The sequence below is a fragment of the Elephas maximus genome, chromosome X (genome assembly GCF_024166365.1).
Source record: "Elephas maximus indicus isolate mEleMax1 chromosome X, mEleMax1 primary haplotype, whole genome shotgun sequence".
Taxonomy (NCBI): Eukaryota; Metazoa; Chordata; class Mammalia; order Proboscidea; family Elephantidae; genus Elephas; species Elephas maximus.
In genome coordinates, this window is record NC_064846.1 from 19,304,800 (window position 1) to 19,365,747 (window position 60,948).

Here is a 60,948-nt window from a genome sequence, read left to right on the forward strand (position 1 = left end):
TTGCCACTCAGATGGATGAGGAGAATGGTGTGCCTAAGGCCGAGGGAGCAGAGTTGCTGTCCCAGTGGGCCTGGAAGAGGGAGCTGAAGCCCAGGGCAAAGGGGCTTCCACTCGGAATCCAGAGTGTGGCCAATACCTAGCGTTTGGAGGGCAGGGCTATTGTGTAAATGGTCTCAAAGAACAGAAGATTATTTTCAAAGCCTTGAGAGCTAATGTAATGTGTTCTGCTGTCTTGCTTGGTGCCTGTTATCCCTTCTTTCCCTCCAGTTTCTCCCATTTATAATGGAAATGTCTAGCTTGTGCCTGTTCTGCCATTGTACCTTTGGAAGCAGATAACTTGTATTCTAGATTTCACAGATGCAGAGAAGTTTTTGGATTTTGGATTTGGAGTTAAGACTTTTGCTATGAAATGATGGGATGAATATGTTTTGCATGTTGCAAGGATGTGATTTTGGGGGGGCCAAAGGGTGGAATGTCATGGATTGAATTAGGTCCCCCCAAAAATGTGTGCATCAACTTGGTTAGGCCATGATTCCCAGTATTCTGTGGTTGTCCTCCATTTTGTGATTGTAATTTTATGCTAAAAAGGATTAGGGTGGGATTGTAACACACCCTTACTCAGGTCACCTCCCTGATCCAATGTAAAGGGAGTTTCCCTGGGGTGTGACCTGCACCACCTTTTGTCTCCCAAGAGATAAAAGGAAGGGAAGCAAGCAGAGAGTTGGGGACCTCATAGGACCAAGAAAGCAGCACCAGAAGCAGAGCACATCCTTTGGACACGGGGTCCCTGCACCTGAGAAACTCCTCGATCAGGGGAAGATTGAAGACAAGGACCTTCCTCCAGAGCCGACAGAGAGAGAAAGCCTTCCTCCGGAGCTGACGCCTTGAATTTGGACTTGTAACCAACTAGACTGTTAGAAAATAAATTTCTCTTTGTTAAAGCCATCCACTTGTGGTATTTCTGTTATGGCAGCACTAGATGACTAAGACACTGTCTCTCTTCATTTCTCAGTTCTTGTCTCTCTATACTTACCTTCTTTTCTTGTCTCCTGAATAGCTGGTGCTGTGTGACATCTGTACCCCTCTAGCCAGGCTACATTGCATAGCCTGGGAGCCACTTCCCTGGTTTTTGCAACCACAGCAGTGGGACCCCTGGGGGCTTTTCTTCTTTTTTTTTTCTGTTCCAAATCTTTATGTAGTTATTTTTTTTCTTTTTCCATTTTTGTTTTTCTCCATTTCTCAGTTTCACATCTCTCCACTCCAATGGCAACCTTCTTTAGCACTCTTTTTGTTTGTTTGTTTGTTGGTGACCCCTGTTTCTCTTTCATCTCTGTCCTCTTTCCCATACCCATGTTAGCTCCACACATCACAACCTCCCCCCTCCTTCCTGCCTACCTACACCCATGAGCAGCACAGGCATGGCCTACCAGAACCTGCCCAGAACTGATTCCCAGCCCATGCTGTCAGCCCTAGTGCGTGCCATAAACAACCCATCCCAGCCCCTCCCCTTCAGCTGGACCTGCCCTGCTGCACCATAGCTGAGTGACTGGCCTTGCCCATTAGACAAGGAGGTGAAAAGTATTGTGACTACAGACAAGTAAACAACAAAGAACACACAGCCCACCTGCTCAGACATAACCAAATAAAACAAAAAAGCAGGATGAAAGAAACAGATCTACAATCAATAAATGAAGAAAATAACTACTGAATGTCCTGAAGACAGCAGACAATATCAAAACATTAAAAAAAAGGCCAGGATGGTTCCAGTAGTCATCCAAAATAAAACTCCAGATGACTTTCCAGTAGAAGAAAAGGCACTAGAACTACCTGATAGGGAATTCAAATCTCTAATATTCAAAGCTATCAAAGAGTTGAAGCAAAAAGCAAACAAAAATGAGGAAAAAATAGGCAAATTCATGGAAAATGCAGACAAATTCATGGAAAATACAGACCAAAAAAATTTAAAAAAGGAAGAGTTCAGGAAAATAATACAGGAACAAATGCCAAAATAAATTTGCAATTAGAAATCATACAAAAACAATTAGAAATCCAAAAGATAAACAACAAGATTTCAGAAATGGATAGTGTCATAGAAGAGCTGAGGAGCAGGTTTGAAATGATGGAAGACTGGATCAATGAAATTGAATACAATTTGGATACAATCCTGTTTGAGGAAAAATCAGAAAAAAGAATGAAAAAAATGAAGAAACCCTGTGAATGATGTGGGATACAACTAAAAGCAAAAATTTGCAAGTGATTGGAGTTCCAGAACAGGGGGAGAAAATGGAAAACACAGAGAGGATCATTGAAGACTTGCTGACAGAAAACTTCCCTAATATCATGAAAGATGAAAAGCTGACCATCCAAGAAGATCAACGAACCCCATATAGGATAGACCCCAAAAGAAAATCACCAAGACATATCATAATCACACTCGCTAAAACCAAAGACAAAGGAAGAATCCTGAGAGCAGCTTGAGAAAAACAAGAAGTCACATACAGAGGGGAAATAGTAAGACTAAACTCTGATTACTCGTCAGAAACCATGCAGGCAAGAAGGCAATGGGATGACATATATAAAACCTTGAAAGAAAAAAAACTGCCAGCCAAGAATAATATATCCCGCAAAACTCTCTTTCAGATATGATGGTGAAATTGGGACATTTCCAGATAAACAGAAATTAAGGGAATATGCAAAAACCAAAGCAAACTTACAAGAATTATTAAAAGGAGTCCTTTGGTCTGAGAACAAATAACATCAGACCACAGCCTGAATTTAGGACACAAGATCGTACCAGCCAGCCACCAACCTAGGAAATGAACTCTCAAGGACTACCCAAAATCGAAAGAATTACAACAGAGAACCAGAGACGTTAATCTGTAAATGACAACAACGTCAGAACAATAAGAGGGAATAAACAGCGTAGATATAGAACTTTCCAATGTAGCGGAAGGCAAGGCAATACCAAGTAATAATAGACTATGTCTTAGTCATCTAGTGCTGTCATAACAGAAATACCACAAGTGGATGGCTTTAACAAAGAGAAACCTATTTTCTCACAGTCTAGTAGGTTACAAGTCCAAATTCAAGGCGTCAGCTCAAGAGGAAGGCTTTCTCTCTCTGTCGGCTCTGGAGGAAGGTCCTTGTCTTCAATCTTCCCCTGATTGAGGAGCTTTGCAGGCACAGGGACCCCATATCTAAAGGACGTGCTCTGCTCCTGGCGCTGCTTTCTTGGTGGTATGAAGTCCCCAACACTCTGCTAGCTTCACTTTCCTTTTATTTCTTGAGAGATAAAAGTTGGTCCAGACCACACCCCAGGGAAACTCCCTTTACATTGAATCAGGAATGTGATCTGGGTAAGAGTGTGTTACAACCCCACCCTAACCCTTTTAACATAAAATTACAATCACAAAATGGAAGATAACCACAGAATACTGGGAATCATGGCCTAACCAAGTTGATGCACACATTTTTGGGGGGACATAATTCAATCCATGAGAGACTGGTTCAAACCTAGGAAAATAAGGGTAAGTTTCAAGGTAAACACAAAGAAAGTTAACAAACCTACTTATGAAAATAGAGAAGAAAAACATAAAGTCTCAAGAAAAAGATCTACAAAAATAAAAGAAATGAAGATGAAATCCACAAACAGAAGGAATTCAGCACAGGAGAGTAAGAAGAACAAAGAAAATGTCAGCACCACACAAATAAGCTCTATAAAATGACAGCAATAAACTCACACTTATCAATAATTACACTGAATGTAAATGGCCTAAATGCACACGTAAAGAGACAGAGAGTGATGGAATGGATAAAAAACAGGATCCATCAATATGCTGTCTATAAGAGACACACCTTAAAAACAAAGATGTAAATCTATTAAAAATCAAAGGATGTAAAAAAATAAATCAAGCAAGTAACTACCAAAAAGGAGGAGGAGTGGCAATACTAACCTTAGATAAAATAGACTTTAAAACAAAATCCACCATGAAAGGCAAAGAAAGGCACCATATAATGATTAAAGGGATGATCTATCATGAAGTCTTAACCATAATAAATATCTACGCACTCAATGACAGGGCTCCAAAATACATAAAATAAACTCTAACAGCACAGAAAAGAGAAATGGACAGTTCCACAATAATAGTAGGAGACTTCAACACACCACTCTTGGTAAAGGACAGAACATCTAGAAAGAAACTGAACAAAGATACAAAAGACCCAAAGGGCACAATCAGCCAACTTGACATCATAGACATATATAGAACACTCCACCCAATGGCTGCAAAGTACATATTGTTTTCCAACTCACATGGAACGTTCTCCACAATAGACCACATCTTAGGCCACAGAGCAGCCCTCAACAAAATCCAAAACATCAAAGTAGAAATTAGCAACAGGAAGAGAAAGGGGAAAAAATTAACTACATGGAAACTAAATAACAAAAAAAAAAAAAATTTTTTTTCTTTTTAAAAACCACTGGATAATAGACGAAATCAGAGATGGAATAAGAAAAATTCCTAAAATCAAATGAGAATGAAAACACGTAACACCAAAATCTTTGGAACACAGCAAAGGAAGTGCTCAGAGGCCAGTTTATAGCAATAGATGCACATATCAAAAAAGAAGAAAGGGACAAAATCAAAACATTAGCTACACGACATGAACAAATAGAAAGAGAAGCCCACACCAGAAGAAAGGAAATAATAAAGATCAGAGCAGAAATAAATGATACAGAGAATAGAAAAACAATAGAAAGAGTCAACAAAACCAAAAGTTGGTTCTTCGAAACGGCCAACAACATCAACAAACCACTGGTCAAGTTGACAAGAAAAACAGGAAAGGATGCAAATAACCCAAATAAGAAATGAAATGGTGGACATTACAACAGACTCAACTGAAATAAAACAAATCATAACAGAGTATTATGAAAAACTATACTCCAACAAATTTGAAAACCTAGAGGAAACAGACAAATTTCTAGAAATACACTACCTACCCAAACTAACACAAAATGATGTTGAAAATCTGAATAGACTCATAAGAAAAGAGATTGAAAAGGTAATAATAATAATAATAATAAAAACTCCCAACAAAAAAAAGCCCTGGCCCAAAAATGGCCTCGCTGGAGAATTCTACCGAACATTCAGAGAAGAGCTTATGCCAGTACTACTCCAATTATTTCAGAACATAGAAAAGGAAGTGATACTACCGAATTCATTCTATGAAGCCAGCATAATCCTGATATCAAAATGAGGCCAAAACCAAACCAAAACCAAACCCAGTGCTGTTGAGTCGATTCCGACTCATAGCGACCCTATAGGACAGAGTAGAACTGCCCCACAGAGTTTCCAAGGAGCACCTGGTGGATTTGAACTGCTGACCCTTTGGTTAGCGGCCATAGCACTAAACCACTATGCCACCAGGGTTTCCAAAATGAGGCAACCAAACCAAAACCAAACCCAGTACCATCGAGTCGATTCCGACTCATAGCGACCCTATAGGACAGAGTAGAACTGCCCCATAGAGTTTCCAAGGAGAGCCTGGTGGACTTGAACTGCCGACCCTTTCGTTAGCAGCCGTAGCACTTAACCACTACGCCACCAGGGTTTCCGAAATGAGGCAAAGACACCACACAAAAAAGAAAATTACAGACCAATAGCACTCACGAATATAGACGCAAAAATTCTCAACAAAATTGTAGCCAATAGAATTCAGCATCATATAAAAAAATATACACCACAACCAACCGAGATTCATACCAGGTATGTGAGGACGGTTCAACATTAGAATATTAATCAATGTAATCTAGCACACAAATAAAAGAATCACATGATCATCTCAATTGGCACAGAAAAGGCATTCGACCAAGTCCAACACCCATTCCTGATAAAAACTCTCAATAAAATTGGAATAGAAGTGAAACTCCTCAGCGTAACAAAGGGCCTCTATACAAAACCAACTTTTTAAAATTTATTATACAAAACCAACACCCAACATCATTCTCAATGGACAGAGGCTGAAAACATTCCCTCTGAGAACAGGAACAAGACAAGGATGCCGTTTATCACCACTCCTATTTAACACTGTGCTGGAAGTACTATCTAGAGCAAAAAGACAAGAAAAAGAAATAAAGGGTATCCAAATTAATAAGGAAGAAGCAAAACTATCACCATTTGTGGATGATAAGATACCATACCATACATAAAGAACCCAAAAAACTCCACAAGAAAACTGCTGGAACTAGTAGAAAGATTCAGCAGAGTAGCAGGATACAAGATTGTTGTTGTTAGGTGCTGTCTAGTTGGTTCCAACTCATAGTGACCATATGTACAAAAGAATGAAACACTGCCCTGTCCAGCGCCATCCTCACTATCATTATTATGCTTGAGCCAATTGTTGCAGCCACTGTGTCAATCCATATCGTTGAGGTCTTCCTCTTTTTCACTGACCCTCTACCAAACATGATGTCCTTCTCAAGGGACCGATCCCTCCTGATAACACGTCTAAAGTATGTGAGACGAAGTATCTCCATCCTTGCTTCTAAAGAGCATTCTGGCTGTATTGCTTCCAAGACAAATTTGTTCATTCTTTTGGAAGTCCATGGTACATTCAATATTCTTCACCAACACCATAATTCAAAGGTGTCAATTATTCTTCGGCCTTCCTTATTCATTGTCCAGCTTTCAAATGTATAAGAGGTGATTGAAAACACCATGGCTTGAGTCAGGCACACCTTAGTCTTCAAGATAACACTTTGCTTTTCAATACTTTAAAAAGTCTTTTGCAACAGATTTACCCAATGCAATGCATCATTTGATTTCTTCACTGCTGCCTCCATGGGCGTTGATGGTGGTTCCAAGTCAAATGAAATCCTAGACAACTTCAATCTTTTCCCCAATTATCATGATGTTGTTTATTGGTCCAGTTGTGAGGATTTTTGTTTTCTTAACGTTGAGGTGTAATCCGTACTGAAGGCTGTGGTATTTGATCTTCAGGGAGTAAGTGCTTCAAGTCCTCTTCACTTTCAGCAAGCAAGGTTGTGTCATCTGCATAACACAGCTTGTTCATGCAACTTCCTCCAATCCCAATGCCACGTTCTTCTTCATATAGTCCAGCTTCTCGGGTTATTTGCTCAGCATACAGATTGAATAAGTATGGTGAAAGGATACAACCCTGACACACACCTTTCCTGACTTTAAACCACACAGTATCCCCTTGTTCTTTTCAAACAACTGCCTCTTAGTCTAGTACAGGTTCCTCATGAGCACAGTTAAGTGCTCTGGAATTCCTATTCTTCTCAACGTTATTCATAATTGCTTATGATTCATATAGTTGAATGCCTTTGTATAGCCAAATATCTTTCTGGTATTCTCTGCTTTCAGCCAGGATCCCTCTGATATCAGCAATGATATCCCTTTTTCCATGTTCTCTTCCGAATCCAGCTTGAACTTCTGGCTGTTCCCTGTCAATGTATTATTGCAGCTGCTTTTGAATGATCCTCAGCAAAATTTTACTTTTGTGTGATATTAATGATATTGTTCTATAATTTCCACATTTTGTTCGGTCACCTTTCTTGGGAATAGGCATAAATATGAATCCCTTCCAGTCAGTTGGCCAGGTAGCTGTCTTCCAAATTTCTTAGCATAGATGAGGGAGCACTTCCAGTGCTGCATCCGTTTGTTGAAATGTCTCAATTGGTATTCATTCAATTCCTGGAGCCTTGTTTTTCACCAATTCTTTCAGTGCAGCTTCAACCTCTTCCTTCCATATCATTCGTTCCTGAACATGTGCTACCTCCTGAAGTAGTTGAATGTCAACCATTTATTTTTGGTATAGTGACTCTGTGCATTCCTTCCATCTTCTTTTGATGCTCCCTGAATTGTTTAATATTTTCACCATAGGATTCTTCAATATTGCAAGTCAAGGCCTGAAATTTTTCTTCAGTTCTTTCAGCTTGAGAAATGCTGAGCGCATTCTTCCCTTTTGGTTTTCTATCTCCAGGTCTTTGCATTTCATTTTAATACTTTGTCTTCTCTAGCTGCCATTTGAAATCTTCTGTTCAGCTCTTTTGTTTCATCATTTCTTCTGTTTGCTTTAGCTACTCTACATTCAAGAGCAAGTTTCAGAGTCTTTTCTGACATCCATTTTGGTCTTTTCTTTCTTTCCTGTCTTCTTAATGACTTCTTGCTTTCTTCATGTATAATGCCCTTGATGTCATTCCATGACTTGTCTGGTCTTTGGTCATTAGTGTTCAATGTGTCAAATCTGTTCATGAGATGGTCTCTAAATTCAGGTGGGATATACTCAAGGTCATCCTTTGGCTCTCATGGACTTGTTCTAATTTTCTTCAGCTTCAACTTGAACTTGCGTTTGAGCAATTGATGGTCTGTTCTGCAGTTGGCCCCAGCCTTGTTCTGACTGATGATATTAAGCTTTTCCATCATCTCTTTCAACAAATGTAGTCTATTTGATTCCTGTGTATTCCATCTGGTGAGGTCCCTGTGTACAGTTCCCGTTTATGTTGTTGAAAAAAGGTATTAGTAATGAAGAAGTCATTGGTCTTACAAAATTCTATCACACAATCTCCAGTAGTGTTTCTATGACCAAGGCCACATTTTTCAACTACAGATCCTTCTTCTTTGTTTCCAACTTTCGCATTCCAATCACCAGGAATTATCAATGCATTCTGACTGCATGTTTGATCAATTTCAGACTACAGAAGTTGGTGAAAATCTTCAGTCTCTTCATCTTTGACCTTAGTGGTTGCTGGATAAATTTGAATAATAGTCGTATTAATTGGTCTTCCTTGTAGGTGTATGGATATTATCCTATCACTGACAGTGTTGTACTTCAGGATAGATCTTGAAATGTTCTTTTTGATGATGAATTCAATGCCATTCCTCTTTAATTTGTCATTCCTGGCATAGTAGACCTTATGGTTGCCCAATTAAAAATGGCCAATACCAGTCCCTATCGGCTCACTACTGCCTAGGATATTGATGTTTATGGATTCCATTTCATTTTTGACGATTTCCAATTTTCCTAGATTCATGCTTCATACATTCCACATCCCCATTATTAATGGATCTTTGCAGGTGTTTCTTCTCATTTTGAGTCATGCCACATCAGCAAATGAAGGTCCCGAAAGCTTGACTCCATCCATGTCATTAAAGTCGACACTACTTTGAGGAGGCAGCTCTTCCCCAGTCATCTTTTCAGTGCCTTTCAACCTGAGGGGCTCATCTTCTTGCACTATATCAGACAATGTCCCACTGCTATTCATAAAGTTCTCACTGGCTAATTCTTTTCAGAAGTAGTCTTCTTCCTAGTCTGTCTTAGTCTGGAAGCTCAGCTGAAACCTGTTTGCCATGGGTGACCCTGCTGGTATTTGAATACCAGTGGCATAGCTTCCAGCATCACAGCAACACAGAAGCCCTCACAGTGTGACAAACTGACAGACACATCGGGGAGGATACAAGATAAACATACAAAAACGAGTTGGATTCCTCTACACCAACGAAGAGCACTACAAAAAAGAAATCAGAAAAGCAATACCATTTATAAAAGCCCGTAAATAAAATAATTAGAAATAAATTTAACCAGGGATGTAAAAAACCTATACAAAGAAAACTACAAAACACTACTGCAAGAATCCAAAAGAGACCTAAACAAATGAAAACATACCATGCTCGTGGATAAGTAGACTCAACATTTTGAAAATGTCAATTCTACCCGAAGTAATACACAAATACAATGCAATTCCAATCCAAATACCAACAGCATTTTTTTGTTTTGTTTTTTAATGTTTATTGTGCTTTAAGTGAAAGTCTACAAGTCAAGTCAGTCTCTCATACAAAAATTTATATACACCTTGCTATATACTCCTAGTTGCTCTCCCCCCATGAGACATCACACTCCTTCCCTCCACTCCTATTTTCGTGTCCATTCAGCCAGCTTCTGAGCCCCTCTGCCCTCTCATCTCCGTCTCCACATAGTCTCATGTGTCTACTTGATCCAAGAAGCTCACTCTTCACCAGTACCATTTTCTATAGTCCAGTCCAATCCCTATCTGAAGAGTTGGCTTTGGGGATGGTTCCTGTCTTGGGCTAACAGAAGGTCTGGGGGCCATGACCTCTGGGGTCCTTCTAGTCTCGGTCAGACCATTAAGATGCCTTTTTAATAGAATTTGAAGTCTGCATCCCACTGCTCTCCTGCTCCCTCAGGGGTTCTCTGTTGTGTTCCCTGTCAGGGCAGTTCTCAGTTGTAGCTGGGCGCCATCTAGTTCTTCTGGTCTGAGGCTGATGTAGTCTCTGGTTTATGTGGTCCTTTCTTTCTCTTGGGCTCATAATTACCTTGTGTCTTTGGTGTTCTTCATTCTCTTTTGCTCCAGTTGGGTTGAGACCAATTGATGCATCTTAGATGGCCACTTGCTAGCACTGAAGACCCCAGATGCCACTCTCCAAAGTGGGATGCAGGATGTTTTCTTAAAAGATTTTGTTATGCCAATTGACCTAGATGTTCCCTGAAACCATGTTCCCCAAACCCCTGCCCCTGCTACACTGGCCTTCGAAGTGTTCAGTTATTCAGGAAACTTCTTTGCTTTTGGTTTAGTCCAGTTGTGCTGACCTCGCCTATATTGTGTGTTGTCTTTCCCTTCACCTGGAATAGTTCTTATCTACTGTCTAATGAAAACACCTCTCCCTCCCTCCCTCCTTCCCCCCTCTCGTAACCATCAAAGAATATTTTCTTCTTTTTTAAACTATTTTTTGAGTTTTATAATAGTGGTCTTATACAATATTTGTCCTTTTGCAACTGACTAATTTCACTCAGCAGAATGCCTTCCAGATTCCTCCATGTTGTGAAGTGTTTCAAGTATACATCACCGTACTTTATCGATGTGTAGTATTCCATTGTGTGAATATACCATAATTTATTTATCCATTCATCCATTGATGGCCACCTTGGTTGCATCCATATTTTTGCTAGTACAAACAGTGCTGCAATGAACATGGGCCAACAGGATTTTTTAATATGATGGAAAAACTAATCATTAATTTTATAGGGAAAGTAAAGAGGCTCTGGATAAGTAAAGCATTATCGAAGAACAAAGTAGGAGGTCTCGTACTACCTAAGCCCATAACCTACTAGACAGCTATGGTAGTCACAACAGCCTGATACTGGTACAATGACAGACACATTGACCAGTGGAACAGAATTGAGAACCCAAATGTAAATCCATCCACCCCACCTGATCTTTGACAAAGGCCCAAAGTCCACTAAATGGGGGATAAGACAGTCTTTTTAACAAATGGTGCTGGCAAAACTGGATGTCCACCTGTAAAAAATGAAACAGGACCCATACCTCACACCATACACAAAAAATAATTCAAAATGGATCAAAGACCTAAATATAAAAGCAAAAACTATAAAGATAAAAAAAATACTACAAAGACCATGGCCAAAAAAATAGGGTCAATGCTAGAGGCTCTAATTCATGCTGTGAATAGGATACGAACCATAACTAACAATACACAGATACCAGAATATAAGCTAGATAACTGGGATCTTATGCTCATTAAAGGACTTCACTAAAAGAGTAAAAAGAGAACCTACAGACTGGGAAGATAATTTTGGCTATTACAAATCCAACAAAGGTCTTATCTCTAAAATATATAGGAAAATCCAACAACGCTACAACAAAAAGACAAATAACCCAATTAAAAAATAGGCAAAAGATATGAACAGACACTTCACCAAAGAAGACATTCAGGCAGCTAACAGGCAAATGAGGAAATGCCATTAGAGTAATGGAAATCAAAACTACAATGAGATATCATCTCACCCGACATTACTGGCACAAATCAAGAAAAAAAAACAGAAAATGACAAATGCTGGAGAGGCTGTGAGGAGATTGAAACTCTTATGTACTGCTGGTGGGAATGCAAAATGGTACAACCATTTCGGAAAACAATATGGCACTCCCTTAAAAAGCTAGAAATAGAAATACCATATGATCTAGCAATCCCACTCCAAGGAATATATGCTAGAGAAATAAGAGCTGTCACAGGAATAAACATATGCACACCCATGTTCATTATGCATTATTTACTAGAGCAAAAAGATTGAAATGACCTAAGTTGATGAATGGATTAAAAAAAACAATGGTACATACAAACAATGGAATACTATGCAATGGTAAACAACAATGATGAATCTGTGAAACATCTCACAACATGGATGAATATGGAGGGCATTATGCTGAGTGAAATAAGTCAATCACAACATGACAAACACTGATTGAGACCACTATTATAAAAACTCATGAAAAAGTTTACACACAGAAAGAAACAATCTTTGAATGGATACAAGGGAGGGGAAGGGTGGGGAGAGAAAAACACTAACTAAAAAAAAAACTAGACAGTAGATAAATGGTAATTTTGATGATGGGTAAGACAGTACACAATATTGGGGAAGCCAGGACAACTTGGCCAAGGCAAAGTCATAGAAACTTCATAGACACAAACAAACTACCATAGGGACTGAGTTACTGGACTGAGGGCTGGGGACCATGGTCTCGAGGGACTTCTAGCTCAATTGGCATAACATATGTTATAAGGAATATGTCCTATATCCTACTTTGTTGAGCAGTGTCTGTGTCTTAAGAGCTTGTGAGTGACCATCTAAGATACTCCATTGGTCTCCCCCCATCTGAGGAAGGGAGAATGAAAAAAACCAAAGACACAGGAAAAGATTAGTCCAGAGTACTAATGGACCACACTTACCACAGCCTCCACCAGACTGAGTCCAGCAGAACTAGATGGTGCCTGGCTGCCACCACCAACTGCTTTGACAGGGATCGCAATAGAGAGTCCCGGACAGAGTTGGAGAAAAATGTAGAACAAAATTCAAACTCACAAAAAAAGACCAGACTTGCTGGTCTGACAGAGACTGGAGAAACCCTGAGAGTATGGCACCCGGACACGCTTTTAACTCAGTACCGAAGTCACTCCTGAGGTTCACCCTTCAGCCAAAGATTAGACAGGCCCATAAAACAAACAGTAATACACAGAGCTCAACCACATATTCGAGAATAAATGGGCACAGCAGGCCAGAGGCAAGGGTGAGAAGGCAGGAGGGGATAGGAAAGCTGGATGAATGGAAATGGGGAACCCAAGGTCAAGAAGGGGAGACTGTTGACATGTCGTAGGGTTGGCGACCAATGTCACAAAACAATATGTGTATGGGTTGTTTAATGAGAAACTAATTTGCTCTGTAAATTTTCACCTAGAGCCCCCCCAAAAGAGAAACCTATTTTAAAAAGTGAGATAACTTATAAATGGAACTAGCACATAGTAGGTGCTCATTAAATGTTGATTCCTTTCCATCTCCCTACTTTGGGAATATGTACACATCTCCCTGAGCCTGAGTTTCCTCATCTGTCAATTACACAGGGTTACCGTGAGGTTTTGGGTTCTTGGGTGATGCACAGTCAAGTGCTTGAATACTAGCTGAAAGGTTGGCCATTTGAACACACCCACAGGCACCTCAGAAGATAGGCCTGGCCATCTGCTTCCGAAAGATCAGTTTTGGAAACCCTATGGAGCAGTTCTACTCTGCACACATGAGGTAGCCATGAGTCAGGGTCACTCTACAACAATTAACAGCAAGTACAACAACTGCAATAACAACAACTGTGAGGCTTAAAATGTGACAATGTCTGTGGAAGTAACTTTGTAATAGTCACTAGATAGATGTTTCTTAAAATTCATTTTTATTTCCATAGAAGTTGTAACTAATCAAGAAAAAAGTAACTAACTGCAGATAACTAATATTTCCCAAAGACTATTAACATTTTCTTTTTAAATAATTTTTATTGTGCTTTAACTGAAAGTTTACAAATCAAGTCAGTCTCTCACACAAAAACCCATATACACCTTGCTACGCACTCCCAATTACTCTCCCCCTAATGAGACAGCCCACTCTCTCCCTCCACTCTCTCTTTTCCTGTCCATTTCGTCAGCTTCTAACCCCCTCCACCCTCTCATCTCCCTTCCAGGCAGGAGATGCCAACATAGTCCCAAGTGTCCACCTGATCCAAGAAGCTCAATCCTTACCAGCATCCCTCTCCAACCCATTGTCCAGTCCAATCCATGTCTGAAGAGTTGGCTTCGGGAATGGTTCCTGTCCTGGGCCAACAGAAGGTCTGGGGGCCGTGGCCACCGGGGTCCTTCTAGTCTCAGTCAGAACATTAAGTCTGGTCTTATGAGAATTTGGGGTCTGCATCCCACTGCTCTCCTGCTCCCTCAGGGGTTCTCTGTTGTGTTCCCTGTCAGGGCAGTCATCGGTTGTAGCCGGGCACCAGCTAGTTCTTCTGGTCTCAGGATAATGTAGTCACTGGTTCATGTGGCCCTTCCTGTCTCTTAGGGCTCGTAATCGCCTTGTGTCCTTGGTGGTCCACATTCTCCTCTGATCCAGGTGGGTTGAGACCAATTGATGCATCTTAGATGGCTGCTTGCTAGCGTTTAAGACCCCAGACGCCACTCTTCAAAGTGGGATGCAGAATGTTTTCTTAATAGATTTTATTATGTCAATTGACTTAGATGTCCCCTGAAACCGTGGTCCCCAGACCCCTGCCCCTGCTACGCTGGCCTTTGAAGCATTCAGTTCATTCAGGAAACTTCTTTGCTTTTGGTTTAGTCCAATTGTGCTGACGTTCCCTGTATTGTGTGCTGTCTTCCCTTCACCTAAAGTAGTTCTTACCTACTATCTAATTAGTGAATGCCCTCCCCCACCCTACCTCCCTCCCCCCTCTCATAACCACAAAAGAATGTTTTCTTCTCAGTTTAAACTATCTCTCAAGTTCTTATAATAGTGGTCTTATACAATATTTGTCCTTTTGCAACTAATTTCACTCAGCATAATGCCTTCCAGGTTCCTCCATGTTATGAAATGTTTCACAGATTCCTCACCGTTCTTTATCGATGCGTAGTATTCCATTGTGTGAATATACCACAATTTATTTAACCATTCATCCGTTAATGGCACCTTGGTTGCTTCCAGCTTTTTGCTATTGTAAACAGAGCTGCAATAAACATGGGTGTGCATATATCTGTTACTGAGAAGGCAATTACTCCTCTAGGGTATATTCCAAGGAGTGGGATTGCTGGATCTTACGGTAATTCTATTTCTAGCTTTTTAAGGAAGTGCCAAATCAATTTCCAAAGTGGTTGTACCATTTTACATTCCCACCAGCAGTGTACAAGTGTTCCAATTTCTCCGCAGCCTCTCCAACATTTATTATTTTGTGTGTTTTGGATTAATGCCAGCCTTGTTGGAGTGAGATGAAATCTCATTGTAGTTTTGATCTGCATTTCTCTAAAGGCTAATGATCATGAACATTTCCTCATATATCTGTTAGCTACCTGAATGTCTTCTTTAGTGAAGTGTCTATTCATATCTTTTGCCCATTTTTTAATCGGGTTATTTGTCTTTTTGTAGTTGAGTTTTTGCAGTATCATGTAGGTTTTAGAGATCAGGTGCTGATCAGAAATGTCATAGCTAAAAACTTTTTCCCAGTCTGTAGGTAGTCTTAACTCTTTTGGTGAAGTCTTTGATGAGCGTAGGTGTTTGATTTTTAGGAGCTCCCAGTTATCTAGTTTTTCTTCTACATTCTTTATAATGTTTTCTATACTGTTTATGCAATGTATTAGGGCTCCTAACACTGTCCCTATTTTTTCTTCCATGATCTTTATCATTTTAGATTTTATATTTAGGTCTTTGATCCATTTTGAGTTAGTTTTTGCCATGGAGTGAGGTATGGGTCTTGGTTCATTTTTTTGCAGATGGATATCCAGTTATGCCAGCCCCATTTGTTAAAAAGACTGTCTTTTCCCCATTTAACTGGTTTGGGGGTTTTGTCAATATCAACTGCTCATATGTGGATGGATTTATGTCTGGATTCTCAATTCTGTTCCACTGGTCTATGTATCTGTTGTACCAGTAACAGGCTGTTTTGACTACTGTGGCGGTATAACAGGTTCTAAAATCAGGTAAAGTAAGGTCTCCCACTTTGTTCTTCTTTTTCAGTAATGCCTTATTTATCCAGGGCCTCTTTCCCTTCCATATGAAATTGGTGATTTGTTTCTCCATCTCATTAAAGAATGTCGTTGGGATTTGGATTAGAATTGCATGAAATGTATAGATCGCTTTTGGTAGAATAGACATTTTTATAATGTTAAGTCTTCTTATCCACGAGCAAGGTATGTTCTTCCACTTATGTCTCTTTTGGTTTCTTGCAGAAGTGTACTGTAGTTTTCTTTGTATGTCTTTTACATCTCTGGTAAGATTTATTCCTAAGTATTTTATCTTCTTGGGGGTTACTGTAAATGGCATTGATTTGGTGATTTCCTCTTCGATGTTCTTTTTGTTGGTGTAGAGGAATCCAACTGGTTTTTGTATGTTTATCTTGTATCCTAATACTCTGCTGAACTCTTCTATTAGTTTCAGTAGTTTTCTGGAGATTCCTTAGGGTTTTCTGTGTATAAGATCATGTCATCTGCAAATAGTTACTTTTACTTCTTCCTTGGCAATCTGATGCCCTTTATTTCTTTATCTAGCCTAATTGCTCTGGCTAGGACCTCCAGCACAATGTTGAATAAGAGCGGTGATAAAGGGCATCCTTGTCTGGTTTCCGTTCTCAATGCAAATGCTTTCAGGCTTTCTCCATTTAGGGTGATGTTGGCTGTTGGCTTTGTATAAATGCCCTTTATTATGTTGAGGAATTTTCCTTCTATTCCTATTTTGCTCAGAGTTTTTGTCAGGAATGAGTGTTGAACTTTGTCAAATGCCTTTTCTGCATCAATTGATAAAATCATGTGACTCTTGCCTTTGGTTTTATTTATGTGGTGGATTAAATTAATTGTTTTTCTAATGTTGAACCATCCCTGCATACCTGCTATGAAACCCACTTGGTCATGATGAATTACTTTTTTGATATGTTGTTGAGTTCTATTGGCTAGAATTTTGTTGAGGATTTTTGCATCTACATTCATGAGGGATATAGGTCTATAATTCTCTTTTGTTATGGTGTCTTTACCTGGTTTTGGTATCAGGGATATGGTGGCTTCACAGAATGAGTTTGGTAGTATTCCATCCATTTCTATGCTCTGAAATACCTTTAGTAGTAGTGGTGTTAACTCTTCTCCGAAAGTTTGGTAGAACTTTGCAGTGAAGCCGTCTAGACCAGGGCTTTTTTTTGTTGGGAGTTTTTTGATTACCTTTTCAAACACTTTTTTTGTTATGGGTCTATTTAGTTGTTCTACCTCTATTTGTGTTAGTTTAGGTAGGTAGTGTGTTTCTAGGAATTCATCCATTTCTTCTAGGTTTTCCAATTTGTTTGAGTATACTTTTTCATCGTAATCTGATATGATTCTTTTAATTTCGGTTGAGTCTGTCGTAATATTGCCCCTCTCATTTCTTATTCGGGTTATTTGCTTCCTCTCCTGTTTTTCTTTTGTCAGTTTGGCCAATGGTTTATCAATTTTGTTGATTTTTTCAAAAAACCAGCTTTTGGTCTTGTTAATTCTTTCAATTGTTTTTCTGTTCTCTATTTCATTTAGTTCAGCTCTAATTTTTATTATTTGTTTTCTTCTGGTGCCTGTGGGTTTCTTTGGTTGCTCTCTTTCTATTTGTTCAAGTTGTAGGGATAATTCTTTGATTTTGGCCCTTTCTTCTTTTTGGATGTGTGCATTTATTGACATAAATTGGCCTCTGAGCACCGCTTTTGCTGTGTCCCAAAGGTTCTGAGAGGAAGTGTATTCATTCTCATTGGATTCTGTGAATTTCTTTATTCCATCCTTAATGTCTTCTATAATCCAGTCTTTTTTGAGCAGGGTTTTGCTCAGTTTCCAAGTGTTTGATTTCTTTTCCCTGCTTTTCCTGTTATTGATTTCCACTTTTATGGCCTTATGGTCAGAGAAGATGCTTTGTAATATTTCAATGTTTTGGATTCTGCTAAGGCTTGCTTTGTGACCTAATATGTGGTCTATTCTAGAGAATGTTCCATGTGCACTGGAAAAGAAGGTATAGTTGGTTGCCGTTGGGTGGAGTGTTCTGTATATGCCTACGAGGTCGAGTTGGTTGACTGTGGCATTTAGATCTTCCATGTCTTTATTGAGCTTCTTTCTGGATGTCCTGTCCTTCACCAAAAGTGGTGTGTTGAAGTCTCCTACTATTATTGTGGAGCTGTCTATCTCACTTTTCAATGCTGATAGAGTTTGTTTTATGTATCTTGCAGCCCAGCCATTGGGTGCATAAATATTTAATAGGGTTATATCTTCTTGGTGTATTGTCCCTTTAATCATTATATGGTGTCCTTCATTATCCTTTCTGATGGATTTAACTTTAAAGTCTATTTTGTCGGAAATTAATATTGCCACTCCTGCTCTTTTTTGATTGTTGTTTGCTTGATATATTTTTTCCATCCTTTGAGTTTTAGTTTGTTTGTGTCTCTAAGTCTAAGGTGTGTCTCTTGTAGGCAGCATATAGACAGATTTTGTTTTTTAATCCATTCTGCCACTCTCTGTCTCTTTATTGGTACATTTAGTCCATTTCCATTCATGGTAATTATGGATAGGTATGAATTTAGTGCTATCATTTTGATTTTTTTTGTGTGTTGACAGCTTCTTTTTTCCACTTGATTTTATGTGCTGAGTAGATTTTCTTTATATATTGTCCTTTCCTCATATTTGTTGTTGATTTTGTTTCTGCTGAGTCTGTATTTTTCCCTTATATTTTATTTTGAAGAGTAGGATAGTTTGTGTCCTTTGTGGTTACCTTATTATTTACCTGTATTTTTCTAAATTTAAAACTAACTTTTATTTCTTTGTATCGCCATATCTTCCTCTCCATATGGAAGGTGTATGATTACATTTCTGAGCCCCTCTTTATTATTTTAATGTTGTCTTCTTTTATATAATCACCCTGTGTTGGGCTTTTTTTTTTTTAAATCTTTTTTTTTTTTTTAATTTCCCTCTCTGGGTTGGCTTCTGGTTGCTCTGCCCAGTGTTCTAGTCTTGGGTTGATTGCTGATATTATTGATTTCCTAACCAAAGAACTCCCTTTAGTATTTCTTGTAGTTTTGATTGGTTTTTACGAATTCCCTCAACTTGTGTTTATCTGGAAATGTCTTAATTTCACCTTCATATTTAAGAGACAGTTTTGATGGATATATGATTCTTGGCTGGCAATTTTTTTCCTTCAATTTTTTAAATATGTCATCCCATTGCCTTCTTGCCTGCATGGTTTCTGTCAAGTATTGGCTCTCCTTTGTAAGTGTCTTTTCTTTTATCTCTCGCTGCTCTTATAATTGTCTCTTTATCTTTGGTTTTGGCAAGCTTGATTATAATATGTCTTGGTGACTTTCTTTTAAGATCTACCTTATGTGGAGTTCGATGAACATCTTGGATAGATATCTTCTCATCTTTCACAATATCAGGGAAGTTTTCTGCCAACAAATCCTCAAAAGTTTTCTCTGTATTTTCTGTTATCCCTCCTTGTTCTGGTACTCCAATCACTCGTAGGTTATTTCTCTTGTTAGAGTCCCACATGATTCTTAAGGTTTCTTCATTTTTTAAAATTATTTTATCTGATTTTTCTTCAAATATATTAGTGCCAAGTGATTTATATTTGAGTTCAGAAATTCTAGCTTCTACTTGCTCAGTTCTGCTTCTCTGACTTTCTATTGAGTTATCTAATTCTGTCATTTTATTGTTAATCTTCTGAATTTCTGATTGCTGTCTGTCTATGGATTTTTCCAGCTTATTAAACTTTTCATTATGTTCCTGAATAACCTTTCTAATTTCTTCAGTTGCTTTATCTGTGTGTTCCTTGGCTTGTTCTGTGTATTGCCTCATTTCCTTCTTGATGTCTTGAAGGGTTCTGTATACTAAACTTTTGTATTCTGCCTCTGGTAATTCCAGGAATGCACTTTCATCTAGAAGATCCCTGGATTCTTTGTTTTGAGAGCCTGTTGAGGTGATCATGGCCTGTTTCTTTATGTGACTTGATATTGACTGTTGTCTCCCAGCCATCTGTAAGTGATTGTATTAGTTTATGCTGGCTTACTGTGTTGTAGCTGCTTGCTTTGTTTTATTTTGGTATACCCCTATGGGTTGCTTGAGTGAGCTAGCTTGATTATTTTTGCCTTTGGAGTTCTGGTGTCCTGTCCCCAGCTGGCTAGAGCTGTGATCAGGTATATCAATGTAGGAGTCCATTCAGTTTTCTTGTACAAATTCAGCTCAGGTTTCCAGGTAGCTGATCATCAAGTGTGTGGTACAGGTTCTGTCCTACAGTCTTAGAGGGGCAGGGGTGATTGACGTATCTATCGGTATGTGAGTGCAGCAGGAGGTCACGCTCTGAACAAGGAAGGGGGCTGAGAACCAACCCCCAAGTGTCTCTGAGGAAAACACGTCTCTGTTCCCTACAGCATGCTGGTGGGTGGGTTATGCAGAGGGACCATGGGCACTCAAAGTTTTTGGTTGTAAAGACTGGGAGGTACCAGTTATCTTTAGACCCCTGTCACGGGTGGCTGGGTGACCTGAGTGGAGCTACCAGTCCTTAGGTCCCTGACGTGGGTAGGTGAGGACCTTGTTTAATAGGCAAAGCAATGTCAAATGTGAAACACCCACCTCTCCACCACACAGTTGAAATGGTTGGAGTTTGCCAACAAGGTCCTATTCTCCCCAAATCGGCCCACACAGGTCCATGCAGAAGGGAAAGGTGCTCAAGGTACATGAACGGTTTATGCCTGGGCAGGAGCCACTTCTGTCCTTAGCTCCCCCAGTTAATGGATCTAGCAAATTATCTTTTCCCCCCAGTTGGAAATTTTTTCCTTCCCCAAGGCCGGGAGGATGGCTCTAGGTGCTCACCAGGGTCTATCTCAGGCCCAGGGATTCAGCCACTGAAGCTGGGTTGGGGGTGAGGGGGCGTGGTAAAATATACTCAAGTACTTAGCTTTTGCTGAGAGTGCCCTTCTGCTCAGATTCGGGAGGTGTGAGTGGGCTGTGTGGCTGCTGCTCCTCCCTGAGGAAACTGCGGCCAAACAGCCAAACGCTAGGACCAGCCCGCCGCAGCTGCCGCTCCGGGAAAGGTGCCCGAGGGCTCCCCGCAATTCAGGTCCGGCAACTCCTCTCTGCTTCTGAACGGCCTCTTCCTGCCCCGCCCCAGTTTGTTGTCTAAGCTTGCCTTTGATGCTCAGGGCTCCCAGCTTGTCACAAATATACTCGTTTCACTTGTTTTTTCTGGTTTTTGTTGTAAAGAGGGCTCGCCGGAAGCATCTATTCCTCCATCTTGGCTCCACCCCCATTAACATTTTCCTGATAAGCATTTTTTTCCTGGACCATTTAAATAATTATCTGTCTAAAAGCAGGGGTCTAGTCTAGGTAATCTCTTGAGGCTGTGTCTGTCCCTGCGAGTGTGTGATAATCTCCCATTATTACGAAAAGGATAGGATGAGAAAAAAAGAGCTGGCCTGTGTTATCAGAGAAGCTTTGAAAGAGCAGAACACATTCCACTGTTCATTTTTCCAAAAATTTTCTGTGTAAAATATATATTAAATTATTTTCTCATAAAAGCAACCCATGCTTGTAAAAAATTCAAACAACGCAGAAAAGTGTAACTTCCCTGATTAACATCACGCACACACACAAACACACACAGAGGCACACATGTCCTCTCCAATCCCACTCACCAAAGGAAACCACTGTTAAGAGATTGTTTTGAAATTATCCCAGTCGTTACCTATGCATTTCCTATGTATGTGCAAATATGCATATACTGTATGCGCATACTGCGTGTTTACATACATACATATATACATACACCTACATACACACATACATCCACATACATATATACACTCTGTGTTTCAGGGACCCCAAGTCACATAAAATATCATGTGACATAACGTGAATGGTGCCTCCTGGAGTTGTGCAACATTATGCAGAGCAACAATCCTACACACACTCTCTCTCACACACAAACATACTAACATCTCCTTTTTGAAAAACTCAAATGGGATAATACTAAATAGACTACATAGTCCATTTTGTAACTTGTCTTTCTCAGTTAATGATTATCTTTCCCACTTGATGATATATCTTAGAATTCTTTCCATATTAGTGTATATAAATCTACCTGATTCTTTTCATCTGCTCCGTAGTTTTCCATCTTGGAGTTGTATCATAATTGGCTTTTTACAGAAATTAAGATCCCTTCCAGTTTTTTTGCTACTACTAACAATGCTGCACACACGTGTCTGTCAATTTGTCATACTGTGGGGGCTTGCTTGTTGCTGTGATGCTGGAAGCTATGCCACCCTGGTATTCAAATAACAGCAGGGTCACCCATGGGGGACAGGTTTCAGCTGAGCTTCCAAACTAAGACAGACTAGGATGAAGGCCCAGCGGTCTACTTCTGAAAAGAATTAGCCAGTGAAAACCTTATGAATAGCAGCGGAACATTGTCTGATATAGTGCCGGAAGACGAGCCTCCCAGATTGGAAGGCACTCAAAAGATGACTGGGGAAGAGCTGCCTCCTCAAAGTAGAGTTAACCTTAATGACGTGGATGGAGTCAAGCTTTTGGGACCTTCATTTGCTGATGTGGCTCAACTCAAAATGAGAAGAAACACCTGCAAAGATCCATTAATAATGGGGATGTGGAATGTATGAAGTATGAATCTAGAAAAATTGGAAATCGTCAAAAATGAAATGGAACGCATAAACATCCATATCGTGGGTATTAGTGAGCTGAAATGGACTGCTATTGGTCATTTTGAATCCGGCAATCATAAGGTCTCCTATGCCGGGAATGACAACTTGAAGAGGAATGGTGTTGCATTCATCGTCAAAAAGAACATTTCAAGATCTATCCTGAAGTACAATGCTGTCAGTGATAGGATAATATCCATACACCTACAAGGAAGGCCAATTAATATGACTATTATTCAAATTTATGCACCAACCACTAAGGTCAGAGATGAAGAAATTGAAGATTTTTACCAACCTCTGCCATCTGAAATTGATCCAAACATGCAGTCAGGATGCATTGATGATTACTGATGATTGGAATGGGAAAGTTGGAAACAAAGAAGAAAGATCCATAGTTGAAAAATATGGCCTTGGTCATAGAAATGATGCTGGAGATTGCATGATAGAATTTTGTATGACCAACGACTTGTTCGTTGCAAATACCTTTTTTCAACAACATAAACGGCGACTATACATGGACCTCACCAGATGGAATACACAGGAATCAAATAGACCACATCTGTTGAAAGAGACAATGGAAAAGCTTAACATCATCAGTCAGAACAAGGCCAGGGGCTGACTGTGGAACAGACCATCAATTGCCCATATGTAAAGTTCACGGTGAAGCTGAAGGAAATTAGAACAAGTCCACAAGAGCCAAAGTACTACCTTGAGTATGTCCCACCTGAATTTAGAGACCAATGACACATTGAACACTAATGACCAAAGAGAAGATGAGTTGTGGAATGACATCAAGGAAGAAAGCAAGAAGTCATTAAAAAGACAGGAAAGAAAGAGAAGACCAAAATGGATGTCAGAAGAGACTCTGAAACTTGCTCTTGATTTTAGAGTAGCTAAAACAAAAGGAAGAAATGGTGAAGTGAAAGAGCTGAACAGAAAGAAGATTTCAAAGGGCAGCTCAAGAAGGCAAAGTACTATAATGATATGTGCAAAGACCTGGGGATAGAAAACCAAAAGGGAAGAACAGGCTCAGTATTTCTCAAGCTGAAAGAACTGAAGAAAAAAATTCAAACCTTGAGTTGCAATAGTGAAGAATTCTATGGGGAAAATATTAAACAATGCAGGAAGCATCAAAAGAAGATGGAAGGAATACAGAGTCACTATAGTAAACAGAATTGGTCGACATTCAACCATTTCAGGAGGTAGCATATGATCAGGAACCGATGGTACTGAAGGAAGAAGTCCAAGTTGCACTGAAGGCATTAGTGAAAAACAAGGCTCCGGGAATTGATGGAATATCAGTTGAGATGTTTCAATGAACAGATGCAGCGCTGGAGGTGCTCACTCGTCTATGCCAAGAAATATGGAAGACAGCTTCCTGGCCAACTGACTGGAAGAAATCCATATTTGTGTCTATTCCCAAGAAAGGTGATCCAACCGAATGTGGAAATTATAGAATAATATCAATTAATATCCCACACAAGCAAAATTTTGCTGAAGATCATTCAAAAACGGCTGCAGCAGTATATCGATAGGGAACTACCAGAATTTTAAGCTGGTTTCAGAAGAGGACATGGAACCAAGAATATCATTGCTGATGTCAGATGGACCCTGGCTGAAAGCAGAGAATACCAGAAGGATGTTTACCTGTGTTTTATTGACTATGCAAAGGCATTCGACTGTGTGGATCAGAATAGATTATGGATAACATTGCAAAGAATGGGAATTCCAGAACCCTTAATTGTGCTCTTGAGGAACCTGTTCATAGGTCAAGAGACAGTCGTTCAAACAGAACAAGGGAATGCTTCATGGTTTAAAGTCAGAAAAGGTGTGCGTCAGGGTATGTTTTCTGCATACCTATTCAATCTGTATGCTGAACAAATAATCTGAGAAGCTGGACTATATGAAGAAGAACAAGGCGTCAAGGTTGGAGGAAGATGCATTAACAAGTTGTGTTATGTGGATGACACAACTTTGCTGGCCGACAGAGAAAAGGACTTGAAGCACTTACTGATGAAGATCAAAGACCACAGCCTTCAGTATGGATTACACCCCAACATAAAGAAAACAAAAATCCTCACAACTGGACGAATAAGCAACATCATGATAAACGGAAAAAAGATTGAAGTTGTCAAGGATTTCGTTTTACTTGGATCCACAATCAACACCCATGGAAGCGGCAGTCAAGAAATCAAAAGACACATTGCATTGGGCAAATCTGCTGCAAAGGACTTTTTTAAAGTGTTGAAAAGCAAAGGTGTCACCTTGAAGACTAAGGTGCACCTGACCCAAGCCATGGTGTTTTCAATCACCTCATATGCATGTGAAAGCTGGACAATGAATAAGGAAGGCTGAAGAATTGACGCCTTTGAATTGTGGCATTGGTGAAGAACATTTAATATACCATGGACTGCCAAAAGAATGAACAAACCTGTCTTTAAAGAAGTACAACCTGAATGCTCCTTAGAAGCAAGGATGGAGAGACTATGTCTCACATACTTTGGAAACGTTATCAGGAGGGATCCAACCCTGGAGAAGGACATCATGCTTGGTAAAGCAGAGGGTCAGTGAAAAAGAGGAAGACCCTCAAAGAGATGGATTGACACAGTGGCTACAACAATGGGGTCAGATACCAACAGCAAATGTGAGGATGGTGCAGGACCAGGCGGTGTTTTGTCCTGTTGTACATAGGGTTTCTATGAGTCAGAACTGACTCGACAGCACCGGAAAAAAAACAACAGCAATGCTGCAATAAATAATTATACCTATTTGAATTTGTATGGGTATCTTCTAGGATGTGCTTAAAGTGTGTGTGTAGTGTGTGTGTGTGTGTAGCCTTTTTTCATTAATAATGGGCATTTTCATGAATAAAAGATCTATAGCATCATTTGTTTGAAGGAGCCCTGGTGGCGCAGTGGTTAAAGCCCGCAGCTGCTAACCGAAAGGTCGGCAGTTCAAACCCACCAGCCACTCCAAAGGAGAAAGATGTGGCAGTCTGCTTCTGTAAAGATTTACAGCCTTGTAAATTTACAAGCTTCTGTAAAGATTTACAGCCTATGTCCTACTCCGCCCTATGAGTCACAATCGATTCCACAGCAATGGGTTTGGTTTGGATTAGCATCATATTTAAAGGCTGCATTTTAGATTATACTGGATGATGGAACATAGTTTGTTTAATCATTTCCCTTCTCTTGCGCATTTAAGCAGTTCCTAATTTTCACTATTATAAACCATGCAGTGTTGAAAATCTGTGTATTTAAATCTTTGTGCATTTGTCAAGTTCCTTTCTTTGGATACTTCCCTAGAGGTGAAATTGCCAGGTCAAAGGGTATGTATGCATATTTTTAAGAAGTAGCCACATCATTTAAAAGGCTGCCAATTCTGTCATGTAGATTTGCTCAACAGAGGTCCTCAGATTCGATAGCCTTGGGGAGAAACATTTATATGACATAGGCTGGTGCTTTCCAAACCTGGTGTGGTAGGCAGAATAATAGCCCTCCAAAGATGTCTGTGTCCTAGTTCTAGACCATTACATTATTACTTCTTCACATTTTCAAAATACAAATGGTAACAAAATTATTTAACATTAATCATAGTAAGCTAGGAAAATAATTAGGGGAAGGTCAGAGTTTATTGTTTACAGGGAGGAAAAAAATAAAAACAAACCCCGTTGCTGACAAGTGGATTCCAACTCATAGGACCCTTTAGGACAGATTAGAACTGCTCCATAGGGTTTCCAAGGAACGCCTGGTGGATTCGAACGGCTGACCTTTTGGTTAGCAGCCGGAGCTCTTAACCACTGCCCCACCATGACTCTAGAGGAAGAGAAGTAGCTGTTACATTCCAGATTGTGTGGATGAAGCAGAACCAGGCAGCATTTCATTCTGTTGTCCACGAGGCCGCTGAGTCGGAACCCACACCAGGGCACCTAACAACAACAACAACAAGCATTTCTTTGTGGAGGGGTGATTTTAGTTTCAATGTCGCATAGGATATTGATTTTCCGAATGTGGAAGTACTTAAACCCAGGTCTCAATCGGATCTGCAAACTACATTCTTATTGAGGAATCTTAACAGATTGTCTTCACTGCCAGGAAAATGGAGTTGTCACTTTTTTAACTTTTCCGGACAGGCACCGTCTAACTATGTGAACGTATTCAGCCCAGTTGAAGCACATTTCAGTCTTCCAGGTTAAGGTTGGTAATGAGTGTGTTTGGTAGGGGCTAGGGAGCAGCGGCTGGTGAGTCCGAGAAGAGACTCTCTGGCCTCTTGTCAATTTCTCAAAACTGTAGAGGAAGGCAGAATGAGGCTCATGAACTCTAGTCCTATTGAACACAGGTTTTCCACAGTTTCAAGACTCTGACTATCTGATAATTCCATACCCCCCTCCAAACTCACGGCTCACAAGATTATCAGCTAAGAGTGTAAAAGAAGCCACACAGACAACACAAAAGGACCAGCTACCTCGCCTTTCTGTGTGAAGGATGGCTCATACCTTATGAGATTTTATATCTATACCTATATATACCAGTTGCCATCAAGCCAATTCTGACTCATGGCAAACCCATGTGTGTCAGAGTAGAACTGTGCTCCACAGGTTTTTGGTTTTTTTTTTTTTTGTAAAAATATAGAAAGCACAACATTTGCCAATTCAATGTTTTTCATGGATATGATTCAATAAAACCTATTACATCCATCTATGTCAACTGGCATACCATAGTTCATAAAGAATACATTCTACATCCTACTTGGTGAGTAGCATCTGGGGTCTTAGCTTGTGAATGGCCATCTAAGATACATCTATTGGTCCCATCATGTTCAGAGCAAAGAAGAATGAAAAAAGTCAAAGACACAAGGAAAAGGGTCCAAATGACTAATGGCCCACATGAACCACAGCCTCCACCAGCCTGAGCCCCAAAGAACTAGATGGTGCCTGGCTACCACCACCAACCGCTCTGACAGGAATCACAATAGAGGGTCCTGGACAAAGCGGGAGAAAAATGTAGAACAAAATTCAAATTCACAAACAAAGACCAGACTTGCCAGTCTGACGGTGACTGGAGGAACTCATGAGGCTACAGCTCCTGGACACACTTTTAACTCAGAATTGAAGTCACTCCCAAAATCTACCATTCAGCCAAAGGTTAGACAGGCCCATAAAACAATAGGAAACCCTGGTGGTGCAGTAGTTAAGAGCTACGTCTGTTAACCAAAAGGTCAGCAGTTCAAATCCGCCAGGTGCTCCTTGGAAACTCTACGGGGCAGTTCTACTCTGTCCTATAGGGTCACTATCAATCATGTTGTGCAATCATCACCAATTTCAGTTGTCAGACTCCATAGGGTTTTCATGGCTGTGACCTTTTAGAAGCAGACCACCAGGCGTTTCTTCCAAGGCATGTCTGTTGTTGTTGTTGTTAGGTGCCGTCGAGTCGGTTCCGACTCATAGCAACCCCATGCACAACAGAACAAAACACTGCCCAGTCCTGAGGCATCCTTACAATTGTTGCTATGCTTGAGCTCATTGTTATGGCCACTGTGTCAATCCACCTTGTTGAGGGTCTTCCTCTTTTCTGCTGACCCGGTACTCTGCCAAGCATGATGTCCTTCTCCAGGGACTGATCCCTCCTGACAACATGTCCAAAGTATGTAAGACGCAGTCTCGTCATCCTTGCCTCTAAGGAGCATTCTGGCTGTACTACTTCTAAGACAGAGTTGTTCGTTCTTTTGGCAGTCCTTGGTATGTTCAATATTCTTTTCCAACACCACAATTCAAAGGTGTCAACTCTTCTTCGGTCTTCCTTATTCATTGTCCAGCTTTCACATGCATATGATGTGATTGAAAACACCATGGCTTGGGTCAGGCGCACCTTAGTCTTCAAGGTGACATCTGTGATTTTTGAAAACTTTAAAGAGATCCTTTGCAGCAGATATACCCAATGCAATGCATCTTTTAATTTCTTGACTGCTGCTTCCATGGCTGTTGATTGTGGATCCAAGTAAAATGAAATCCTTCGCAACTCCAATCTTTTCTCCATTTATCATGATGTTGCTCATTGGTCCAGTTGTGAGGATTTTTGTTTTCTTTATGTTGAAGTGTAATCCATACTGGAGGCTGTGGTCTTTGATCTTTATTAGTAAGTGCTTCAAGTCCTCTTCACTTTCAGGAAGCAAGGTTGTGTCATCTGCATAATGCAGGTTGTTAATGAGTGTTCCTCCAATCCTGACGCCCCATTCTTCTTCATATAGACCAGCTTCTCGGATTATTTGTTCAGCATACAGATTGAATAGGTATGGTGAAAGAATACAACCTTGATGCACACCTTTCCTGACTTTAAACCAATCAGTATCCCCATGTTCTGTATGAACAACTGCCTCTTGATCTATGTAAATGTTCCTCATGAGCACAATTAAGTGTTCTGGAATTCCCATTCTTCGCACTGTTATCCATGGTTTGTTATGATCCACACAGTCGAATGCCTTTGCATAGTCAATAAAACACAGGTAAACATCCTTCTGGTATTCTCTGCTTTCAGCCAGGATCCATCTGACATCAGCAATGATATCCCAGGTTCCACGTCCTCTTCTGAAACCGGCCTGAATTTCTGGAAGTTCCCTGTCAATATACTGCTGCAGTCGTTTTTGAATGATCTTCAGCAAAATTTTGCTTGCGTGTGATATTAATGGTATTGTTCTATAATTTCCACATTCAGTTGGATCACCTTTCTTGGGAATAGGCATAAATGTGGATCTCTCCCAGTCAGTTGGCCAGGAAGCTGTCTTCCATACTTCTTGGCATAGACGAATGAGCACCTCCAGCACTGCATCTGTTTGTTGAAACATCTCAATTGATATTCCATCATTTCCTGGAGCCTTGTTTTTCGTCAATGCCTTCAGAGCAGCTTGGACTTCTTCCTTCAGTACCATCGATTCCTGATCATATGCCACCTCTTGAAATGGCTGAACATCGACTAATTCTTTTTGGTATATTGATTCTGTGTATTCCTTCCATCTTCTTTTGATGCTTCCTGCGTCATTTAATATTTTCCCCATGGAATCCTTCACTATTGCAACTCAGGGCTTGAATTTTTCTTCAATTCTTTCAGTTTGAGAAATGCTGAGCGTGTTCTTCCCTTTTGGTTTTCTATCTCCAGCTCTTTGCACATGTCTGCTCGAGAGGCCCTTTGAAATCTTCTGTTCAGTTCTTTTACTTCATCAATTCTTCCTTTTGCTTTAGCTGCTCGACGTTCGAGAGCAAGTTTCAGAGTCTCCTCTGATATCCATCTTGGTCTTTTCTTTCTTTCCTGTCTTTTCAATGACACGTCTAGGTGGGTTCAAAGCACTAACAGCCAAATGTTTATTCGTTTGCACCACCTAACCCATTGCAGGGCTTTGGTTTTTTTTTTTTTTAACCCATTGCTGTTTATTCCAACTCATGATGACCACATGTGTTACAGAGTAGAACTGCTCCACAGGTTCCATAGGGTTTTCAAGGCCATGACCTTTTTTTTTTTAATTTTATTGTGCTTTAGATGAAAGTTTACAGGGCAAATTAGTTTCTCATTCAAAAATTTATACACAAATTGTTTGGTGACATTGGTTGCAATCTCGTAACGTGTCAGTACTCTCCCCCTTTCGCTTTCTCCCCCGGGTTCCCTGTGTCCATTGGTCCAGTTTTCCTGTCTCCTCTTGCTTTCTTGTCTTTGCTTTCGGGCAGATGTTGCCCATTTGGTCTCGTGTACTTGATTGAACTAAGAAGCCCCTTCCTCGCGTGTGTTATTGTTTGTTTTATAGGCTTGTCTAATCTGTGACTGAAGGGTGAACCTCAGGAGTGAGTTCAGTTCTAAGTTAGAAAGGTGTCTGGGGGCCATACTTGGGGTTTCTCCAGTCTCTGTCAGACCAGCAAGTCTGGTCTTTTTTTGTGAATTTGAGTTTTGTTCTACATTTTTCTCCCAAGCTCTGTCCAGGATCCTCTATTGTGATCCTTGACAGAGTAGTCAGTAATGGTTGCCAGGCACCATCTACTTCTTTGGGGCTCAGGCTGGTGCAGGCTGTGGTTCATGTGGTCCTTTAGTCCTTTGGACTAATATTTTCCTTGGGTCTTTGGTTTTCTTCGTTCTCCTTTGCTCAGGATGGGATGGGACCAATAGACGTATCTTAGATGGCTGCTCGCAAGCTTTTAAGACCCCAGATGCTACTCACCAAAGTAGGGTGTAGAACATTTTCTTTATGAACCATTGTCTTAGTTATCTAGTGCTGCAATAACAGAAATACTACAAGTGGATGGGTTTTACAAACAGATGTATTCTCTCACAGTCTAGTAGGCTAGAAGTTCGTATTCAGAGAGCCAGCTCCAGGGAGAGGTTTTCTCTCTGTCGGTTCTGGATGAAAGTCCTTGTCATCAGTGTCTCCCTGCTCTAGGAACGTCTCAGCACAGGGACGCTGGGTCCAAAGGACACTTGTGCTTCTAGCTCTTTTTTCTTGATGGTAGGAGGTTCCCCCGTCTTTCCACTCACCTTTCTTTTCCATATCTCAAAAGAGATTGACTCAAGGTACAACCCAATCCTGTAGATTGAGTCCTGCCTCACCAACATACCTGCCTCCAATCCTGCCTCATTAACGTCATAGCGGTAGGATATACAACACTTAGGAAAACCACATCAGATGACAGAATGGTGGACAATCACACAACACTGGGAATCATGGCCTAGACAATTTGACACACATTTTTGGGGGACTCAATTTGATCCACAACAACTATGCTATGCCAGTTGACCTAGGTGTCTCCTGAAACCATGGTTTCCAGCCCTTAGCCCCAGTAACTCAGTCTCTCAAGGTGTTTGGATGTGTCTATGAAGCTTCTATGATTTTGCCTTGGTCAAGTTGTGCTTACTTCCCCTGTATTTTGTACTGTCTTACCCTTCACCAAAGTTAACTCTTATCTACTATCTAGTTACTGATTCACCCCCTCCGACCCCATTCCTCCCTTGTAACCATTAAAGATTGTTTTTTTCTGTGTGTAAACCTTTTCCTGGATTTTTATAACAGTGGTCTTATACAGTATTTGTCCTTCTGGGACTGACTTATTTAACTCAGCATAATGTCCTCCAGACTCAGCCATGTTGTGAGATGTTTCATGGATTCATCCAAGGCTGTGACATTTATGGAAGCAAACTGCCAGGCCTTGCTTCCATGGCACCACTGGGTGGGTTAGAACCTCTAACCTTTAGGTTGGTAGTCAAGCACAAACCATTTGCACCACCTAGGGACCTATCTCTATATATAATAATTTTATTTTTATGTATTATATATATTTTTTTTAAATTGCAAGAGTAAAAATGCCAGTCTGTCAAAGGAATGCTTTTTAAGTTAGCTTTCTGGAAGTAAGGTAGGAAAGGAAAAGCAACATGGACGTAGAAACACAGAAATCTAAATATGATATTTTTTTAGGAGGTGATCTGGGCAGGGATTTACCTATCTATGTATGTGAGGGGCGCAGGGGTCTTTTGTTAGCAAGAGGTCTTTTCTTCTCTCTTTATTAAAGTGAGAAGATTGATTATTGCTTTCAGCTTTATTCCAGAAAAGTCTTTCAGGCAGAGGAATTTGCGGGGCAATACTATCAGATCACCCAAGTTACATAAGATGTCAGCCCTTGGGATCATTTCTTTATTTCCCTAGATAGCATATTAGGAGTTCAGTTCTGATGCTACATGTTATCTTCTAACACAGAAAAATCCTTCTAGAGTGAGCAAAGATGAATATATACTTTTGTAATTATGCATCACAAGCCCTAGAGCAAGGACATGAGAACTCAGCCTCTGTCCTGTGTTTTCCCAGCCGTCACCTAAAAAGAACATGGCTTTCTTTCTTTTTTTTTTTTTTAATGTTTATTGTGTTTTTCGTTAAGGTCTACACAGCATTTGAGGTTATCATTCAACAATTTCTACACAAAATATTCAGTGACATTTGTTACATTCTTCACAATGAGTGAACATTCTCATTTCCATTCTGGTTGTTCTGTTTCCATCAATCTAGTAACCCTGCCCACTTGCATTCTTATCTTTGTTTAATTATTGACCATTTGGTCTCATATAGGTGATTTTTTAAAGGAACACAGTACTCACAATTGATATTCTTTATTTTGTGAGCCAATCTATTATTTAGCTAAAATGCAACCTCAAAGGATAATTTCGGTTTTAGGTTTCAAGAGCACATTGGGGCGATAGTCTTGGGGAGTCCTCTAGTTTCAACTGGTCTAGTAAGTCTGGAGTTTTCAAGAATTTGAGCCCTGTTCTACATTTTTCTCCCATTCTATCAGGGTCTGTCTATTGTGGCTCTGATTAGAATGATCAGTGGTGGTAGCTGGGCACCATTTAGTTCTTCTGGTCTCAGGTAGATCTGTAGACAGAACACGGCTTTTTGAAGGTAAATAACTTTAAGAGAAGCTATAATGGCTAAGTTTTTTTTTTCCTTCGTCTTGATAAATCTATGAAACATATGTAACGCACTGGAAAAACTGTTGTTGAGACAGAAGGATTACTGGATTACCGCCAAGGTCACCAATTCCCTCTTGCAAGAGCTGGGGTCTTTATTTACCTAAGAAGAGAGGAAAGAACAGCTAAGAGCCAAACCAAAACACCAAACCCATTGCCATCGAGTTGATTCCAACTCATGGCGACCCGTGTGTAGTGAAATAGAGCTGCTCCATAGATTTTTCTTGGCTGTGATCTTTATGGAAGCAGCTCACCAGGCCTTTCTTCCACAGTGCCACTGGGTGGGTTTGAACTGTCAACCTTCAGGTTAGTAGTCAAGTGCAAACCATTTGTGCCACTCAGGGACTCACCTAAGGGCCACCCTGATATGAACCTTTGATAAGTATTATTGAGGAGAGAAAAGAGCACTGCGTTCAAAGGCCTGGGTATGAGTGCTGGCTCTGCTACTGGCTATGGGATCTTGTGGAGGTCCCCACCTCCTCTGAGCCTCCATAGCCACAATGTTAGATGAAGATAAATAATGCCAATCCTAGGGTTGCTGGGAAATTTGATATGATGGATGAGAAAGATCTTAGAACCCAGAATAATGCTATTTGGAAAAGTATAGTTTTATTGCTCATCGCACAGGAGCAAGTGGGGTGTGGGTGGGGGACACTGTCAGCAGGGGTTCCTGGGGTTCATGGGCCAACCACCAAGATCACACATGAGACAAGGCTTTCTACCAGTATGGGGAGATGAATGAGTTTGGAGAAATTATCATTTTATCTGGAACAATCTGCAAGGAGGTCCTGCTTCCATGTCTTGGACCCAGCCTTGCCTTTCTCCTCCAACTCGACTGACTAAAGGTGCTGCTAGTATCCACGTGGGTGGCCCCAAGCGTTCTGAGCTGGAAAGAAAAGGAATATTCCCTAGACGTCATTATCAGAGCAAGAGCTATAGGAGAAGTTCCGTGGTTTATAGAAGCCAGGTGGGCCCCTCTGGGAGGCTGCGATGTGCTGCCGAGGGCTAGCTGAACACCTGTAGGGTGTCAGATGCCATGGGCCTCATCCACAGAGTGAGGGCAGACGGGAGCTCATGTCACTGCATCCAGAGATGCTGTCCATACAGAGTGAGTTCTGCTCTGGCCGCAGGCTCTGCCTGGGACAAGGCAGTTTGCCCCATTTGCCATAAGTTCTCAGAAGTCAAAGATTTCTCAGCAGTTCCATTTAGAATTTTTTTTGTTTGTTTTTTGGAATTAAGGAGCTACATTTTTCAAGTGAAAATATTTCACTTATCAGGACCAGCCTGGATTTTTCAGCTTCCTTCCAGACTTTGAAGATGTCAGGGAACCCCCAGTCCCAACCCATTATCAATGAGCCTTTCCCATGCCATTTTCCTTTTGCTTTTAGAAGAGGCAGGAATGAAGTTGGCTTAAGTTCAGGTTGGAAAGTTTGGAAAGCTTCAGGCTGTTTCTAATCTCTCTATTATACAGTTTGCAAAGTGAGACAACCCCACAGGACATGACATGGTCAGTCTTGGTTTGAAGGACCAAGGCTAGGGATGAGGGGACTGTGATTTCTAAGAAGGAGGATGGTGGATGCAGGGGAAGGTGGGATGAGCAAGGAGGTGGGCTTCTCTGTTCCCATCCCTAACAGATCTCTTCATCATTTTATATGCTTGGAATTCACTTAGCAAGTTTGAAAACCCTGCTGTAGGGCCTAGGTGTCAAGAAAGAAAAGTGTACGACTTTGGGTAAAGCATGAACTTGCTTTTGACCTAATGTTCATTAGTGGCAGAAGCAGAAAGGGATGGTGATGTCTCTAGACCCTGTGGATTCACAGTGGAAAATCAGGAGCAGGTTTAGAAAAAAGAATTTTCTTCTTCAAATGAAAGTTCAATAAAAGAACAGACCTTGACTTTTCTCTGGAGCCTGGCTCCCTGAAAAACAGGAAAGCATGATGATTAAGAAGCTGGCTCTGGGGTCAGATGAGCCCCTGAATCCTGGTCTTACCACTCCCGAGCTGTATGACCTTGGGCAAGTTACCTAGCTCCTCTGAGCCCCTTCTTCCTCATCTGCTAAATGGGGATGATAATGCCGCCTATCTCCCAGGCTTCTGGCGAGGGTTAAGTGAGTTAAACACATGTCAAGCCCTTAGAACAGTACCTGGCATCTGTGTGCTCAGTAAATGTTAGCAATTATTTTGTTGGAGTCCCTGGATGGTACAAATGGTTAACACATTCAGCTGCTAAACAAAAGGCTGGAGGTTTGAGTCCACCCAGAGGCACCTTGGAAGAAAGGCCTGGCGATCTACTTCTGAAAAAACTAGCCATTGAAAACCCTGTGGAGCACGGTTCTACTCTCACACACATGGGGCTGCCAGGAGTCAGAGTCAACCCAATAGCAACTATTTGTTTTTACTGGTTATTATTTTGTTTAAGAAGCAATGTCTCCGTATGCAGTAGAGTTGAATTATTCTTGTGTCGAGAAACACTTTAGTTTAGTTGGTAAGACCCAGGAATTTGGAATCAGAGAAAATGGACCCTGGCACTTATTTATTTTATGATTTTGAACACATTTACTTAACCTCTCTATACCTCAACTTTCCCATCTGTGAAATTAGGATGAAAATAGCACTTCCGTTGTAGGTAGTTAAAAACAAAAACCAAACAAAAACCAAACCTGTTGCCATCGAGTTGATTCCAACTCCTAAGGACCCTATAGGACAGAGTAGAACTGCCCCATAGGGTTTCCAAGGCTGTCATCTTTTCAGAAGCAGATTGCCACATCTTTCTCCTGTGGATCAGCTGGTGGGCCTGAACCTCCAACCTTTCAGTCAGCAGCCAGCACTTAACCATTGGGCCCATTTGGGCCTGGGCTTTGTTATGGTAATGAGGCAGTAGTAGTGCAGGATGTGTTCTAAGTCAATCTCTTTTGAGCTATAAAAACAGCAGATCGAGCAAGTGAAGAAGCAAAGCAGAGATTGCGGAAGATAGATGTCACGCCACATCAAGATCACCACGGAACCTAGAAACCAGCTGAAAAGAGACAAGGACTTTTTCCAGAGACAAAGAGCCTTCCCCTAGAGATGGCACCCTGAATTCGGACTTGTAGGCTCCCAAACTGTGGGAAAATTAATTTCTGTTCATTAAAGCCACCCACTCGTGCTAATTCTATTATAGCAGCACTAGATAACTAACCTGAAACCAAACCCACTGCTGTGAAGTTGATTCTGACTCATAGTGACTCTGTAGGACAGGGTAGAACTGCCTCCATAGGGTTTCCAAGGCTATGAATCTTTATGGAAGCAGACTGTCACGTCTTTCTCCTGCAGAGCAGCTGGCGGGTTCGAGCCCCTGACTTTTTGGTTAGCATCCAAGCACTTTAACCACTGCACCAGCAGGGCCCCTAGATAACTAAGACAATCACTACTTAGTGAATAGAGATTGCGTAAGGCACCTGGAACATACACATACCACAAAGTTACTTAGGGGACTGAGCAGGCTGATGGATGCCATCTCTGGCTCATAGTCAATGCCCAATAACTGTTATCTTTGGCCTACTAACGATATGACGTGGGAACTTATCAGCAATTACAAGGCTTGCAATTTTTTTTAAAAAAGCTATAAACTATTAACAATTACTTGAGAGACATTGTAATCCTGACTTTCATAAACTAAAGGCTTACACGTTTGGATGGCTTCCTGTGTGCCAGGCTTCATTCTAAGCATTCACATATATTATTTCATTTAATCCTCACAGAAACCCTGTGAAGTGAATGCTATTTTTATGCTCATTTTACAAATGAGGAAACTAAGCTATAGAGAGGTTAAGAAACTTGACCAAATTCCTGGACTAGTCAGTAATGAAGCCCTGGTGGCGCAGTGGTTAAGAGCTCAGGCTGCTAATCAAAAGGTCAGCTGTTTGAATCCATGAGCTGTTTTTGGAAACTGTATGGGGCAATTCTACTCTGTACTATAGGGTTGCTATGAGTCGGAATCAACGCGACATCAACGGGTTTTCAGTAAGTAACGTAGTTAGGATTTGAACCCAGGCCATGAGGCTCCTCATGTCATCCCACTCAGATTGTGTTTATTCGAAAGTTCCTACTGACACCACTTTCAAACTGAGTGTGGAGCCCAGAGTTTTGGCCTGGGGCCACAGTCGGTATCTTCCCTGGCTGCAGTGTCCTGGGGTAGCCCCACGGACTAAGCAGAACACTGAATATCTGGGACAGATCAAGCTAATCCCCATGAATTTGTGAACTTTCTGAGTCACCTTGGTTACCTCGGTCGGTCAGGCTTTGGTAAAAGAACTCAGCTGAGTTGCTTCTAGAGCAAAGCAAGAATATGTGTAAGAAATTTTACAAGATGCGAAGTGCATGGCCTCTTTGAGACTAAGAAGAAACAAATTCTGAAGACAGCAATACTAAAGAAATAAAAAGGTGTCAAGCTGAAATGCCCTTTCAGCTGCTGGTCATTGGTTTTTTACACTCAACTTTCTTCTCAGGTTACAGAGAATCACTGTCAAAGGTAGAAACCAGATACCTACTTTCATTTGCAAGGCTGGCGCTGGATGCTCCACGATTTGGGGAGAAATGGATTTTTTTATCTAGAAAAGAAGAAGAAAACATGGTTGGAAATGAAATCCCTGGGGCTGGGTTAGAAAGTGCATAATAGCATCCCTCCCCATCCCCCCACACCAGGATAACCAAACCCATTGCCTTGGAGTCAGCCTCTGACTCATGGCAACCCCATGTGTTACAGAGTATAAGTGTACTCCATAGGATTTTGTTGCTGTGATCTCTACAGAAGCAGATCACCAGACCTTTCTTCCGTGGCACTGCTGGGTGGGTTCGAACCACCAACTTTTAGGTTCGTCATTGAGCGAAAACTGTGCCACCCAGAGACCTCAGCAGTACCATGTAAACCAAACCTATTGCCCTTGAGTGGATTCTGACTCATAGAGATGCTTTAAGACAGAGTAAAACTGCCCCCGTAGGGTTTCCAAGGCTGCAAATCTTTAAAGAAGCAGACTGCCACATCTTTTTCCTACGGAGCAGCTGGTGAGTTTAAACTGCCAACCTTTCAGTTAGCAACCACGTGCTTAACCATTGGGCCACCAGGGCCCAAATTGCCTGCCCCTCAGTTTCCAGAGACCTGGTGTATTTTCTCTATCAGAGTCTACAAAGACAGAGATGCTTTTGTTTTTCAGGCCCCTGGGCCATGATCCCTTCTTAGAGGCCGTGTTCCTGATTACGGGTTGCTGACCTCCTCAACAGATTCTGGGCAGCCAGTCACCAGTTAGTACGAGAGATGTCAGCATGAGTAGGAGAGAGGGAAGAGTTCATAGCAGTTGAGACTTGGGTGATAAACATTGGTTTGCGAACGTGTCTAGGGTTTTTGGGAATAGGATAATCCCTGCATTATCGTTTCACCATTAGGTGCCTGGCAATAGTAGATGCTCACTAAATATTTGCTGAAATGAAGTTGAGCTGTATAGAATGGATATGTTAGGGAGGCAATGATTTGAGCCGTCTGTGTTCTAACCAACCGTCGAAACAGGATTCTACTGTGTGTCCGCACAGGACACACACAAACTCAGTTGGGTCAGTTTCCCCTCTGAATCTGGTAGGAGCAGAGTTTTGAAAAATAGTTGGTGGGAATTCTCACAGGTTTCCCAGGCATGCCATTTTTTATTTACTCTTTAAGTACATCCCTAATCAAACCTTGAAAATGATGGAGTGGTATGTTAATGGGAAATTTGTTTTCGATGTTCGGATGGAGCAGAATGCCTGGCTTAGCTAGGGTGTGCTGAACAGGCCCTTTGTGTACTCTATGCTTAGTGCAGAGGAAAGGCAGCTTCCAGGAATCGATTTCAGGCCTTGGAGACCACCCATAAAACCCACTGCCGTCGAGTCAATTTCAACGTATCAACCCTGTAGGACAGAGTAAAACTGCCACATAGGGTTTCCAAGGCTATAATCTTTATGGAAGCAGACTGCCACATTTTTCTCCCAAGGAGCTGCTGATGGGTTCAAACCGCTGACCTTTCAGTTAGCAGCCGAGCACTTAACCAGCACTTAACCTGCGCCACCAGGGCTCCTATGGGAGACTAGAAGCACAGATACGTATGGACTGGGAAGCTGCAAAAGAAAATTAATCCAGAGTACAGAGTGCCAGAGGAAGCTGACTTGGCCCTGTGAAACTATAAAATATATATTATCACCAACATTTCATATGAAAGGCAAATCTTGCAGCAGAGTGGGTTGTTTCTTTGGTGAAATTATAAATCAGGCTGATTCTACCCTCGTCCTTTTACTAAGAGAGTCTTGTTTCCTGATGGACATTTCTGCATCTAGTAGGCACTAATTAAAGGTCCCTGGGCAGTGCAAGGAAACCCTGGTGGTGTAGCGGTAAGAGCTATGTCTGCTAACCAAAAGGTTGGCAGTTCAAATCCACCAGGCCCTCCTTGGAAACTCTATGGGGCAGTTCTACTCTGTCCTATAGGGTAGCTATGAGTCAGAATTGACTCAACGGCAATGGGTTTGGTTTTGGTTTTGGGCAGCGCAAGGACCCCTGGCAGTCCAGTGGTTAAGAGCTCAGGCTGCTAACCAAAAGGTCGGCAGTTTGAATCCACCATTCACTTCTTGGAAACCCTACTGAGCAGTTCTACTCTGTCCTATAGGGTCGCTATGAGCTGAAATCGACTTGATGGCAATGGGTTTACAGGTGGTGCAAACGGTTTGTGCTAGACTATTAGCCAAAAGGTTGGCGGTTCATACTCAACCAGCAGTACCACAGAAGAAAGGCCTGGAGATTTGCTTCCATTAGTATTATAGCCAAGGAAACCCTATTGAGCAGTTCTACTTTGTCACACATCGGTTGCCACGAGTCAGAATCAGCTCGTTGGCGATGGGTTTTTTCCGGCACTAATGAAATATTTGTCACGTGAGTGAGTGAAGGAAGGAGTGAGTAAGCCTCAAGGGCATTTTAGGTTCAGAGGGAGAGGTAGTGGTCAGGGAGCAGGAACCCCAGGGAAACAGAGAAGGGGAGCCCAGAGCGCAGGACCCAGCTGCTCACAGTCAGGCAGCTCTGGGGCTGCCTGTCCAGTCACTTTGAATTTTAATGTGTGGAGCAGATGGTTGGTATAGACTGCCTTGTTTTTGCCCAGGATCCTGGCATCAGCACAAGTTGCCAACCTGTTTGGAGGCTTGAGTGTGAATCTGTAGGTGTGTCACAGAATTCTGCTTTGCAAACGGATTATTTGGTGGCTCATCATTTCTCTAGGGTAAGGCTAAGTCAAACAGACTGGGGTGAATACTCTGAGCCAAGTCCGTCTGGCTGCCTATCTTTGTAACCCATTAGCCATTAAACTGCGAATGCCAATGAAGTCTAAAAAAAAAAAAACCAAAAACCAAACTCGTTGCCATCGAATCGATTCTGACTCATAGTGACCCTATAGGACAGAGTAGAACTGCCCCATATGGTTTCCAAGCAGCACCTGATGGATTTGAACTTCTGACCTTTTGCTTAGCAGCCTTAACCACTATGGCACCAGGGTTTCCCCCAGTGAAGCCTAGTAAAGCTGTACGGAAAGTTTAAGCAGAGCATTCCGTCCCTCAGCAGTCTGGAGTGGCAGGAATTCGTCTTGGTCCCGTGTCTCATGCCAACTAATTCTCTACCGCAACCAATCAGGGGCGACCCTCCCAGTATCTGTAGGTGAGTCCTTACAGTGGGTGGAGTCAGGAGGCAGGTCAAGGAGCACTCCTGCTCTTCCAGCTGTCTGGGCCGAGTTGCTATCCTCACTGGTGGTAGGTTCCTGAGGACAGGACAGGCATCTTTCTTGCTGGAGGAGACTTACAAGGGGCTCACATTTCCCATCAGGCTTAGGCTCTGGAACCAGGGAGCCACCAGGGAAGGCATGAGAGTAGCCAGGCTCTGGGGAGCTGGGGCTGGCTAGGGAGGAGAAATGCCACAGCTCTCCAGGCTGCGCAGAAGGGCTCCCGGTCAGGGGCAGTGGGTACGGATCCACGGCCATGGAACTGGAACCAGATGCATTCAAGCCACAGCTGGCTGCACCATTTGCAGGAGAGCCTTCTGGCTGTGGTTTTCTCCACTGAGAAGATAAATGCCATTGATTTGGAGACATGTCAGTATCTGGGAAGAAAAGATTTAGAGGACAGTTAGACAGCCGTAGCAGGTGTTTATTTATTTATTGTTTGCAAACTGGAAGTAGCTTAATTTTTTCTGGTTAATACATACTACTTTTTATTGCATCATTTTGTGTGTGTGTGAAAACATACACAACAAAGCATACACCAACTCAGTAGCTTCTACCTGTGTAATTCAGTGACATTGATTGCGTTCTTCAAGTTGTGAACCATTTCATACTATTTTTTTTAATGTGAAGAAAATGTAGAAAAGTTGAAAAAAAAATCACCTTAATTATAATATCCAGAGACAACCACGTGGATGCACTTCTTTCTAGGATATTTTTCTCTTCATGTACGCATTATTTTGACAACACATATTGTTGTCTAAGCTGCTTTTTCATCATTAAAATATTGTGAATATACTTCCATGGCAACGATGAGAGCCAAACATCAGCTTTTTAAACAGCCACACAGTAAATATTCCATTATAAGGTAGTAGAATGACTAATGGAATCCCTTGAGTGGTGCAAATGGTTAATGCGTTCAGCTGCTAATTGAAAGGTTGGAGATTTGAGTCCACCCAGAGACACCTCGGAAGAAAGGCCTGGCAATCTTCTTCCAAACAACCAACCATTGAAAGCCCTCTGGAGCACAGTTCTAGTCTCACACACATGAGGTCGCCATGAGTCAGAATCAGCTCCACAGGAACTTTTTTTTGGTAACGTTACTAACAAATGTCATATTTGCAGACAGTTCAGTCATTTCTGTTTTTTCAATTGTATTAAACAACGTTGCAGTGATCATCATTGTATACACATTTTGCACCCTTGTCCATTTAGTTTCAACAATTAAGGTAAATTTTCTAGAAGTAGAATTGTTTGATCAAAGGTGTTTTGTGTTTGGTTGTTGCTGTTTTGCTTTATTTTATAGCTGGTGTTTTGAATACACCAAATAGGAAATCACAGAACTAGTGTTTAGTGCTTGCCTATGTTGGTCATTCACACAACTCTAGGTGTTGAAACCTCATTTTCAGGAGGAATTTAGGGCACAGGGATGTTAAGAGACTGAACCAAGGTATTAGTCAAGTAGGGATCTGAGCCATAAGTGATGGGTGGGAAGTAGTTGCCTGGACCTCATCTTGTAAAAGCAAAATGCTCAGGGTCAAGGGGTGATACAGCTTATTGTTGCAAAGTTCATGTGGGCTGGCTGATGGGGATGGGGTCTCCTTTGGTGGAACAGCCACTACTCTGTGCCTGTAATAGTGGCTGAGTCTGAGGTCTCAAAAAGTCTACAATAGCTCATGACATGGATGGATGTTTTCCCCATTCTCAACACCCACTCAGAAAGGAGAGGAGGAGGGAGTGAGCTCTGCCAGATGGTGCTTAAAGCCTGGAGCCTCTCATATATTCAAGCTAATGAAAGTGGAGGGGGTAGGCGTGGGCGAGGCAAGCAAAGGAAAATTTGAGGGCTGGAGAGGCTGCCTGGTGCACTGGCCCCCTTACCCCTCCACGTGCACTTCCCCCAGCTCTCCTGAATGTTCAACTTGACTGGATTCTGAACAAGAGAAAAAATGTCTGAGCAGCCTACCCAGTGGTACTGAAGCACCCCTACCCACCACTTTAGCTTTGCCTGTGATACAGATAATAAACGCAAAATGAGCTCTATCCCCGTGCCAGAGACATCCTGGCCAACGTATTATATCCTTCACAATGGGCCACGGGCAATGGTTGGCCTCTTCTAATGAAAACATGGGCAAGGAAACATTAAATTTGCTCCTGAGGGTGAATGCTGCTTTTAAAAATTGCTATCTGCAGGCAGTAGCAATTAGGGCACTGTGTGGCACAAATAGAGAGATCAAGCTGATTTGGTCTAATCCCTGTCTGCACTTCATATTGAGTGAGGGTACTGCATGTCCTAAGCATAAAACAACAACAACCCGTAGCTTCTGCCAGCCGGGCGGTTTCCATCTGAAGTGGCCTTACAGATCTCATAAATATGGCCTAGGCACTGACTGCCTGAAATGTGGAAGGCAGGGCCCCAGCGTGTTTTGAATATTTCTCTTAACTGCTTCCTTCCCGGGATTCTCTGACTGAAGCGTTAAGGGGAGCAGGTGGCGTGCCACACTCCAAGGTCCAGTTTGCTTACCGACTACACCAGAGCACAGTGTGAACGGAAAGATACTGGGAGGAACTGGATGTCCCAATCCCAAGTTCATAGCAACCCAATGGTGGGCCTTGGGGAGCCCGGAAATCCACCTGTCCTGACCAGGCTTGGGTGCTGGTGTCCCATGGAGGGGAGACCCTGAATTTTGGTGGGACTGCACTTTCACGGGCTTCTTGGGCCAACTACTCCAGCGGCCATGCCCATCCACCCTGTGGCCAGCTGGTAGTTTCCTAGGGCATAGCCTGGACTGGCTCAAGGCTACTGCTGCTACTAGAAGTGGTCCCAGTGACTCTTACTACCCACGTGCCCTCTCTTGGTTACCTCTGGCGGTGGGGGAAGGAGCCCCAGGGGAGGGTGGTAAGCAGACGCAGGCCTGCTGCACTCCACTCCTAGAGGCCGCATGCTACCTTCTCAAACTCCCAAACCACATTAGCGAATAGAGAGAGGGCGAGAGGACGAGGAGCCCTGTGATTTGGGAACACTTGAGACAGGCTGAAGTATTCCCTCAATAGGAATACAAAAGACTTCCACCCCATATACTCCAATCGTCAGCATCTGGACCCTCCTCTTAGTCCCACTCATGCCTCCATAATTCGCAGGGCCTCTGTCCTAAGATTGGGGTCTGCCTAGGGTGTGCTAGTCCCCATTTCCCATTCTGCCCCACGGGGTGAAACTGGCAAGCCACTCTGCTGTCACCCAGGCAAATGCAGAGAAACCACCCACACCCACCTACATACATTTCTAGGTGCCCCAGAACCCTCCAGAAAGCACCTTCAGGCTCTGAGGAGCTTGACTCTACCCCACAGACCACCCCTCTTACACTCCATCCTTGCATGGTGGCCCTGCCTCCCTACTCCAGACTAGGGAGTCATGGATTGAATTGTGTGCCCCCAAAATATCTGTCAACTTGGCTGGGCCACGATTCCTAGTATTGTGTGATTTTCCACCATTTTGTCATCTAATGTGATTTTCCTATGTGTTGTAAATCCTATCTGTATGATGTTAATGAGGTTGGATTAGTGGCAGTTTTTTTTTAATAAGGCAGGACTCAATCTACAAGATTAGGTTGTGTTTTAAGCCAATCTCTTTCGAGATATAAAAGAGAGAAGTGAGCAGAGAGACATGGAGATATCCTACCACCAAGGAAGCAGTGCCAGGAGCAGATCGAGTCCTTTGGACCCAGGATCCCTGCACTGAGAAGCTCCACAACCGAGAAAGATTGATGACAAGGACCTTCCCTAGGAGCCAACAGAGAGAGAAAGCCTTCCCCTAGAGCTGACATCCTGAATTCAGACTTCTAGCCTCGTAGACTGTGAGAGAATAAATTTCTCTTTGTTAAAGCCATCCACTTGTGGTATTTCTGTTATGGAAGCACTAGATGACTAAGACATAAGGTAATGATTTTAGCATGGTGTCTGGCACCCAGTGGGGGCTCAATATATGTTTGTGCTAATCCCCCTTCCTTACTGAAAAGGAAGACACGAAGTTGTCAGTGTTCACAAGTGCCATAAACAACTAGCATGACTATATTCCATGTAGATACTTACCCTAAAACCCTTAGCATTTCTTCCCCACCCCCATTTGAGTATGGCATATGGGAGGTGGGGAGAGAAGAAGGTGGGATCCTTTGAGATCAGCTATAAAAAGCCTCTGGGTACTCAGGTATGTACCCTCTTGCCTTCTCCCAGCAGCCCTCGAGCAATGTGGTCTGGCCCAGGCTGGGCTCAGGGCCTGAGTTGGGGGTGGGATGCACACCAGACTGTGGCCCCCAGAACTGGTAGTTACTGAAGGTTCTTGAGTTACCAACTCTGAAATCCCCAATGTCCTTTGAAAAGGGAAATAACCAAAGGTACCTTTAATTTCTGTTTTCTCTACTGAAGTGTGACCAGTATAAATTTACATAAGTAAATAAAAAATAACTTTGATTTGGAAAAGGAAGCCAGGGACTTTGGTTGCATTTCCTAGGCACATGGGCCTGTGTGCTTGGGTTTTGCATAGGTGGTTTTACAGAGTGCCCTTAGAAGGCGGGCAAACCGGGGGTGGGAGCCCATGAATGGGGAGCCTGTTCTCCTGGGCATGGCTTGGCTGTGGCCTGGAGGCTAGGTGCTGGTCTGCAGGAGTTGAGAGGATGCTGACGGTCAGAAATGAAAGGACACTTTCTGGATTTCCACTATTTTTGAAGCTGCACGTATGTCACATAACACCCTCAGTGAGCACCGCTATGGGGCTAGTCTCCTTTCACAGGCCCTCCCCCAGGACAGCAGAGTCTCTGAGAAACTCGATTCCTAACTGATAAGAGAGGCCTTGAGGGAAACAGTCTTTCATTTGCGCAATCAGCGGACAAACATTTATCTATCCCACCCAGCACTCTGTGAAGGCCACGTCAGCTTCCTAGTCAAAGGATTTGTGAGATTCCCACAGGGAAAATGTAACTTTCAAGAAGGTACAGGGAGAAGAGGGCCACCTCTCTGTTTGGCCTGGGAAACGTGGCATGAATGGGTGTCCCTAATGCCATCTACGTCCAAGTTCCCTTAGTGGGGAGGGGCTTCCCTGAAAGACTCAGGGGGAAGTCAGAGGGCAAAGGAAACAATACAACTGCCACACAGCAGAATGCCCCGGAAAACTGGAGGCCTACAGGAGAGGCCTGCTGCTCTGTAATCCTAATGTTTCTAATTTAAGTCCTTATTTCCACCCTAATCCTTCAAACCACTACCTGTCTGTCTGTTTGTCGTACTGTAGTGGCTTGCATGTTGCTTTGATGCTGGATACCATGCTACCAGTATTTCAAATACCAGCAGGGTTACCCAGGGAGTTTCCAGGCTAAGGCAGACGAGGAAGAAAGGCCTGGAGATCTACTTCTGAAAATTAGCCAATGAAAACCTTATGGGTCACAACAGAACACTGTTCAATGTAGTGCTGGAAAATGAGCCCCCTAGGTTGGAAGCCACTCAAAATACACAGTGACCACAACAATGGGCTCAAGAATACCAACAACTGTGAAGATGGCACAGGACTGGGCAACATTTCATTCTGTTATACATGGGGTCACCATGAGTCAACTTGATGCTGTCAACTCAATAGCAACTAACAACAACAGATCATCGAAAAATACATGTATCACCGTCACGAAAATCACTAACACCTACATAGTAATTACTTAGTGTGTGCCAGGCACTGGACTGAGCACTCATGTTCATTATCTCATTGGCTCTTCACAAGCCACCCTCTTATAGTTAAATAAAACTCCATTTTTGAATGAGGAAACTGAGGCACAGAGGGGTGAAGTGATGTGCCCTGAGACCACACTGGTTAGTAAGTGGTGTACACACCACATTGCACTCCTTCTCTAGGGAGACCCCATAGGTGGCAGACATCAATACTCTGTGATGCAAATTATGATTCTATTCATTCATTCATCCAACTTATACTAATGGAGTGCCTTGCATGTGCCAGGCACTGTGCTAGGTACTTGCATAGCAGCACTTAATAGACTGAGTATCTACTCTCATGGAATTCAGAGTCAAGAGGGAGAAAGGAGACAAGGAAGGAACACATAAACATATGTCTGATGGTGACAAAGGGTAAGAAGAAAAAATAAAATAGGGTAAGAATACAGAGACCACAGCTTGGGGGGCTTCTATTTTTTAAATAGGTTGTTCAAAGAAGGCTTATCTGAAGAGGTGACATTTAGATGGAGATGTGAATAAGAGTCAGCTATGCAGGTATCTGGGGAAAAAGCATTCTAGGGAGAGTGGACCAAGTGCAAAGAGCCTGAGACAGGATTTTACGTGGTATGTTTTACTAATGGCAAGGAGGCTGAAGTGGAGTGAGTGCGGTGGGAAGTAGTAGAATATGAGATCAGAGAGATAACAGGTACCCAGATGAGGTAGGACCCCATGAAAGACTTTGGATTTGATTCCAAGTAGATGGGAAATGTTATGGATTGAATTGCCCACCCCACCCCCAAATGTGTATCAACTTGGGTAGGCCATGATTCCCATTATTGTGTGGTTGGCCACCATTGTGTGATCTGATGTAATTATGCTATGTGTTGTAAGTCCTAACCTCTATGATGTTAATGAGGCAGGATTAGAGGCAGTTATGTTAATGAGGCAGGACACAACCTACAGGATTAGGTTGTATCTTGAATCAGTGTCTTCTGAGATATAAAAGAGAGAATCAAGCAGAGAGGAGAGGTACCTTCCACCAATAAAGAAGCACTACTAGTGGAGCGTGTCCTTTGGGCCTGGGGTCCCTGTACTGAGAAGCTCCTAGACCAGGGGAAGATTGATGACAAGGGCCTTCCCCCAGAGCTGACAGAGAGAGAGCCTTCCCCTACAGCTGGCACCCTGAATTCAGACGTCTAGCCTCCTAGCCTGTGAGAGAATAAGTTTCTGTTTGTAAAGCCATCCACTTGTGGTATTTCTGTTACAGCAGGACTGGATAACTAAGACAGGAAGCTATTAGAAGGTTTTAAACAGATGAGCAACATGATCTGACTTTCATTTTAATGGTATCATTCTGACCACTGTGTTGAGAATAGACTGAAGAGGAGCTAGGACAGTTAGACCAATTAGGAGGCTACTGCAATAATCCAAGGGAGAGATCATGGCTTCTCAGAGCAGGGTGATAGGATCAGAGGTGGGGAGAAATGGTCAGATCTTGAGTATATTTTGAAGGTAGAACCTACAGAATTTCCCAAAGGATTAAACATGGGGTGTGAGATAAACAGAGGATGTAAACATGACTCTAAGCAATTGGAAGGATACAGTTTCCACTTACTGAGATGGGGGAGACTGCAGGAGGGGCAGGTTGGGGAGAAGATTAAGAGTTCAGCTTGGGACCTCTTTCGTTTGAGATTCCTATTAGACCTATGAAGTGAAGGTATCAAGTAGATATTCGGATATATAGATCTGGAATCCAGTCTGGAATACATTTGGAATAGATCAGCATATAGATGGTATTTAACATCAAGGGATTGGAAGAGATCACCTAAGGACTGAATTTAGGCACAGAAAAGAAATAATCTGAGACCTGAGTCCTAGAGCCCTTGAATGTTTAGAAGTTGGAGAGAGAAGGAGAATCCAGCAAAGGAGACTGAAAAGGAGTAGTGACCGAGGAGGTAGGAGAAAAACCAAGAGAGTGTGATGTAATGAAATCCAAGTGAAGCGTTTCCAAGAGGACGGTGCAATCAAACGTGGCTGATAGGTCAAATTAGATGAAGACAGAAGGACCATGGGATTTGGAAAGTGGAGGCGAGGCCACTGTTAACCTTGATAACAGTGGTTTTAAGGAGTGATGAGGATGAAAGTCTGAGTGAAGTGGACTCAAGAGAGCATGGGGGGAGGGAAAGAGATAAATCTGTTGCCGTCAAGTTGATTCCAACTCGTAGTGACCCTATAGGACAGATTAGAACTGCCCTGTAGGGTTTCCAAGGCTGTAAATCTTTACAGAAGCAGACTGCCATATCTTTCTTCAAGGAGTAGCCGGTGAGTTTGAAATGCTGACCTTTCTGGTAGCAGCTGAGCGCTTAACCACTGTACCACCAGGGCTCCTTGGAAGAAGAGATAGTGCATCTAAATACCACTTTTGAGTTTTGCTGCAAAATAAAGCAGACGAATTAGGCAATAGTTCAAGAGTTGGTTTTAGCTCCAATTTTACCAGGTGTTATGGATTGAATTGTGTCCCTACAAAAAGATATGCTAAAGTCCTAACTCCCATACCTGTGTATGTGACCTATTTGGAAATAGGTTCTCTCTTTGAAGATGTTATCATCTAGGTTATCTAGGTCATACTACAGTAGGCTATGTTGTAGTCCAATATGACTGGTGTCCTTATAAAAAAAAAGATATACTGAGACAGAGAGAAAGGAAGGATGCCATGTGATGCTGTAGTTGCAAGCCAAGAAATGCCTGGAGCCACCAGAAGCTAGAAGGAAGACATGGAACGGTTTATCTCTCAGAGCCTCAGAAGAAATCAACACAGCCAGTGCCCTGATTTGGAGTTCTAGCCTCCAGAATTGTGAGTCAATAAATTTCCATTCTTTAAAGCCACCTAATTTGTTGTATTTTCTTACAGCAGTCCTAGGAAACTAATATACCAAGCGAGTAGGATAGAAGAAGTGAGGGACCATGGACTGATGGTGCTTACAAGGGAGCAACTGTCATAAATCCAAGCCAATATTTTCAGCAATAAGAAACCAAAGAGTCAAATAGCCAAAGTCAGCACACTTGCCCCTGAATGAAGTGTCCGGGAATTTTTATCCTTCCAAGGAGCCAGTTAGATCTTCTGGATCCCGTGTAGCTCATTTCTCAGCTCTTAGCACATGCCAAACCCCTAAATGACTCAAGATCATAGCCATTCCTTCTCGTGCTCTGGTAATTTAACACACCCTTGGACATCACCTCCCCAGCCTCCACCCACCTTTCATACCCACTGTAACATCATTTCCTTTTGTATCTGCTGCTACCACACACCCTTCCACATGTTCACTTAACCTCAAAAATTCTCTGAGAAAATCGCATCACCTGACTGGAAAAGACATTTCTAGGAGAGACGTAAATTCTGCAAAGGTAAGTGCGTCAGACACACACCAACTCTGAGTCCTGACACAAAGAGCAAAACCAGGGTGGTGTTATCTGGAAAGAGGTCCCACGTGTCCACTTTGCACAAAGCACCTCACTTGGAGGCATGTACATCCTTCAATGAGAGCAAAGTGTTCAACACGTTTGTTTGAGAACAGCAGTAAACAGCCGGTAAAATCAACTAGACTCTGGTCTATCTATTTGTACATTTCATAAAAGTAAAGAGGAGCCACATGAGGCCCAGGAGACACAGTGCCTAGGGCCCAGAAATACTTTCATGGGTCCATGAAAATGTTCTAACTGCTTTCACAATCAGAAGGAAAAAATGAACATAATGATCAAAAAAACCAGTGGCCATGGAGTCAACTCCAGCTCATGGGGACCCCATAAATTCCGTAGAGTGGAATTGTATTCCACAGGGCTTTCAGTGGCTGATTTCTAGGAAGCGGATCACCAGGTCTTTCTTCTGAGGTGCCTCTGGGTGGACTTGAACCACCAACCTTTTGGTTAGCAGCTGAGCACATTAACCATTTATACCACCCAGGGACTTCATATGAATATAATGATAATAAAAAAAAATTGAATATACACAAATGAATCCAACCTAGAGTACATTCATCTTTATACGTACACAGTCATAAAATAGAATTTTTTATATTTTTTATAGAGGAAAGGGCCCACAAAGGCAAAAGTATCTAGGGCCCATGAAAGTCCCACTGCCAGCTTCATTTTTATGGCTTCCTCCAAATCTGGATAATTTGACGTACACATTTTAACATAGCTCCCACATGGTAACTGCTTTGAATGTAAAAATGTTTATTTTTTAAAAATGACCAAATAGTGAGTGCAGTGGACATCCTGACCCTGCTGGGGTGGGGTGAGAGCCGCAGCAGGATCCTTTATTTACCTCCCTCTGGCCCTGGCCTTGCTCCACTATCAGTTGAGAGGAGGCCAGGAGCACCTACGTGGGACCTACTTTGTCTTATTATAAATTCTTTGGTGTTCCTGCCCTATCAGGCCACTAGTATTAAAATAATAGTGATAAAGACGGTAATAGTAAACAGGTGTCAGGCTCTTATTGTGTGCTGAGCAGTGAACCCAGCACTTTACACAATTGAGGAAATAATGCAATCAGTGAACTAATTTGATTAAACAGTATCCATTATCACGTTAAACTTATAAGAAGGAAGTGTGGCTTCGTGCTGGATGGTTTGACTTTCCTGTAGCAAATATATACAGTTCTAAGTGTAATAATGAGTTGGTCTGAGTTCTAGCCCAGGCAGGGAATTCCCGCCTCCTCCCTCCCAACATGCTTACCATTCCTCCCGGTCGCTTCTCGGCTCTGGCCTGAGGGGCTCAATCTCTGGGGACTTTTGATATTGCTCAGAGCCCTAGAAAAGTGCTCATCCACGACGCTGCTTATGTCCCCTTGGAAATAGGTGAAAAGGACACACCGGGAATTCCACTCGGTCTTAATAGGCTTCTGTTTACTCTTGGAAGTCTTCTTTGTTTCTTCCATCGTGGGTGACGCAAATGATAGCTGTGGACCAAATACAAAATATCACTGGCATCATTTTTCCAAGAGGCTTAGCTATAGCTAGGATAAGCAGCATCCTTAGAGGCAAGCGGTTTGTGCCTACAAAGTACAGGTCCTCACTGGGGCCCATGGAGCCACTGAGCTCTTGAGTAGTTCCAGGAAGCTCAACAACAATGCTGTGCTGGTCTGAAGATAAGCCAAGGAGCCTCATCTAACCAGTGTTCAGGAAACAAGAAGACAAAGCTTTACAAAGTGCTGAAAGGGGTCTTCTCTTATGAATGACTGGCAACATGACTAGAAGAGTATCATGAAATGGAGGGATAAAAGGATCATTACGACCAAATAGCCTTCTGGGAAAGTACCTTCCTCCAAAGTGAACGAGTCCAGATGGGCCCAGAACTACATGTAGATCCCCCCAGACAAAGACATGGGTGCCCCTCGAGAATTTGACTAAGCAATCCAGTGGTTACTTGACAATTTCATTTCTCACAAGAAGCATTGATTTCCATCTTGACAACTTCCATGCGAGAGAATAAAGCACATCAAATTCTCGAACTCGCCCTGACACCCTAATCTATGTACGACGGTGTCCTGCACCCACCCACCCCTACCCCCCATCTTAGAAACCAGCAATTACAAACGACACTACTTCTAAGGCCTCCAGGCAGATATATTCTGGAGCAAATACAGACCTCCAAAAAATTTTTTTAAAGTTAATATATTGTGGCAGCATTGGTGGAAAGCCACTGGAAGATAGTAAGCTCTATTCACCATTGTATCGTCGGTGCTTGGAATAGAGAGGATATTCAATAGCTATTTGCTGAATTGCCTTAAACTTGGCCTCCATCAATGGCATCATGGTATCGTACCTTGCGAGCTCCTCGAGGGCAGAGGTTGTCCATTTGCACCCAGACCAGGACCTGGCACACAGTTGGCACTCGAGTCGTGCTGTGACCTTTCTTTACTAGGGAAGTAGCTTGTCTGCAAGTCCCTTTACCTTTGGCCACCAATCTGACCTCCCAGGTGCTCTGGCAAGAATAATCTATTTGTTCTTGTGAATATAACGAAAATGACTAGAATATAATGAAAAGGCCTAGAGTTGAATAGGCTGTCTCTCTCTCTAGTCTATGAGATTCTTGGAACCATTTCTTATTCACTTCTTTATCCTTAGAACCTAGCACAAATGAGGCATTCAGTAAATGGTGGCTGAGTGACTGAATGCCTCTTGGTGGAGAGAAAGCCCAATGCATGGAAAACATACCAGAATAAGAGTCAGAAGACCTGTTTTTTTTTGTTTTTCCCACAGCTCCAAAAAAAGCCAGTTGTGTAACTTTGGGGAAATTACATAGCCTCTCTGGGCTTCTGCTGCCTCTTGGGTAGAAGGAAGGGGTTCGAGTGCATGAATCCTACAGCCTAGTCTTTTATGATTCTACCAGAAGCGTCAACAGGTTATGATGGGGAAGTTAGGAAGTAATTTGGCATTAAGCAGGGACCCTTTTAAAAAAGTTCTTTTCAGAATCATTTTAGCCAAAAAAAAAAAAAAAATTTTTTTTCCATAGCTGGATTGCATTATTTAGAGAAGGCTTTGATTGAGAACCACCATTCTCTTCCCCACTGGCTGATAGTCATGCTAAGCATAACCAGACACTACCTAAAAATGAATCTCTTGTATCCTTATTTCAAAAAGACATATGAACAACCACTTTAAAAAACTGTCAGTTTCTTATAAGTTAAACATATGCTTAGCATATGACCCAGCAATCCTACTTCTAGGCACATATAACCAAGAGGAATGAAACATATGTCCACGCAAACACTTGTACATGAATGCTCATATAACAGTTTTATTCATAGTTGTGAAACTGGGAACTACCCAAATGTCATCTCCAGGAGAATAAATAAACTGGATGTGACCTACTCATACAATGGAAAACCACTTGGCAATGAAAAGGACCAAACCACCAATCCATATAGCAACATAGATGAATCTCAAAACCATGTTGAGCGAAAGCAGCACGTGTTGAGCACAAAAAACCACATATCGTATGAATCCATTTATACGCAACAGGCACCAATATCTATGGTGAGAGAAGTCAGAACAGCAGTTGCCTGTGGGTAGGGGTTGACTGGCATGAGAGAACTCTCGGGGTGTTGGAAAAGCCCTCCAGCTTGATGAGGGTGATGGATCTACATGGATGTATACATTCATCAAAACTCATTAAATCGTACACTTAAACTGTGCATTGCATTGTAGGTAAATTGTTTCTCAATTAAAAAGCACATACTCAGACACTCGAAGTTATGGAAATAAAGCAAATAATGTGTTTTTAAAAAAAAACAGTTGTCATTGAATCAACTCCAACTTATGGCAACCCCGTGTGTGTCAGAGTAGAACTGTGCTCCATAGAGTTTTCCGTGGCTGATTTTTCAGAAGTAGATCACCAGGTCTTTTTTCCGAGGTGCCTCAGTGGACTCGAACCTCCAGCATTTTGATTAGCTGTTGAGTGTGTTAACCATTTGAACCACCCAGGGACAAAGGTGTAATGAATGATAAAGTAATAATAAATGTGAAGGCTGCTCTTTTTTTTTTTTTTAGAGCTAGAGTTTACAAAACATCTACTATGTGCCAGAAGCTATACATATATTTTCTCCAATCTTTATAGTCCTCAAAGTAAGTGTTATTATCCCCACTTTATAGATGAGGTAATTGGGGCTTAGAGAAGGTAAATAATAATAATAATAAACTACCCAGGCCCCACAACCAGAAAGTGGCAGAGCTGGGATTTAAACCCAGATCTCCCTGACTCCAAAGCCTGTCCTCTTCCCACTATCCCTTATGGTCTACTTGGACACTAGTCCCAGTTTCGCCACCATCTGTGGCAATAATAGTCCCTCCCTCTCTCTGGGCCTCAGTCTCCCCATCTGTCAAATGTGGGGGTCTGGCCTCTAACCCCTACGGGGCTTGGTGCTGGGACCCTAAACCAGCCATCTTGTTTTCCTCAGGGAATGCAGGCAGGACATCAGTGCATCCCCTTGGGGCTTCTCCTGGGAGCCTCTCTCTGCTGCCTCCAGCGTTGCTTAACACCTTGGTAGCACTCACGTCTTACTCTCAGAATTGTCAGTGGCCACTATTCTCAGCTGGCTCTGGCTTGATACGGCTTGTAATCGAATCGATCTTTACTGTCTTTTTCTGAAGCTATAAGGGAAGGGGCTGGCTGAAACCTTGGGCCATTAGAGCCTGAAGCAACTCTTAGGCTCCTTGGGTAGATACCACAGAGACCACAGGTCATCTGGCTGGAGGCAGGACAGGTCTGAGAGAGACCTAGTCTGAGGCAATGCTTCAGTCGCATCACCTTACAAGGTTCAGATGGTTTGTAACTAGGGGTCCAGAAGAAACCGCAAGTGCTGTCTCTGACCCTCCCTTCCCCCTTCCAAACACACAGATACACACTCAAAGGAAAGCCGTGCATTACCTCTCTGGGACCAGCTACAAGCAATTCCCTGGTTGCACTCGGATCCCAGCAGAGGGGGTCTACCTTGGAGGGATGTTGAAATTCTGAAGACTGCCATATGGTTCAGCCCTGCACAGAGCTGCAGCTCACCGCACCTCTGCAGAGACGTTAGCAGCTCCGTCCCCCTGTGAGCCTTGTGTGGGGGCTAGCGTTCTTCAGGAAGGAATTGATGGGGTGAGCCTGGCTTAGGAAAAAGGGATGCTGTGAAGCCAGGGCAAGGGGATGTGAAGGAGGCTGGAGAAAGGATGGGGCACACCTGGAGAGGTTTCTGTGAGAAGATGTCTCTGTCCCAGTGCCTGGCTCATAGCAAAAACCTCTTACAGGCAATATCCCAGGGCCACATTTTGCCCGCTGTGCAGTCAGAATGGCATCATTTACACACTACAGGCAGTCTGCCCCTTCCCCGATGCACAAAATATAAAGACACCAAGTGCTCTGAGTGCGATGTCGAAATACTTTCAACCTTCCACAAACATCTTTTAACACGGAATCTGAAATCAGCAATTTGGCCTCAACTCCACCACAGTTTGCCTGCATGGACCACACTTCTGCAAAATGGTACCTAGGGACTAGGGTCACAAGTTAGAAGGGTTGTCACAGTGGTCATTTGGAACAAAAGCCCCACAGGGACCAGATAGAGTGGTGTGTCTCATTGCACAAAGTATGTGATGCCCTCCCATTCCTTCCCAGATGAATTGCCTGCCATCCCCCTCCCCTCAAAAAAGCCCCAGCTTCTCTTACCTTAATTTCTGACCATCACCTGAGGCAGAGTAAGATTCTGGGACAAGGTGCGCTCAGCTGGCCAGAACCGCCTGACCCACTTCGCTACAGCTCAGCGCATGCAAAGAAGGAGCCGGGGGTTTCAGACCCTCCCCTTGCTTGGTCCTGCCCCTCTCGCTGCCGTGCAAGGCGTTTCCTGCTAGCTATCTATTAAGAATGCAGAAAATGCACTCGAACAAGTCAACCGGGTTGGGCATCTGCAGGAATGAGGAAAATGGGGACCTCTTTATTTAATGCCTTCTTTTTGCCTTTTCAAAAAAACAAAACAAAACAAAACAAAAAAAACAGCACTTTGTAATATTGTCTCTTGAACTAGGAGGCCAATTGTTGACCCAGAAGCCACTCAAAGAGTCAGGAGCATCTAAGTTGTAGGCCTTCTATCAAATTGATGTCACATTCAGTTTCAGAGGCTGAGAGGGTCCGTTGTGCCCACCTCTAGTTTCTCTCTCTCTCCCATTGGAAGAGAAGTGGACCCAGACCCCCGGGATTCAGAACTTGTCACAGCCTTGCGTGGACCTGACAGGGAGTGAAGAATAGACGAAATGGCTCAGGAGCTCCAGCTGGAGGTTTGGAGCCAGGGTCCCAATTCTCATTTTGAAAAACCCTCATTATTAGCTCAGGAAGTGGCGCCATCATTCCGGGCCAAACTCCTGGAGTTATACTTCATTCCTTTCATTCTCTATTTCAACACATTAATTCAATAAATATCTATTGAATATCTACTCTGTGCTAGGCACTGTTACAGGAGTTCTGTTGTATAGAGAAGTTCCTGGGTGGTGCAAACAGTTCGCACTCGGCTACTAACCTAAAGATTGGCCATTTGAACTCACCCACTGGCACCGTGGGAGAAAGACTTGGCAATCTGCTTCTGTTAAGATTACAGCCAAGGAAACCCCGTGGAGCAGTTCTACTCTGTAACACACGGGGTGGCCATGAGTCAGAATCAACTTGACAGAGATGGGTTCTTTAGTGAGCAAAACAAACAAAATCCTTGCCTTCATGGAACAAATATACACGCACGTTATATGTTTGTGTGTCCATATACATATGTGCATTATATGTATAATGTCAGATGGTGGTAAGTGTTATGAAGAGAAATTAAGCAGGAAAGGGGAATGGGGAGTGCCAGAGGGAGGTGTGGCCAGGAAAGAACTCCTGACCAGGTACCATTTAAGCAGAGCCCTGAGGGAGAAAGTCATGTGGATACCCGCAGATGGAACATCAAGTGTGCAAGCTGGGCTCATGCTTGCTCTGTCCACAGAACAACAAGGAGACCACGGTGGCTAGAGAGGAGGGAGTGAGGGGAGATGGGCAGGAGATGCAGAAGGGGCCAGAACACATAAGGCCACACTGGCTTTTGACTTTTCCTCTAAGAGGGTTTGGAAGAACACATCAACAAGTCTTGTAAGCTCTGCCTTCAAAATGCACTCCAATCTGTCCGTGCTCAGCACCACCACCATGCTCACCCTAAGCCAAGCCCCCACCCTTTTCTCCTCAAGACCACAGCCACAACCTTCTTATTGGACTCCTCGCTTCCACTCTGACCCCTTTCTAACCCATTCACACCAAGATAGCTACAGTGATCATTCTAGAACAGAAACAGAATTAAGTCACTCCCTTGTTTCGAAGCCTCTAATGTGATGGGAAAATTTGGGAACAGATACGGGTGATGGATGAATAACATGATGAACATCAGTTAATGTCACTGAATTGTACATGTGAAGATTGTTGAAACGACAAATATTTTGTTACATATATATTTACCACAAGGAAAAAAAAGCTTCTAATGGTTTTTCTTTCTGTATCATGGCCTACAAGGCCCCACGTACCCAAGCCCCTGTTTCCCTCTCTGTCCTTGATCTCTTAACACTCTCTCTCACTCCACTCCAGCCATAGCCATGTCGACTTCCTGGCTATTCCCAGAACAGGCTAAATGCCCTCTGGTCTTTACCTTCCCTACTTCCTATCCCCAGAATGCTCATCCCCCAGACATCCTCATGACTCTCCCTCACTTCATTCAGCCCTCTGCTCAGTCGCTTCCTCCGGGAAAACTTCTCTAAGCACCCTGTCCAAAACAGCAGTATCTCGAGTCCCCTGTCCTATTACCCCACTTTCTATTTCTTCATAGCATTTTTACTTCTTGACATCATATTGCATATTTATTTGTTTACAGTTTCCTTCCCCTTCTAAAATAGTGCCTAGTATGTGGTAGGGTCTCAATAAATATTTGTTGAATGAATAAATGAATAGTGGGGGAGATAGAAATTATTCAAGTGTACACACAAGCAAATACACAATTGCAATAATATTGAAACAATAGATGTGTTATGGATAGAATTATGTGCCCCAAAATATGTGTTGAAGTCCTAACACCTGTACCTGTAAATATGATCCTGTTTGGAAATAAGGAGTTTCTTTTGTTATGTTAATGAGGGCATACCAGTGTAGGGTGGGTCCTAAACCTAATCATAACTTAGTGGTGTTTTATAAAAAGAGCAGAATAAACACAGACACACACACACAGAGGCAAGGCAGATGCCAAGGAACTCCCGGGACTGCTGTCAGGGAAGCACTCTCCCCTAGAAATCCTAATAAGGGATTTCTAGCCTCCAAAATACTTTACTTTGTCTTCTCAAGAGGCCCTTTGAAATCTTCTGTTCAGTTCTTTTACTTCATCAATTCTTCCTTTTGCTTTAGCTGCTCGACGCTCAAGACCAAGTTTCAGAGTCTCCTCTGACATCCGTCTTGGTCTTTTCTTTCTTTCCTGTCTTTTCAGTGGCCTCTTGCTTTCTTCATGGATGATGTCCTTGATGTCACTCCAAAAGGGAAGAATACGCTCAGGGTTTCTCAAGCTGAAAGAATTGAAGAAAAAATTCAGGCCTTGAGTTGCAATAGTGAAGGATTCCATGGGGAAAATATTAAACGATGCAGGAAGCATCAAAAGAAGATGGAAGGAATACACAGAGTCATTATACCAAAAAGAATTAGTCAATGTTCAACCATTTCAAGAGGTGGCATATGATCAGGAACCAATGGTACTGAAGGAAGAAGTCCAAGTTGCTCTGAAGGCATTGGCGAAAAACAAGGCTCCAGGAATTGATGGACTATCGATTGAGATGTTTCACCAAACAGATGCAGCTCTGGAGGTGCTCACTTGTCTATGCCAAGAAATATGGAAGACAGCTTCCTGGCCAACTGACTGGAAGAGATCCATATTTATGCCTATTCCCAAGAAAGGTGATCCAACTGAATGTGGAAATTATAGAACAATATCATTAATGTCACACACAAGCAAAATTTTGCTGAAGATCATTCCAAAAGGCTACAGCAGTATATCAACACGGAACTTCCAGAAATTCAGGCCGGTTTCAGAAGAGGACGTGGAAGGAGCGATATGATTGCTGATGTCAGGTGGATCCTGGCTGAAAGCAGAGAATACCCGAAGGATGTGTACCTGTGTTTTATTGACTATGCAAAGGCATTCGACTGTGTGGATCATAACAAACCATGGATAACAGTGCGAAGAATGGGAATTCCAGAACACTTAATTGTGCTCATGAGGAAGCTTTACACAGATCAAGAGGCAGTTGTTCATACAGAACATGGGGATACTGATTGGTTTAAAGTCAGGAAAGGTGTGCATCAGGGTTGTATTCTTTCACCATATCTATTTAATCTGTATGCTGAACAAATAATACGAGAAGCTGGACTATATGAAGAAGAACAGGGCATCAGGATTGGAGGAAGGCTCATTAACAACCTGCGTTATGCAGATGACACAACCTTGCTTGCTGAAAGTGAAGAGGACTTGAAGCACTTACTAATGAAGATCAAAGACCACAGCCTTCAGTATGGATTACACCTCAACATAAAGAAAACAAACATCCTCACAACTGGACCAATGAGCAACATCATGATAAATGGAGAAAAGATTGGAACTGTCAAGGATTTCATTTTACTTGGATGCACAATCAACAGCCATGGAAGCAGCAGTCGGGAAATCAAAAGACTCATTGCATTGGGCAAATCTGCCGCAAAGGACCTCTTCAAAGTGTTGAAGAGCAAAGATATCACCCTGAAGACTAAGGTGCGCCCGACCCAAGCCATGGTATTTTCAATCACGTCATATGCATGTGAAAGGTGGACAATGAATAAGGAAGACCGAAGAAGAGTTGACGCCTTTGAATTGCGGTCTTGGCAAAAAAGATTGAATATACCATGGACTGCCAAAAGAACGAACAAATCTGTCTTGGAAGAAGTGCGGCCAGAATGCTCCTTAGAAGCAAGGATGATGAAACTGCATCTTACATACTTTGGACATGTTGTCAGGAGGGATCAGTCCCTGGAGAAGGACATCATGCTTGGCAGAGTACTGGGTCAGCGGAAAGCAGGAAGGCCCTCAACGAGGTGTATTGACACAGTGGCCACAACAATGAGCTCAAGCATAACAACGATTCAAAGGATGGTACAGGACCGGGCAGTGTTTCGTTCTGTTGTGCATAGGGTCGCTATGAGTAGGAACTGACTCGATGGCACCTAACAACAACAACAACAAGCCTCCAAAACTATGATACAATAAATTCCTGTTCTTTAAAGCCAACCACTTGTGGTATTTTGTTTGTTACAGCAACACTAGGTGAATAAGAGAACCTGGCACTAGAAAAACCTATGATAAGGAACCTTAAGGTAATCAGGGAAGATAGGGTAGACTTCTCTGTGAAAATAATGCTCAAGCAGAGGTCTGATAGGTCAAGAAAGAGTCAACGAAGCAAAGAGAGTAGGAAAGAGTACTGCAAGCAGAGAAAACAGCATGTGCAAAAGCCCTGTGGTAGTGGGAGGAGCCTGGCAAATATGAGTGCCAGGAAAAAAGGAAGCAGTGTGTTTGGAGTGGAGACTGGGAGGGAGGACTATGCAAGGTGAGCTGGTGAGGTAGGCAGGGGCCAAAGCAAGCAGTGTTTTGTAAGTCATATTGAGGAATT

The 60,948-nt window shown here is 42.4% G+C and overlaps 1 protein-coding gene across 2 annotated transcripts; it reads right to left on the reverse strand.

Annotated features, from left to right (window-relative positions):
- Positions 1-32,665: 32,665 nt before the first annotated feature.
- Positions 32,666-56,010, reverse strand: VGLL1 (vestigial like family member 1). 2 transcript variants are annotated; one of them, XM_049872949.1, is made up of 5 exons: positions 55,931-56,010; positions 51,458-51,680; positions 40,972-41,397; positions 37,790-37,849; positions 32,666-33,364 (listed from the first exon to the last, which is right to left on the reverse strand). In XM_049872949.1, exons 2-5 carry the CDS (start codon positions 51,657-51,659, stop codon positions 33,357-33,359), a joined length of 696 nt encoding a protein of 231 aa, XP_049728906.1. In that variant the 5' UTR covers positions 51,660-51,680; positions 55,931-56,010; the 3' UTR covers positions 32,666-33,356. The 2 variants fall into 2 exon arrangements, with proteins under 2 accessions (XP_049728906.1, XP_049728907.1); XM_049872950.1 differs by lacking the exon at positions 55,931-56,010 and adding an exon at positions 55,151-55,170.
- Positions 56,011-60,948: the final 4,938 nt, after the last annotated feature.

Coding starts and splice junctions, on each gene's coding strand:
- VGLL1 (XM_049872949.1), bottom strand. CDS start 51,659: ATGGAAGAAACAAAGAAGACTTCCAAGAGTAAACAGAAGCCTATTAAG. Junction 41,398..51,457: donor AGAAGCGACCGGGAGGAATG/GTAAGCATGTTG, acceptor TTTTCTTCCCAG/ATACTGACATGTCTCCAAAT. Junction 37,850..40,971: donor GCCTCCTGACTCCACCCACT/GTAAGGACTCAC, acceptor CTTCTTTTCTAG/ATAAAAAAATCCATTTCTCC.